The 66,653-nt window shown below is 38.6% G+C and overlaps 2 protein-coding genes across 2 annotated transcripts in view; both read right to left on the reverse strand.

Moving 5' to 3' along the window:
- The window catches only part of epb41a (erythrocyte membrane protein band 4.1a), a 181,378-nt gene extending 169,836 nt beyond the window's left edge, over nt 1-11,542 (reverse strand). The window contains exon 1 of the mRNA XM_051918993.1: nt 10,677-11,542. The gene's annotated coding sequence lies outside the window, so the exon portion shown is untranslated. The remainder of the gene's footprint in view (nt 1-10,676) is intronic.
- Nucleotides 11,543-35,716: 24,174 nt separating this feature from the next.
- On the reverse strand, nt 35,717-48,828 carry ccn2b (cellular communication network factor 2b). The gene is made up of 5 exons (XM_028819014.2): nt 48,663-48,828; nt 43,114-43,330; nt 40,627-40,878; nt 40,008-40,219; nt 35,717-37,415 (listed from the first exon to the last, which is right to left on the reverse strand). Exons 1-5 carry the CDS (start codon nt 48,714-48,716, stop codon nt 37,110-37,112), a joined length of 1,041 nt encoding a protein of 346 aa, XP_028674847.1. The 5' UTR covers nt 48,717-48,828; the 3' UTR covers nt 35,717-37,109.
- Nucleotides 48,829-66,653: the final 17,825 nt, after the last annotated feature.

Genomic DNA, 66,653 nt, shown 5'->3' on the forward strand with positions numbered 1-66,653 from the left:
TGAGTGCCATTATGAACAATACTGAACATCATCTCTCTGACACACCAACACTGAGGACTTTCAGCCAACAAATTATTCAGCAGAAGTGTGTCAGGAAACGCGACTGGGGTCCTTCTTACCAACGGCAATACGTCTGCATAATGTCTCGATGTGAATGGTCTGCTGATCTTTAACCATGTTAGAAGTTTTCTTTCTAATTAGTCATTCTCATGTGTATTTGACAAGGGGTTTGTTGTTTGTCATAATAAGAAAATATTTACTGATACATATATATATTTTCTCTCAGTGAATAAATTAAGTGCTGTCTAAGGATCCAACATGTTCCACAAAAACATAGCCCATAGCAGCATCAGCAGAGTCCATGCCTGTGCTTAGTACCATGCCACAGTCAAAGTCATTTAAATCTTTAGCCTCCCCCTTTCTCCCTTTAACTAAACACATGACATGCAGTGGTACCCATCAGCTTGCTTTAAATAGCCCTGTCAGCACACACTCAATGGCATTAGAAAAAACAGATGCGCCCAATAAAGTAGCCCCTCCGTATACACAGGATTAAGGATGACTTGCTTCATGCAGGTTAGGTGAATTAGAGATTCTTAATTGGCCCTAGTGTGTGCTTGGTGTGTGGGTGTGTTTGTGTGTGTCCTGCGGTGGGTTGGCACCCTGCCCGGGATTGGTTCCTGCCTTGTGCCCTGTGTTGGCTGGGACTGGCTCCAGCAGACCCCCATGACCCTGTGTTCGGATTCAGAGGGTTGGAAAATGAATGGATGGATGGCTTCAGCCTTTCACAACTTTGCCTTGAAAAATATGGGATTAATAAACTTACTGATAGATGTTTTTCCTTATATAGTTAGCTTCCTTTTCAAAATTGTATCTTTTTAACTTGCTACCAACATTTTATACTGTGCTATTACAATATACATTGCTTTAAAAAACACACAACTAAGATTTTTTTAAGTTATTTAAAATTTTCCACGTTATAACCCATACAGTAGTTATGTTATTTGATGTGGAAAATTGTAAATTGGTTAAAATACAGGCTGTAACACTTTACTTTAACCATTTTCAGATAAATAATATTCAGAAAAATAACCGTCATTCTGCTGTAGACTTGTATCTTCGTTTTCAATCCCCCCCCCCCCCTCCCCAAAGTTCACCAGCATTTTAACAATGAATAAAAGAATTACACCTTTACAAATGCCTCCGATGATTTAATTCAGCTTATTTTTGTATATCACTCTTCACTGAGTACTTGTGCAAAGCACTGTGACAAGTTCTCAGGTAAAATGCAATTACAAACTTTACAAAATTGCATAAATGAGTACACAAACAACACAGATTTGTTTAAAAAGACGGTTAAACAAGGCAGTTTGAAAAGGACAGAAATGGAGGCCCACACTACCTGTCCGTTGATTAATTGCTGAACTATGGCCCGTTGACAACTGGGAAGAGACGAACAAAAACTTCAATCAGCAGCATCCCAGGAGAAAATAAACCTCTGGGGGGAGGGGGGTCCACAGTCAATGAGGAGATGGAGCTAAATATGCGCACATTAAAAGAAAGCCTCAAGGTACTGTCACTTCCTACTTAAGCCAACATGACATGTAATTTATTTTTTTAATTTGTTATCAAAGAATGTTGATGACCAGTAAAGATATAGTATGCAATTATTCCTTCTATGATACAAACAAGCATGGCTTATAACAAGCAAACATTTTAAATGAATAATCAGAACTCAGAACAAGTTTTTTGCTGCCATATTTACAGTGGTGTGAAAAACTATTTGCCCCCTTCCTGATTTCTTATTCTTTTGCATGTTTGTCACACAAAATGTTTCTGATCATCAAACACATTTAACCATTAGTCAAATATAACACAAGTAAACACAAAATGCAGTTTTTAAATGATGGTGTTTATTATTCAGGGAGAAAAAAAATCCAAACCTACATGGCCCTGTGTGAAAAAGTAATTGCCCCCTTGTTAAAAAATAACCTAACTGTGGTGTATCACACCTGAGTTCAATTTCCGTAGCCACCCCCAGGCCTGATTACTGCCACACCTGTTTCAATCAAGAAATCACTTAAATAGGAGCTGCCTGACACAGAGAAGTAGACCAAAAGAACCTCAAAAGCTAGACATCATGCCAAGATCCAAAGAAATTCAGGAACAAATGAGAACAGAAGTAATTGAGATCTATCAGTCTGGTAAAGGTTATAAAGCTATTTCTAAAGCTTTGGGACTCCAGCGAACCACAGTGAGAGCCATTATCCACAAATGGCAAAAACATGGAACAGTGGTGAACCTTCCCAGGAGTGGCCGGCAGACCAAAATTACCCCAAGAGCGCAGAGACGACTCATCCGAGAGGTCACAAAAGACCCCAGGACAACGTCTAAAGAACTGCAGGCCTCACTTGCCTCAATTAAGGTCAGTGTTCATGACTCCACCATAAGAAAGAGACTGGGCAAAAACGGCCTGCATGGCAGATTTCCAAGACGCAAACCACTGTTAAGCAAAAAGAACATTAGGGCTTGTCTCAATTTTGCTAAGAAACATCTCAATGATTGCCAAGACTTTTGGGAAAATACTTTGTGGACTGATGAGTCAAAAGTTGAACTTTTTGGAAGGCAAATGTCCCGTTACATCTGGCGTAAAAGGAACACAGCATTTCAGAAAAAGAACATCATACCAACAGTAAAATATGGTGGTGGTAGTGTGATGGTCTGGGGTTGTTTTGCTGCTTCAGGACCTGGAAGGCTTGCTGTGATAGATGGAACCATGAATTCTACTGTCTACCAAAAAATCCTGAAGGAGAATGTCCGGCCATCTGTTCGTCAACTCAAGCTGAAGTGATCTTGGGTGCTGCAACAGGACAATGACCCAAAACACACCAGCAAATCCACCTCTGAATGGCTGAAGAAAAACAAAATGAAGACTTTGGAGTGGCCTAGTCAAAGTCCTGACCTGAATCCAATTGAGATGCTATGGCATGACCTTAAAAAGGCGGTTCATGCTAGAAAACCCTCAAATAAAGCTGAATTACAACAATTTTGCAAAGATGAGTGGGCCAAAATTCCTCCAGAGCGCTGTAAAAGACTCATTGCAAGTTATCGCAAACGCTTGATTGCAGTTATTGCTACTAAGGGTGGCCCAACCAGTTATTAGGTTCAGGGGGCAATTACTTTTTCACACAGGGCCATGTAGGTTTGGATTTTTTTTTCTCCCTAAATAATAAAAAACACCATTTACAAACTGCATTTTGTGTTTACTTGTGTTATATTTGACTAATGGTTAAATGTGTTTGATGATCAGAAACATTTTGTGTGACAAACATGCAAAAGAATAAGAAATCAGGAAGGGGGCAAATAGTTTTTCACACCACTGTATATACTACTTTGTCATCCATATGCAAAAGAGTCTTGGCAATTAAAGCTATTTGTATGAAAAACATTTCACTCGCTTTGTTTTTGAATTGCATCATAAAAAAAATTTGAGCACATTGCTAGCATTTTATTTCCACTGAAGTAACTGTATTTTAGCTAACAGAAATGCCATTAGGGTGACCCAGTGATTAGTGCTGCTCCCTCACTGATCCACCATCATAGGACTGACTTAAAGAATATGTGGTACTTGATTGTTATCCCCATGTCTGTGTGTTTTATTTCCACATCCCCAAATTACATGTTAGGCTGACAGGTGATTCTTTGGTCACATGTGAGGACGAGTATATGAGATTGGCTCTGTAATGGACTGGCACCCCATCCAGGGTTACTTTAGGCCTTGCGGCTATAGTGGTTCAACAGGCTCCAGGGCTCCATGACACTGAGATACATTAGGTGAGTGTCTGAATGCCATGAAATGTCAATAGACTGGTGTTATAATATTTGCATGTATCTTCTAGCTGTTACTGTTACAGCCTTGTCATGTCACACACAATTGACAAATTCTCCATATAATGGTTGTTGCTGCTGCCTCATGAATTCAATGTCCAAGGATTGCTTCCTGTGCCTGTAAGGAGTTTGTAAGTTCTCCCTGTGTCTAAGTGATGTTTTCTTATGGTACTCCATTCTTTCTATCTCGCATCCCAAAGTTGCAATTGTTCATTCAACTGGCCATTTTAAATCAATCCTGCATCTGTGGTGTGAGTGAGTGGGTCCTGCAAATCACTAGAACCTGCCTTTTGCCCAGTGCCATTAGGATAAGTCATGAACTCTGCAAGACCCTCAGAAAGTTATGCTAGTACATCATCTGTCACTAACTCCTGTCTATTCACAGCATTCCGCTGATGCTGTACCTACAGCTAATCTGTGTTGCCTTCAGTTCTATTGTTGAACACTTTGGATGACCACTCAAAATGTTTTAAACCTGCTGACTCCACTAACTCTTTTAAAAGCCCACACAAACCCCATCTTTTTAAGAAGGCATTCAAACTTAGACGAGCATTCTTCCTTCTCCCTAAATTTATTTCATTTGTTCAGGCCTTATTAATGTAACTCTGCAACTAGAACTAAATTTATTTCTTAAATCTCTGTAAGCATGGTATATTTTAGGCCTGTCTATTGCCTTCACGGGCAGAACACTACATTAAAAAGTGCAATCTATCACTAGTGTACTATATATAGTATATTATTCTTTGACATCTTGTAAAGCAGTCTGAGCTTCACTCCGTGTGTGAAAATGTACTGAAGAAATAAATTTTGTTGCTAAGAATAAATACTGTTATCAATATATCTAGTGTTTTAATAATGCTGCTATTAGCTTTATGCCAGTGTTATTGTTTGGGCTTTTTCCTTTACCTCTACTCCTATTGTGCCCTTTTTAATATTTGTGAAGTGCTTAGAGCATAAAAATGTGTTCTACAAATACAATGTGTTATTTATCACAGATTACCTGAAAAATATAAAGTATTTGTTAAATGTACTTATTTATAATTTGACCTCCATTTTGATACAACATTTGGGCGCACACCAACTTTCAGGTTCTACAGCCAGTTAAGTACATTTTGTTTTTTTATTTTGCTTGGCTACCGATCTACCATCGTTTCAAAGATGGCCATGATGTGACTTGTGGGAGCTGCCGTATGTGTCAGTTTAACATCATGGTGGTCTTCTCACTTGTACCACATAAAAGTAGACCTGAGGACAGGGCACAGATCATCAACTCTACTCAATAATTCCTGAGCTACTCGTCTCTGTCTTTACAGTTTTTCTCACTCCGTTTGAGCTTTTCCATTAAATTTTTAACTGTGATTTTACAAACAAACAATTTGACATTCTTAGGCATTTGCAATTTTATCTAATTAGCTGAGACATTTACCAAAGAAGCTTTCAAGTTAAGGATACAACACAACTGTTTAGAATATCTGTTTAAATTTTTGGGCACAGCTGAGTTAAGTGACTTGTTCAACGTTGTGCAGTAAGTACAAGGAAGTAATAGAACTGGCAACAACATAGTGGTTTCATTATAATCGATCGCTCTGCCAGTCTACACTATATTGTTTTGTCATTTTTGTTTTGTTTCAGAACTGTGATAGTTTTTGTACCTGTCAGGCCAAATGCATTGCAGTCACGCCAACTGCAAAGGTTCAAGTGAGGAGAGCAAGCTCTTGTAGGGTTGATTTAGGGCTAATATTTTTAGTGTCTTCTGTCAGGGCCTATTATTTTCTTTTCTTAAGACTGTCTTCTTGTGGCACATTTGTAATGGCTGAAGCGTAACACCAGTTATAACGGAGTTGGCTTTCTTTGACTAAATTTCATAGGTGAGACTGAGTGTTGCTGTCTCTGAGCAATGTTCACATTTGTGGTGTGTAAAGGTTAAAAAACAATAATAAAAAATAAAGTCATACAAATCCAATGCAAAATGTGGACATATTGGTCAAGTACTAGAAGAGTATAAGAGGAAAAGATGAAACATGTGACTCTCACAGCTTTAATTCTAAATCTCTATTGTAGTTGTATTGGAATACAGTTTCAACATACAATGAAAAGAGATGCATTGTTAAATTACAATTCTTTTCATAAAATGGATCTATAATATGTACACAGAGCACTGGTCCAACACACATATCCAAATATACATACCGTCACATGTAAAAATACTGAACACAGATCTTACACCTCCTTGTTATCTAGTAACATTTTTTGAAATTTCTTGGCAAAAAATATAGCCTCGTAAAATGCTTGTTTAATTCAACCCCTTGTCTAGTCTTGAAAATAATAAATCATCTTTAAAAAATAAAATTTCACACCAGTAGAAACAATACACTCTAAGAGAACATATAAAAAAAGAGTTGAAAATTCTAAGGGATAGTTTGGTATTTCTAGGGGTTGAGACACTTCCTGTAGTTTGGGTGGAGGGTGGGAGAGACCTGAAAAAAAGTTTTGTCCATGAAAGGGCCTCTGCTGCTGGCTTTTGATCAGTTAATTCTTCAACATGCTAGAAGGAGATAAAAGTTATGACGTGCTATCCAGGAGTGACTGTTTTCAGATAGTTGACCCACGCAGCAGAGGCCCGCCTTTATTCCAAGCAAGAAAAGCCGCCAACTTTAAAAAGCACAAACTGCTCTCTCCAAACCAAAATTATGCATAGTATGATCTTACATACTTTACAGCATCGGTGGGCAGCATTTCTTAATGAGGATTCTGGGATTGGGAGACATTACAAAATACCTAGAAAAGCTACACTATGCCATGCATTCAGCTCTGGATGTTTAACTATAGCTGGTTAACATGGGAAATTAAATACAAAAAACATTACTCCACTCCAAAACATACTTTTATACAAATATATATGCACATATTTTTTTTTTATATTATATATATATATATATATACACACACACACATACACATATATATATATATACATACATATATACATACACACACACACTGCATATACACATACATACATACATACACACACTGTATATACACATACATACATACATGTACACACACATCATGCACACAAATGCTTGAAATGAATAACACTCCCTTGCATGCATTTATCAAAACAGGCAAAGATTCTTAATATTTTAGCTGAAAATTTTAAAATCATATAGTCATATTTCAGCAAGGACTAATATAAAACACAGTAAAATGTACACAGAGTGTTTTTCTGACCAAAGGCAACAATTCTGGTGCTTATACAACTTCCTTATGCTACACAAAGGTAAGAATGAATTACTGTTTGTTGTATTCTTTGAAATGGGTTAGTTCAATTGCACGAATATTAAAAGTTGACAAGCAAACAGTATTCAGAACACAAAACAATAAACCACTAAAATTCATATAATAGTAAAATGATATGCTATTTATACTTCATTAAGCATTTAAAAATATTTTAACTGCTCAGCACTAAAACCTTTACAAAAACTGAACTGACTCAATTAAGTAAATGAACAAATTAACTCTTAACCCTCTCAGAAAAACCTTATAAACAAAATTGCCTCCCTGTAAGAAAACTAACCTCTGCTCAAGAAGTACAAATCAGCTGTGAACAATTTTCAAAACCTTCAGAAAAGCCAGAGGAGCTCTCATTTTTCCTATAGCCTTTGCCGTTTTCCTTGACAGTAGCTGATATGATCTCTCCCAGCACGTTCCAAGCCACGCTGATATACGTTTGTCTAACTGACTTCAGACTCCTCCTCCTCCTCTCTCCCATACTGTAAGTAACGCAAGTCCTCACCACTGTGTTAAGTCCAGCTCACCATTTTCATACACCCCACACAGTGAGGTATTATACTCGCCTACTTTAGAACTCCATCACAGGAAGCTTCCAACATTATAAGCAATTTGCTGTTAAATAAACAGCTCCAAAACACATCCATTAACAACCACTTTTTCAACATAAGGCAGAGATTAGCGCTGCAGATGTTAATTAAAATGATTGGAACTATTAACCTTGAGCCACATTTTTGTTATTACGATCACATTAATATAGAATTCTAGATATGTGTGCAGTGCCAGCATTGAAAAATCTTCTTTTAAACCGATTGTTACATAGCTAATTGGCATGTTGTACAAAGTGCAAGCGCCCATTACAGTTTAACACAATGGTCAGACTAAAACACAAGAGGATGTCTGCACATATGTCTGTGTATTATCTGCAAACAGGTGTCTCACTCGGGCACTGAGAAATTGTGCATGGAATGCAAAGTTTTCTGTCGAGTCTGAAGATGTACAGGACATAAAATTCAACTGTTTAGAGCAAGACAATTATTATTATCTCTCTTGACAACACCCTGGAATTAAGCAAAGATTTTCTACACAGTGAGGTTTACTAATATTGGACATTTCAATTAAGCATTAAACCCTGCAAAAATAGTTAACAGGAGACTTCCATTTACCATATTAATTTTATAGTACCCATAAAGAATAGTGAATCAAAGGCAAGACAGGTGATGTACATAAGATAGAGTAATAAAGAGTAATATTAACAAAGAAACAGCAGGTTTTGAGACAGGGAACAGATTAAAATGAACAGTTGACTCCTGCCAACTAATCAATTATCAATTATTATTTGATGGAGCCTTAATAAATTAGCCTTCATATCTACTTAACTAAGGATAATAAAGACTGACTCAGTGAATATATATATCTTTAATAATGTAGCTCAAGGAAGTGACTACTATGGCCACAACTCCTACATTGTAACATGTTGTTTTGTCCTCCACAACATAGAAAGGCAATCAGACGATGAGAACTGGATTAGCAAATGTCACCATGACTGCTTAGAAATCATCTTTCTCATTAGGTTTCTCTACAATAATTCAGTCATCTACAAAATGAAGAGAAAACTAATCTCTGCCAACTACTAGGCAAGGCAAGGCAAGAGGAGATTAAAATAGAAACCCTGTTATTGTTTTAATTAGGCTCTACAAACTCTTATTCCAAAAAATCTTTGGGTGATACCTCTCACCCATGACATGTGAGGGATGAAGCAGCTAATGACATTCATTTTAAAGTACGAGGGGGAGTGTCAAGCTAAAGTTAGAAAATGTGATTTATTAGAAAATGGAATGAACCTTAACAAAATTGCTAGTGTCATTTCTCAATGTTGTCCCCACCCTTATCAATGCACTTGCGCCACCTGCCTGAAAGTGCCAGGATTCCAGCAGAATAAAAGGTTTTGTCTTGTCCTTGCAACCACTCGTGCACCGCATTCTTCACGTAGTCATCTGTCTTGAATCAACGACCACCCAGATGTTTTTTTTAGCGGTCCAAATACTGTACGTGGAAGTTACACGGTGCCAAATCCAGCAAATAAAGAGGATGAGGCAATACCTCAACTTCAGTTTCTCCAGACAAGCCTTGGTGTTCTTAGCAGTGTGTGGGCGGGTGGGCATTGTTTTGCAGCAAAAGGACTCCTTGAGACAGCAGTCCCCGCCGCTTGGATCGAATAGCAGGCTTCACATTTGTCTCCAGCAAGTCACAGTAACTGCACTGGTGACTGTACTACCCCTCGGCATGTAGTGTTCGATAATAACTCAGGTGCACAAGTGGTGGCAAAGACAAGACAAAACCTTTCATTCTGCTGAAATCCTGGCACTTCCAGGCAGGTGGTGCAAGTGCATTGAGAAAGGTGGAAACTACATTGATAAATTACATTATAAGTTTTGTTAAGGTTTGTTCTATTTTCTAATAAATCCCACTTTCCAACTTTAGCTAGACTTCCCTTTGTATATATTTACTGTATATGTCAATAATGTACTATTATGACAATCTGTGAAGAAAAGTGCGTATTCTTGTGCTGCTGAAGCTGGCATCCTATAAAGAGCACAAAACAGCGTCCAAAAAGGTATGATTTGATGCTTCGGACCTTAAAGTGTACAATATTAAACATATTTTATAATTTTGTGAGATACACTTCTACTGTAATTTTAGTGTGACTGTCATTTTTACAAAAAAAAAAGCAATAATATATAATGCAACTTTTCTACTGGTCTTAAAAAAATTAAACAGTACAAACTGTTCTGGAGTTTATCCATAGCAATGTGTAGCTTCATACTCTTAACAAGTTACATCACTTGTAATCAACAATTAAGAAAGCTAAAATATTCAACAATTCTATTTTCATTATTTTAAAAAGACTACAAATAAGTTTAAAAACATTAGAAAACAGGCCATTATGCAAAACAAGCTCGCCGATCCCTAATGTCCTACTCTCTGCTACGCTAGTTAGTTCACTTATTCCATAAGTCTGTGGTTCCTCATGTGAAGAAAACTTTGACATTTTTGTGAGATCTGCCCTAATAAGTTTTCAACTGTGCCCCCATGTTCTTGTTACAGAATTTATTTTAAAGTAACAATCGGGATCCACTGTACTAATTCCTGTCATAATTTGAAATAACTCAATCATGTTCCCTCTTAATCTCCATTTACTTAAACTGAAAAGGTTGAACTCCTTCATTCTCAAACATGACAATCTTTAAGTACATTTATAATATAAATATTTTGAATGAAAAAATTATTATGATTACATACCTTCATATAAAATTAAACAAAACCACACAATTAATTTGGACCAAAAATATGAATTTGCATAACCCTCTTAGTCATCTATTCAAATTCTGAAAAAACCCAAAACATCATTTACAGAAAAAGAGTGAGCTTGGTGAAGAATAAAAGCACTTACAGTACACATATGAAAACTCAACGCAAACGAATGTACTCACCCATATAAGCAGCAGTACCCAAGACAAGTCACCATCGCAGGTATAAAATGGCATGGGGGGGAGAAAAAAAAAGTGCATTAGTAAAAATTTAAAAAGTAAATAACACATCAAAAAGTAAATTACATTTGCAAGGCATAAAGCTCTCAGTTTAGTTTAACCTAAATGCCTGTGTTCAGCTGAGCAAAAAATACAAGTCACGACTCTCAGTATATCCCATCTGTTGTGTTGTCTGTTGCAAACTGGCACACAAGGTACCAATCACAGGATATTTCATTTCTACCTGTGTATATCAGATCAAAATGTATGGTTTTCTTCAGATCAAAAAGGTTATGAAAATAATAGCATATTAGGGCATCATATAATGAGATATATTCCAATTAAAAATTAAAGGATATATTCTCCAATAGCTGTCACTGTAACCTACTTTCACGCTTTAAGTAAAACGCTTTTTTTAATTTTCTACCCTATAATGTTGGAACATGTTTAGAACAGATATGACTTGACCTCTAAACACTATACAATATTAAAGTATTTCAAGTAAACATTCACTGTGCTCATTTTAACTGCAGGAGAGCCAACAGCTTGCCAAAGAACATTGGAACTGCTCAAATCACCTTTAACACAATATTGTGCCAGGACTGCCACGTCAAAACAGACACCTGCTTAGAAGTGTCAACCGGACAGGAGAAAAATTAAAAAATGAGATGCAACTTGAATTTCACACAAAAATGGAGATTAGGTCAGGGCTGCATGGTGGCTGAAAATACATCACATTATAGCAGATATAACATTGCCACCTTATAATACTTGAACCCAAATTCATCTTCTAGCCATTTGAAATTTCTGTTTGGATTTATTTAGGTGGGCGGCATGGTGGCGCAGTGGGTAGCGCTGCTGCCTCGCAGTTGGGAGACCTGGGTTCGCTTCCCGGGTCCTCCCTGCATGGAGTTTGCATGTTCTACTTGTGTCTGCGTGGGTTTCCTCTGGGCGCTCCGGTTTCCTCCCACAGTCCAAAGACATGCAGGTTAGGTGGATTGGTGATTCTAAATTGGCCCTAGTGTGTGCTTGGTGTGTGGGTGTGTTTGTGTGTGTCCTGCGGTGGGTTGGCACCCTGCCCGGGATTGGTTCCTGCCTTGTGCCCTGTGTTGGCTGGGATTGGCTCCAGCAGACCCCCGTGACCCTGTGTTTGGATTCAGCGGGTTGGAAAATGGATGAATGGATTTATTTAGGGGGCTTCAAAATCCCACTCACAGTCCTATGATAGCCTGTTTTTTCATTTTTTTACTTCCTGTGATTCAGTAACATATTTTGTAAACAATCGACACTTTACACGATAATTGGCTACTGATTGACAGATATGGGGACAAAAGTTATGCTTCTTGTCATACACATGCACTGGCATAGCATCCACCATTTGGAACGTACTCTCTGTATCCGTCTTCTACTGTTCCTTTCACATACGTATTAAAATCCTGGTTAATATCTGGGTGCAGTATTACTTTTCTCCTGTTAATGTGACCTAAATCTTATGGTGGAGTACACTGATTAAATGTCACACGTTGTCTGTTGTGTTATTTTCTTGTATCTGTTTAACAATATGTATACTGTATATTTGTTTTTCTGCTGTAAAAATATTTTGTCCTGTGATATAAAGTCTATCAACCATACCTACCATAATTTTAAGTTGCAGGTTAATGACTCGGAGAGGACAGGTAACAGAATCACACTGCACATTTGGCAAGGTCATCTGTGGAGTTTCTCTGTCCTTGGACCATTACTTTTCTAATGCACTGTATATTAATGACATTGACTCTAATATAATCAGTTGACTTGTGAAAATTTTGTGGATGACACTAACTAGGGATAGCAGATAGTGAGGGTGCAGACCTGGACAATCTTCAACAACTGGGCAAACACTTGAAAAATGCATGTCAATGTAAAAAAGTGCAACATGCTTCATGACGGCAAATGGGACCTGAATTATAAATACAAGATGGGTGATGCTGCAGCCTTTAAGAAGACTTTTAGGGTTTATGTTTATGTAAAATTCTCATCACACAGGCAATGCATGGAAGCAATTAAAAAGGAATATACAATATTCGTTTTTTTTTTTTTTTTTTTTAAACTGCTCAGTATAAATTAAGGGATGTTATTCTTCAATTGCATAATGTATCAGAGTGTCCATATCTAAGAACTGTATGAAGTTCCTATAACCACACTACACAGGCATCGCAGAAGGTGTATATAAAAGAGGCCAACCCTGAGACTACACCGACAGGCTAAATAAACAGAGTGTGGGATCCTAATCAAGAACTTCATTATTCGCAGAGATATCAATAAAGTTGATTGAACACAATTGTTATTGAAAATAAAGTGAATGGCATACATGAGGAGACTGGTAGGAATTAAGTGCATTAAATCCCAAGGCAAGGAAGAACTTTTTAACACCAAAGATTGTGTGAATCTGAAACAATCTAAAAAGTCACACAGCTGAAGTGATGACGTTTTCAACTTGTAAAAGACACTGGGAACAAGCTTAACTATTAGTTAGCTTAGCCATTGGAATCTCTGCTCAGTTACTGTCTATGTGGACTCTGCATGTTTATTTTTTTTTAATTCTGTGTACTCTGATTTTTCTCCCAAATCCCAGTAATGTGCCTGGCAGGTTAACTGGAAGCTCAGAAATGGTACATTATGAGCAAATATATCCAACAAAAGACCTTCACCCCATCCTGTGTTGGCTACTGCCTTGTGCCCAGTAATGCCACTCCCCACAATTCTAAACTGCATTAGGATGGATGGACAGATGGACAGGCATGCTGCCAGTTTACAAAATAATGAATCAGTGCAAGCAAAGCAAAAAAAAAAAAAAAAGGTTAGGTTGACTTGGTCCTCATAATCATATATTTTAGTAAGTCTTGTTTGAGGACTTTTAAATGATGGAAAATATGACAAGATTCAAAAGTCTTTTGACATGAATATATCTTTTTATAATGCACCTCACACACAAGTAATCATTTGTTCTAGAACAATGAAATAAGCAATGATGAAGCCAGTGATTGTCAGAATATGTTTTAAGTCATGCAGAGTAATGGGAAGCTCAGAAGAGGCTGAAAGTAAAATGCACTCATGTCTGTGTCTCTCAGTCTGGCCCCAACATATATTGACTTTCATTTAAACTTAGCCATTACTGTGCTTGGAAAATGAGACGAAGTCTGTTGTTCTTTGAGAATATTAACTATGTGATTTGGAGCTAAAGGGGAAGCCTGCAATACAATATGATTTCAAAAGTGCTATCTAAAAAACAACTTAAGAGGAATGAAGAAAGAAAGCCAACTTTGGGGTACTCAAAAATAAAAAGATACAGGAGTTGTGCACACAGACTAGTTAGTGCTGTTGCCTCACAGAATCCAGGGTTCAGACTCCAGACCATGTAGTACCTCTGTGGATTCTGCACATTGTCTCCGTGTCTGGGTGGCTTTTTGTCTATTTTTATACTCTGGGTATTCCGGCTCCCACAGCTCCAAAATATATCCTTTCAATGGAGACTCTAAACTGGCTCCATAGAAGGGACTGTGCCCGGTACTGGACTGGTTCTGCTTTGCTTCTAATCCTGCAAAACAGGCTATGGCTCCTGTGACTCTGAAATGGATTATGTAGGTTTGGTAATGCAGAGATAGATGTATGCTTAACTGGTACACATATTCAGAAAAGTACAAATGTATATTAAGAAAACAAAACATTTTAGAGAGGGATTGAATGATTCCTTGTGGAGGGAACTAAGCATGTCAAAGGCAAAACAAACATGTCCAAAACAGTTCTACCACAAGTGTGAATTGTTATTCTGTTAAGTGATAAATGACATATTAACTAAAACCCAGCAGAGGATGTGCTAGATAGATATGGATACATTCTTTTAAGCTTTGCACCTCTCTCCAGCTGCCTGCCTTTCAATTATATAATTAATATTTTTTTTATTTTTGGAGTAATTTAAGAACAGCAAGTAAGACATCATCTTGACAGTCTTTTCTCATTCACAGTAAATCACAACTGGCTGTTTGCTACAGCTTCTGGGATCCAAAGCCAAGCATAAACTTTAACAATATAAATGAATTGGCATCACGACCCTCCACACCCCCACTCATGACACACAAATCACGTCAGCAGGAACAAAAAGTTCTTTCAAGGTACACAAAACCTGTACACATAATCCCATTTACTGCTCACAGCATCCCATTTATATTGATTTTCATATACATTTTCAGTATCAATCATGTGTTGCAAATTTTAATGCATTTTTTATGCCAAGAATTAAAAGTGCTTGAGTACAGGCATATGCTTCCTGACCTGCTGGTTGGCAAAAATGATGGTGTGATTACACTGAAAAAGGAGATGTGCAGAAAATGAAAAGCTTTTCTTACAACAGAGTCAATGCACCCTTATGATTATTTAAGTCAAAGTTTGAAAGTTGTTGGAAAAATGTGTATACAGTATATAACATAAACATATACACACGTGAATATACACTTATGATTTCATGCAAGAAAAATCAAGGTCGGGTTGATCAACAGACGCCTCACAGCCTGAGACACCTGGGTTTGAAAACTTTGTGGACTGTGTATTCTCCCCAAGTATTTTCATAAGTCTGGGTCCTTTAGTTTTTTTTCCCCTCATCTCAAATACAGACAGTTGTCCGCCAACTGTAAAAAGGCCTAGGGCATGTGAAAGAATGTGCCCTGAAATAGCCTGGCACTCCATCCATTGTTTGTTTCTGTCCTGTGCCAGATGTTGCTGGAATAGCCTGCAGCTCTCTGTGACAATACAGTTTAAAAAAAAAAAAAGACAAAAGAGAACTTAAACTGCAAGAAAAAAACAACTTATACTTACTATATATTAAGAAAAAAATTTAGAAAGATTTTAGCAACCTGACAATATCTGAAATGCTGTTGGAAATTAAATGTGAAGACCTGCTAGTTTCTTTAAAATTCAATGAAGTCACTAAAACTGAGTTAGTTTTACAGTACTTGGTGTTACACTCTTTAGGAAGAATATACGAAGATTTTCCTGGAAATGACAAAAGTGAATATAGCATTTTTAGTAATGTTTAGGTTCTGAAACATTATGTGCCCCTTGCAGAGTTTATCAAATGTAGAAATTTGTTTTCCTTTGGACAATTCATAAATCCTCATTTGATTTGCTTCATGCATTAATCTATCCATTACACAGGTATACTTTGAAAATTTTGTGTTTATTATTATTTCATGTGATTTGTAAAAGTTTTTGGACACTGTTTTCACAAAACAGACTTAGTTGTCAGTTATACTTTGTTTTTGCATAAAAAACTGTGTGAACATTTTACCTTAATGATGATTTGTTTGAACTGAATATTAAAATAATAGTAAAGTCTATTTAAAGCAAAACCGTTTTTTTTTTTATGTAATTAGCTCAAAATGTAGCTGGAATTGAAGACAGTGATGAGTCATAGCAGCAGGTATTGTCATGTGAAGCTGTGAGACGTCCATGCCTTCACTGTGAGTGGGACAGAAAAGCCAAGAATTTCCATTGGGTTCTGAAGGAATAGCCAGCTAGAAAAAGCTACAGTTTGGTGCCAAAATCCTCATCAGATGGAGCTTGGTGCATACAGATAAAGTTCTGCCACCACCGCTTTATATTAAGCTTGGTTTGACAAAGCAGTTTGTCAAAATCCTATCAAAAAATGGGGCCTGTTTTATGTATTTGTGCCAAAGAGGGCATTTTGGTCTGACCGGATATTAGAAAACCGATTGTGTATGCAGAATTTGATGGAGCGATGAACGACTGGAATGGGAGGCTTGGCATCATTCAAATAAGTCATTTCAAAGTTTTCAGGTAACAATAAAGATACAAATTATAAAATAAAAATGTGAAAAATGTATTAGATAATTTTAAGGAATTGGGTTGCAAAATGAGTCTCAAAGTTCACTTTTTGCTTTTGCATTTGGAATGTTTTTCCTGAAAAACTTGCAGCAGTGAGTGAAAGATTCCATCAGGAAAGAAGTACCAAGAACAAAGTGATGTTAGTATGATGGCAGACTACTGTGTGATGATTCATAGGGGACACACTAGAAAATGTGGACAAATGACAGGCCACCAAACAAAGTTATGGATTAAAAAAAAAAAGAACTGACAAAAACTACAGAAGTTATATGTAGGTCAATTCATATGTATTGGTGTATTCTTTACACTTATGTTTAAAGATATTAGACTGACAATATCTAAAATTTATTTTTTTGATTTAATTGATTTAGAACAGTATTGTATACATGAACAAATTGCCTTTTGTTAAGTTTTAATTTAATTTTCAATTGTGTACTAATTGGGATGTATTGGAAATATTAAGGCCAATAAAAATAACTTCACAATTAAACCAATTTTTATGAGATTCATTTTTCAGACCTGTTCTCGAACATGTGTCTTCCAGTTCAGGGGTCGGAGTCTATCCCATCTGCATCGGGCCAAGAGCAGGAAGGAACCCCGGACGTATCAGCTGTCAATAACAGCAGACCGGGGCTGAATTGGCAGTCGTCAATTGACATTAAACTCGGGCCTGTGGTGGTAAACCAGCCCCGGCAAAAGCCCGCAGACGTGGGGGGAAAGCACAAAGTGGACATGAAAGACAGGAGCGTTCACCGCTGCACAAACATAAACCTAAAAATTTAAACATTCTTTTATGGGAAGGCAGATTTTTTTCAGCGCAAAACTTTTTTTCATTCGGGGTTTGATCAAATATGCAAAGTCCAAGAGCTGCCTCGGTTTCAAATGAAAATCCTTTTGTAAATAAAGACAAACCAAATCGATCACTACCCTGTATCCGTCACTGCAGTGGAATTTTAGAAGTGTAACAATAATTTGCATTCCACTGTCCATAGGTCTTCTCTTAAATTGTCACCTCCAGGCAGAAATGCTATGCTATGCAATTACCAATCGCACGCCACCAAGTGACAGAACTTTTTCTCCATAGTGATTTGCATGTAACACGAATACAGATGTTCAGTGTTCATATGTACATGGATACAGCCGACCTGCTTCTGAAGCCCCCACAGCAGGCTTTAGAAGCCGCAGTTCCGCAGTGTAATTCTGGTACAGTGCCGACTGTTTTTCAAAACACCCTCCACTACATCTGAGAAGCCTCCACCAAGCAGCAGCTCCTGCTGCTGCCCCACCGCAGAGAACTGAAACTGATGCACCAGGTCGCCTTATCAGAATACGCAGACCCTCGTTATCAGTGCAGTAAGAGGCTGCACCCAACCAACTGAAGACGAGGCGGACGCAATACGTCTCGTGCTGATCTATGGATATGAGGGCAGGGAAACACCTTTGAAACAGGAGGGTGTTTGCTGATTCGCTTTTTTCCCTTTACCCACCTGCGCAGTTCTGCTGACATCTACCCTAAATGTACACTGAGCAATTCAGAAGTAAAGCTAAGTGAGTTCACGGAAATGATACTTGGTAATAAAAAAAGTTGTTGTACCTGTGGAGGGAGTGTCTCTGCGTGAGCCGGACTGCTCGCTAATGCTACGCAAACTTTTAAACAGCACGAATGCGGAAAAACACACGAGAAGATCGAACAGACGAAAGGTAAAATACATCTAAATAAACAAAAACCTAATCGTTGTTAAATGTCACCTAACTATACACTGCAGCATTTAGCTCATTCCAGTAAATTCCAATATCAGATATAAAAATGAGGTACACTACACTATAGGTCATTATGTTTAATATACGACATCAAGCGTCCTATGACATTTTCTGGCGAACAGCATGAAGTGTCAACCAAAGCAAAAGTTGTTACCTGACCACAGCTCCTGCAGTACCTCCACCCAGCTGAGGGTCTTTAAATTGCCTTATCCCTTTAAGAGCCGGCTAGCTCACTTGGAGTGAAGTGAAGTGAAGCTCGCTCCGTGTCTCTCCCCCTCTCTCCTCTTCTGGTCGCTCACGCTTTGTTGTGACGTCACAGCATAGGATTGACAGATGCAATCTATCATGCTGTGTTAGCAGAGCCCGCCTCTCCGGGTCTAGGATTGGATGATGTTCTTGACGCCTTAAATTTATAGGTGAAACTCTTGTCCGTGACTTTAAGGTGTCAAGCTTGGTAGAAGCGAGGGCGTTAGCCGGGACAGGTTAACATTTAACCTGTTGGTGACAAAAATTAAGTCAAGAACGATCTTCCAGTGAAATTCTAAAGTAGGTCATAAATTGGAGACTATTACATGGAATCAATATACAGTGATATTAATATATTAAAGAGGAGCAAACCTACATAATTAAAACACTATCTATCTATCTATCTATCTATCTATCTATCTATCTATCTATCTATCTATCTATCTATCTATGGTATATTTATTAAGTTTTAATTTATTTGAAAGCATCCAAAATCAACTACTGACTGACTAATATATATTGAACTCTCCACCCCTCAAATCCGCCTGCACCCCACATTCTGAATGATCTGGATGTTAGGCTGCTGTTTTACACTCTCATCTCAACATTACACAATCACTGGTCAGCATGGAAATTATCATCAAAATCTGTTCGCACAGTGTACGTTACAAGTCAGATAGAACAACTGTTCTTATATTTCTGTAATTGCAGCAATAGCACATTAGATGTCGTGCTGAGGGTCACAGAAAGCTTAACTTCCAGCCTCATGGTTTACAATTCACTGCCTTATTCACAAAGTCACAAATCATCAGTCAAAATGATTTTCAGGAAAAATATTTGCTGGATTTTAACAGATCATGTAAGTTGTCATAATGAAAAAATGAAACCCAAAGCCATTATTGTGGGCTTTGGATCTAAAAATGGTAAATTATGGGAGAGAAAACCATGTTTGAATTTTCCACCAGCAGTAGACTGCAGATGGGCACAACTGGATGAAGATTTGAGTATCATGCCGGGCAACATCCTGAAATCGAGAAGTTGAAGACCATGGTGCAGGTTGTGTATCAGGCATGCCATGATACCTTTGGAGTGAAGTGTCAAGCCACCAGCTGGGCCCAATAGGTGGCAGTGGCATATCACAGATTTGCTGAAAGAACAAAGAATACTCAAGTGACAACAAAGGAAGGCCTTTTTGACAACCCATTCCTCTTCACAGCTGAACTCCTTAGTAAGCCAAGGAGTAGGAGACTGACACGTTTTAAGGAGGACAGCATCAAAGCAGCACATGGTGACCCCAGCAGAGACATCCCACTGGTGGACTGTCCTTTCCAACTGCCAACACGTAAGACATACACCCCTTCCAGCATGGAAGACTTTACTCTTGATGAAGTAAGGGCAGTAGTGGAAAGAGTTCGAGCAAGATCTGCTTCAGATCCGTCGGGTACCACTTATAAGACCTATAAGAATTGTCCAAAACTACTGAAGAAAGCGGACACTCTGGAAAAAAGAACCAGGAACATGGCCTCTGGACACTAGCTGAGGGCTGCTTTGTTTCTAAAGAACTAAATTAATCAAGACATGAACAGTTCCATGAGATATCCTTGTTGGACATTGAAGGGAAAATATTCTTGTTTAACACTGCAGAAAGACTAAACATCTTATCTTCTTGTCAATGACTATATTGACCTAAGTGTCCAAAAAGAGGATTCCCAGGGTACTCTGGGTGTTTGGCACATGCAGCAGTGTTGAGTCAGATCATCAAAGACACTAAGTGCAATAACAGCACACTCTCAGTTGTATGGTTAAATCTCGCCAAAGCTTACCCAAGCATTTCTCACCAGCCAATCCAGGTCACACTGGAGCACTACCAAGTACCATCAGAAGTAGTCATGCTTGTGATGTCACACATGGATTTGCTGAAAGTGAGGTTCACTGTGGGCAACTTTGCCACCAAATGGCAGGTGCTTGAAAAGGGCATTATGGCAGGATGCACAATATCAGTGGTCCTATTTGTAGCTGAATTTATTATTGAAGGCAGGAGGAGCACAATGTAAAGGGCCTAAAGCAGATGATGGTACAAAACATCCTGTCTGCAGAGCCTTCAGGGATGATATAACGGTGTTGACTCCATCTTTCCAAGGAACACAGTGGATACTTAGTGTACTGAAAAAAATGGCTGCATGGTCACAGATGCAATTCAACCCAGCAAAATCTAGGAGCCTAAGTATACTGAAAGGAAAGCTGTCGAAATGCATCTTCAGCATTCAAGTAGCTGAGATTCCAGTAATTCAAGAACACGGGATATGATGTTTAGGAAAGAGCTATGGTAGCACGTTGAGGGACAGTGGCAATCTCAAAGACACTGTTGCCCAATTAGACATTTGTCTCAAGGCAACTGATGACAACCAACCGTTAGGGACGTTTAAGGTATGGTGCTTTCAATATAGTATCATACCCAGAATTCAATAGCCATTTCTGTTGTATGACTTCTTCATGACTCACGTGGAAGCAATGGAAAGACTGTGCAGCAAGTTTGTGAGGAAAAAGTTGGGTGTTCCCCCAATGTTCAGCTCGATCTACCTGTACAGTAAGGCCTCTTAGCTCTGCTTACTTGTCTCATCAGTGGTGGAGGAATTCAAAGCCACCAAGGCAAGTGCAGTCAGCACACTGCTTCTGTCAGAGGAAGAGAAAGTCAGACATGCCAACAAGACCATCAAGTGTGGCAAGAAGTGGAAGCCTCAGGAAGCAGTGAGGGAGGCTGAAATATACTTGAAACATCAGGAGATTGTTGGGGTGGTTTGTTAAGGACAGCCAAGGCTTGATAATTATAAAATTAAGAAATGGAGCATGGCCAGTGCCAAAGGCAAGAGAAACCTGGTGGGCCAGAGGGTCAGAGAGGTAGCAGAAGAAGACTTCCACATAAGAGCGGTTGAACTTGCATGCCAGTGGAAATGGATGCAGTGGGAACAGACACTCATGCAATCATTATCCTGTTAGGAACTATGGGGCACCGACCAGGGCAAGTTGACCTTCCTTCTTCATGTGTTGGCTGACCTCTTGCTAACCCTAAAACAACCTAAAGATCTGGGGCAAATAAGAAGGCCCATCTTCCAAGCAGTGTGCAACAACTCTTTGTACCCTGAATCATATTTTGACTGGATGCCCCAAAGTACTGGGAGAAGGCTGATACAGGAAGGCATGACAAAGTTCTTACAGAGATCACTTAGTAGGCGGTTCTTCAGTGGGTCAGAGCCAATAAACAACAGGCAGCACCACCCGAGAGTATCCATATTCAAGGGCAAGGATGTAAGGTCCCAAAGGCAAGGACAGCTACCATCAACCCAAACTCCATCTTGAATCAAGCTTCAGGCTAGGAAATGCAAGTCAACTTGAAGAAGAAACTTATTTTTCCAGAAAAGGTGGCAGTAACCTCACTCCATCCAGACATGGTTGTTCTATCCAGGAGTATGAAAACTATCGTGGTGGTCAAACTAACAGTTCCCTGGGAGGTCAGGCTAGCTATCTATCACCAAATCAAGAAGGCCAAGTACCAGGATTTGATCGATGAAGCTCTAGTCAAAGGATGGCACGCAATGTTATTCACCATCCAAGTCAGCTGCCGTGACTTCCCGTCAACATCAGTTTGGTATTTCTTACAGAAGATTGGTTTGGAACCTAAATCCCTGAAGAAAGCCACAGGGGAGATAGCCATTGCAGCTGAGACCAGCTCAAGATGGTTGTGGCTGACAAGAGCTCAAGGTTGGAACCTGTTTGCAAGCGAAGGCTAACTTATCCATCCTTGCCTGGCTCAAGCAAAGCATACAGGTTAAGGGGCAAAACGCTTGTGACCCTGAAGTAGCTGCTGAAGATGCTCAGGGTTTCCAACAATGTGTATACTCTGATTAGCCACCAGGGAATACCATGAAGAAGATGAACACATGGTTCACAATTTCAAGTAACTCCTGTAGTGTCTACATGTAGCAAAGCATGTTCGATGTTTACTTCAACACCTTTGTAAAACAAAAAACATAATTTCATCAAGTAAGTAACTTATTGAAGCAAAATACCTGCTTATTTTTATCAGGTTTCCATCCTGCTCTTCAAATTGTAGAAGATAATTTCGTATTTCCTGGTTTGCCGAAAGTAATCTTTGTTATGATTTGACCAACATTCAGATGACAGGATTTATTTGATAACAGTTCAGTGAGCATCACTTCTGTCTTTTTCTGTGGTGCCAGTTACCCATGCATGAAACCAGAAGGGAATACTGCCGCTGGACATGCCCCTCAGCTGACGGGCATGGGTTATATGACAAATGACCTCACTCCTTCTGTGTATCTGCAATACATTTAATAAATATGAACTTTAAGTGATTAACTTTGTTCTTAGGTTTATGTTATGAGCTGACTACAGTTGAGCAACCCAGCATAAAGTATACTTTGTATGTTCAGAATGGCTGGTCTTTTAGCATTCTCTTAAACTGTCTAAAGCTCACTGTCAGCACCTCTGTCATCACTTGGCTTACTTTTCTGTCCTGAATGATCTGTGATGAGACTTCATTTGGTTCATGATGCTGCTCTTGTGCGTCTTGACATACAGTCCTTCCATCCATTATCCAAACCCACTTATCCTCATCAGGGCCGCAGGAAAGTTGAAACCTATCCCAGCAAGCACAGAGCACAAGACAAAAGCAATGACATATTATAAAACTTCATAAAACCATCAAGTCCCAGACTATGCTGTCTTGCTGTTAATTCCAGACTTATTTTCAAGGCCGTCAAATTCATTTACAAAGTTTTTGCATTTTAAATCAATGCTCACTATCTCAACTGACAATTCCAATTTCTTTCTTCACGTGTCCCTTTTGCTTATGTGAAACCTGTTTCAGCTTCTTGGTATCCATTCACTGGACCTCGTATCTATAATTAATCTACTGCATGAAGTGTGCTTAATCCAAAAGTTCAAATATATTCTGAAACCCCAAATTTTCTCTGTTGCATTTTGAAGAAACACTGTTCAATGGAATTATTCTGTGGTGCATAATTGCCAACCTCTACCTTATACAGTACATGTCATATAGACTGGAATGTTCATTTTGCATTATGCACATATGCAATGTACTGTTTTCTTAATGTATTGTTAGGTGCTTTATAATTGCATATACAGTACTATGGCATGATTTGTGAAAAGCAAAGATGAAATGTCTTACAGACTGGTGTTTAATATGAGTTGTATTTTATTTTCTTTAAATACAATTTATTGGAGGGGAGGCAGAACCTCTGCATTCTTCCCACTTGATTCTGGGATTTGTCAGGGATGTGTTCTGCTCCTACTTTGTTCAGGGCTTACATGGACTGGGTGTTGGGCAGGGTCGTGGGGTCCAGTGGCTGTGGGGCATCTGTTGGTGAAGAAAGATCGCCTAGGATGACGTCACTTCCGGTTCCAGAACCTAGGACGACATCACTTCTGGTTCTGGCACTTAGGATAACATCATTTCTGGTTCCGGTGCCTCGACTGATGTCAGAAGAAGGTAATTTCCTGTTCTCATACGTCACTTCTGGTTTGACTACTTAAAACCGTCATCTTTACAAACCCTCATCAGTTCATATCTGGACTCCAACACACACTTTTGTCTAAAACTAAACCCATTGCAGCCAGTGATAATATACGGGTGGCTGCCCCAAACCTTTTTAAGTGTGTCGTGTCTGATCATTTCACATGTTCTAATGTTTTAAGTGAATATTTACTTTTTGAGATTGATAACACGCCTGAGCTGAAGCAGTATTCTAGTATAATATCCAGAACACCAGCAGGTTCTTTTTATTCTAGGAACAAAGAGAGGAATTAAATAAAACTGTCTTTATATTTTGTAATATCACAAACTCGTGGACCAAGAAAGGTTTCTCTACCCATATTCAAGACAATAGTGTTTTTTGATATTCATGTGATGGTTAATCACTTTGCTTCCCTTTGAATTTTAGTATTTTTGTATGTGCCCACTCTTATTTTTTTATATTGCTTTACTTTTTAATTATTGATATTTAGGTTGTCGACATTTTGTTGTAATGACTTATTTTATTTTTCCTGCTTCTTTGGTTGTTAGGTACATGTTTTACATGGATTCTGTGTATTTTTTTTCTGGAGTTTTTAACCATGATGAATATAAATTTGAAACTGGTTTTGCAAAACTCACAGCAGTTAAAAATCTGAACATTTATAACATCCCATCACAACACCATTTTGTTTGTTTATTGAGTGCCATCTTTTGGTTGAGTTAGCATCAGTCATTGCCATGGTGATCATCTCCACAGCCCCCCTGGGGTGCCTGACACATGATGTCATCTGGAATTCCAGCATAAAGGCAGTCTCAGAGGTTCATTTGTAGGTCTCTGGCCTCTGTAAATGTGACACCAGCACCACTGTGCTTTATTAATGGCTCAGCCTCAGCATCTCTGCGACTTACTGCATATGATGGCAGCATCTACAGCACAAACATGTGGTTGTTGATAACATCGAGCTCCCAAGTGGCAAAAAAGGTGAATGTTTAAAGAAGAAACTGAGGATATTGTATTATAGTGCAGAACCTTGCAAAAATAAAACAGAAAAATTAAAAAAGATACAAAAGGAAAAGGTCAGAATTGCCTCCTATAGGCCTCTCACAATGACTGGAAATGAACCCCCACAAAGGTAGTACTAGGGTGTTGTACCGTGTTAGCCATTATGAATGTAGAGAAAAGCCAAGCAAAATGACACCTTTTATTGGCTAAGTTAGCCAATAAAAGGTGTCATTTTGCTTGGCTTTTCTCTACCCCCACAAAGGTGTAATTCCCACCTGAACCTTCCCAAAACGCAAACAAATGAATAATTATTAAATTAATGATAAAACTTACTAACAGAAAGAATAATCAAAACCCAGAATATTCAAAATCCTATCAATAGGAAGGAAAATGTAAACATAGAATTTAATCAACAAACAGTAAACACAAGAATTAAAAAATAATTAATAAATAACAAAACAAGGCAGCTACAGTATATGTAAATTGAAACCAAATAGCAAGTGGCAAATACAAAGGAATAAATACTTTATAAAACATCTAAGTACGTTATCAACAGAATTTAAGGTGCAAAAACATTTAATAATAAATGTTTAAAATAATTAGTTCACGAAAGAATCAAAATGTGTAATCAGTAAGAAATCCAAACACTATCCATACAAAAACACTGACAAGCCATCCAAAAGTATAAAACCTGAAACAACGCTAGAAAATCTAAAGGAAGTGTTGTGCCGGAGGTTGTATGGGAATTGGAGTGTAGAGGAGCAGCCCGTCGGGGTCCTTGGGTGCCACAAGGGGGCACTGCAGTGGGAGGACTGCCCTGGTTTGTGTACAACGTGAAAGTGCTCTGGATGACCACTGCTGTGACACTGGAAGCATTCCCAGATCTGGCATAAAAGAAGCTCGCAGCCGTACCTCGGGGAGTCACAGACAGGAGGCAGTGGGCAAAACTCAGCTGGAGGGCAGAAGGAGAAACAAAGAGTGTTTACTTTGTGTGTTATTGTGGTATTTTGGCCATGTTTGTCCCGATGGGCACGAAAAACAGGTAACTAGTTTCTTGAGTAGCTAAATATAAATATAAAGTCATGTAGAGTGATATTGTGTCTACGGTTTGGGGCGCAGAGGTACCCCCTACTGGTTACACTATGTAATGACAATTGGAGATGCACAGTGTTGATGTTATTGCTGGGATGGGATGAAAGGTCAGAATGGTGCAATCAAAAGAATTTTCTGCACGTTCCAGACACTTTGTCTTTCTTTGACTTTGATTTTTGGTTTAAGCAAAAGATAGGACAGATTCAGGTATTGGGTAGGAAGCATACACTGATAGCCGTTGTTGCACCCACCATTGACCCTTTTTTTTTCCTTTTCTCATGTTCCTTCTCCTCCTTATCCTCCTAGTTTGCTTTTCCTTCTTTTGGTAGACAAAACAAAATCTACCAAAGCAAACAAAGCCCAATACACAAATCTAATAAACTGCAGAATAGTTCAAAGCCCTAAGTTGAAACCCACCACCAACAGTCTGAATGGTTTTTGTTGCATCCAGGACCCCGTACAACCTGGAAGTACACAACTTTGACCTTCATATCGTTACAACGACATCGTCACATGTCATGATATACTAGCTATCCAATGGCAGTGAGGTTAGTAGATAACAATTACGAAATAGCCAAGAGTAAATGATAAAGGGGATGATTACCAAAAGACTTGCGGTGAGGAAAACAGAAATGCTGGATGGAGCCTGGGTATATTTCTGGTTGCATTTTATTATTTTTAATCATTTGTTTATTTAATGTGTTGAGGAAAGTGAAGATAATGTAAAAAGTAAATCTCAAACACTTGAGGTTCCATAAAGCATAACCTGGGAGGAGGATACTGGGCCTTCTTCACCAGCTGTGAAAATGAGTGTCCTCATATGAAAGCAGGGGTACATTTTTAATTGTTTAGGACTCTGATTGTACTTTGGAGTCCAAGATAAAGCTGTGAACCATGCTGGTGTCTTAAACTTCACAACCTGTTGAGATCCTCCACTCACAACACAAAGCTGAGAGGGGCCACCGGTGGATCCCGATGGGCTGCTCCCCGGTGTCACAACACACGCAAGTGTTAGCACTGCAAAGCCAGTCTTTAGATTACTGGACCAGTGAGACATCAAGCAAAATGACACCGTTTACTGGCTAACTAAAAAGATTACAATATGCAAGCTTTCGAGTCAACTCAGGCCCCTTCTTTAGGCAAGACGTAAATCCATTACATTGAATGGGAACGATTGCTTATTGAAATCTTTTAAGTTAGCCAATAAAAGGTGTCATTTTGCTTGACGTCTCACTACATCCATAATGGCTAACACGGTACAACACCCTAGTACTACTGATTACTGGAGCAGTAATGAAGCTATTACACAAATAAGGGGAGTCAGTTCCTCTATCTGGTGTTGTTCTTTCCCTAATAGTGACTACAATGCCGTTTTTAATCATTGAAACAAACATGATATGAGTATAATGGGAAATATAAAGGATGTAGAATTTCATTTTTAAAAACTGCTCAGCAAGCACAAAACAAAGGAATGCTGCCAGTGCTTCCAGTGGGAATAAACTGTTGGCATGTCCTGTTTTTTTACTTTAAAAGTCACAAGCAGATAGTAATATTTGGAAACGGGATGTTCATTTATCAGGTTAATACAGTTTGTGGGAAAGCACAAATGATGTGGTGCTAAATAAGTGAGACGTGTAAACGGTCAAATGCTTTTGAATTTTTAGAGCCAGACTGGTCGGTGAGTGCTGCAAGTGGATTCCAAGTGCAGATACGGCACTTGGGCGGCAGTGGGCATAGATGAAGGCCATCTAGGACCTGACGCTGCAATCTACACTGGCAAATGTGAACACTAGGATGGGTAAACAGCAGCTGCCAAGGAGTAGTGTGCCATGTCAGTGTGACTGCTGCCCTTCAAGCAAACACTCAGAGAGCAAAAAATACAGCAGAAGCTGAAGACAGAGATTGGCAGCCTAAATCTGTAGCAATTTTGACAAAACCAGAACTCAAACAGAAAATTGACAGTTCAGTAACTGATACATCTTCATATAAGAGAGCATCTTATATAGCATGTCATGGGTCATGTGGCTTGTGCATCACATGCCTGTTAAAGATCAAATTCTTGTTTTATGTCTTTTGTGTTACTTTTATTTATTATTTGTTGTACAGTAATCCCTCGCTATATCGCACTTCGCCTTTCGCGGCTTCACTCTATCGCGGATTTTATATGTAAGCATATTTAAATATATATCGCGGATTTTTTGCTGGTTCGCGGATTTCTGAGGACAATGGGTCTTTTAATTTCTGGTACATACTTCCTCAGTTGGTTTGCCAGTTGATTTCATACAAGGGACGCTATTGGCAGATGGCTGAGAAGCTACCCAACTTACTTTTCTCTGTGTCTCTTGCGCTGACTTTCTCTGATCCTGACGTAGGGGGATTGAGCAGGGGGGCTGTTCGCACACCTAGACAATACGGACGCTCGTTTAAAAATGCTGAAAGATTATCTTCACGTTGCTACCTTCTGTGTGCAGCTGCTTAGTGAAGCGACATGCTGCACGGAGCTTCATATACTTAAAAGCTCAAAGGGCACGTATTGATTTTTCACTCTTTGTTTTTCTCTGTCTCTCTCTCTCTCTCTGCTCCTGACGGAGGGGGTGTGAGCTGCCGCCATCAACAGCTTTGTGCCGCGGTGCTTCACATACTTAAGCCAAACAGCCCTATTGATTTGTTTGCTTTGCTCTCTGTTTCTGACAGCCTGTGCTCCTGACACGCACTCCTTTGAAGATGAAGATATGTTTGCATTCTTTTAATTGTGAGACAGAACTGTCATCTCTGTCTTGTCATGGAGCACAGTTTAAACTTTTGAAAAAGAGACAAATGTTTGTTTGCAGTGTTTGAATAACGTTCCTGTCTCTCTACAACCTCCTGTGTTTCTGCGCAAATCTGTGACCCAAGCATGACAATATAAAAATAACCATATAAACATATGGTTTCTACTTCGCGGATTTTCTTATTTCGCGAGTGGCTCTGGAACGCAACCCCCGCGATGGAGGAGGGATTACTGTATACCGACATCTGTGTTATGTGCCTTGAGTTTTGTGGGCGGCTCCCCAAGAGGCAGAGCCATCTGCCAATCACTACAAAGGACTGCCCTCAGCCCTATAAAGGCGGGGCATCTCACAGTCCCTTACGGTTTATTTGAACGTACTTGGGAGCTGGTGAGAGTTTCTTTGAGAATCTATCTGTGCTTTTTTGCTTTTGTGAGTTATTGGATTTTTTTAACCTCTGTTGTTGACCACTCTTTAGATTTCATATTGGTAATGTGTTTGCCCTTTGGCTTACTTCTCCCTTTTTCAGGCAATTCATTTTTGCCTTTTGTGCTCCATGGAGCTTCTTGTTGTTACAGATAAATCTTTTCATTTATACAGATTCTGTGTTTGCCCTCGACACTAGCTGGGTTTGATGGTTTTCCCTTCTAATGGGCATTTTTGGAAGTTTCTAGAGCATTGTAGCAACTACACAACATCATAGCCCAGCCACAAGAAATGGCGACACCCATGAAACCTGGAAACACAAAATGGCAGCATGCATGAAAACTAATTTACAAAAATGGCATGAATGTGACAAGAATAATGTGAACAATTCACTTAACTCTTTGAGGGCTAAATATTTTTTCCAAAAAACTCAGTTTTCTGAAAAGCACACAATGCACTGGTTTCACACATAAATCAACATAAAATGTCTGTTGCTACGTGCTGTGGCTGCTGTTGGCGCCTGATCAGTACAGTAAATCAGCAGCTCTAGTCAGCATATGCTATACTGAAGTAGTGAGTCTTCAGCCGGGATTTAAAAGCTGAGGCCGATGGGGCATCTCTTATAGTAGCAGGCAGACCATTCCATAGTTTAGAGGCCCTGTAACTAAAAGCTCGACCTCCCATTGTTATTTTATTAATCCTTGGAATCATAAGCAGACCAGCATCTTGAGATCTTAATATTTCGCTCTGAAACAAGTTCAGTGCTACAAATAGCTGGGGACCGATAGGCTGATGCTGGTACCTCACTTCCGTTTTCCATCTCCAGATCATTTGAATGAAAGTTTGATTCAGCGATAATATATAAAATGTCCATGGAGCGTCTTGTTTTACACATTTGCTTTAGTCTCACCAGATGTCGCTGCCATTTTAGAGGCCATTTGCTCTTCACTACTCCTGCACACGTAGGGAATCAAAGTCAAATCAACAGAGCTACGTAACTTTCCTTCAAGCAAAGAGAGTCGAACTAAAACGTAAGGGTGAGTTTTGTCATAGTTTACAGCCGATTACCGTCCTCTACCCCTGAATTTCGACAAAAGTCAACATTAGCCCTGAAAGAGTTAATAACAGGGTAAGTGTCTGTGTGTCCATCCAGCTGCTATGTCTTTGTCATTCCAGCAGAATGCACTTCACAAACATTTGAAGTAATGCAGTTTGTTACTACAAATGTATGTGAAGTGCCATCTGCTGGAATGACAAATGCAATGCATTTCATTACTACAAGTGAATGCAACATTATTTGTTAAAACATGGCAATCATGTAGTGTCTTCATCTTCTGCTGTGCCTTTACTAAGTAATTAGAACCCTTCCATTTTTTCACATTTTGCTATGTTACAGCTTTGTGCTAAAATCATTTAAATTCATTTTTTCACACATCTAACAACACTAAATACCACAGAATGAAAAACGAAAACAGGATTTGAGAATTTTTTGCAAATTAATAACAAGTAAAACACCGAAATAGCCTATTGACAGGAGCACTTAGACCAGGGGTGGGCAAAGTCAGTCCTGGAGGGCCGCAGTGGCTGCAGGTTTTTGTTCCAACCCAGTTTCTTAATTAGACAGCAATGCTTGCCAATAATTTAATTTCATGGCTTGCTAGTGCTTTAACTCTACCAAGTCAAGTCATTCTCATATCCTAGATTTTTTTCCCTTTCTAAGGATATCATCCAAATTATATGAAGGCTAAAATGGATGAGTAATTCTCAGTCCTTCATTTTCTTTCTCTTTCTTTCTCTTCACTTTCCTTCCTTGCTAATAAGGAGCAATTAAAAACCAAGAATACACCTGTTTTCAATAAGGGTTCAAAATCTTAGCGAGCGAGATAACTAAAGTGAAGCAGAAGTGTTACTTGAGCAATAAGTGCTTCTTATTACGCAATTAGGTTGGAACAAAAACTTGCAGCCACTGCGGCCCTCCAGGAATGACTTTGCCCACCCCTGACTTAGACCCTTCACTTAGTACTTCACTGAAGCCCCTTAGACAGCAATTCCAGTCTGGAGTCTTCTCGGGTCTGACATGACAAGCTTCACACACCTGCATTTGGTGCTTCTTTGCCCTTCTTCTCTGCAGGTCCTCTCAGGCTCTGTCGAGGTAGATGGAGACCGTTAGTGATAATGTTTATTGCAGCCTAATATAACTTAATTTGTACTTTATGCATTAAAACATTAACTGAAACAAATTAATTCAGTGTTAGGAGCTACAAAACCTAAAACTGGGAAACTTCAACTGCAGGTTTGACAGGGCAAGTGGCAGAAAGAAAGCCATTTCTTAAAGAGCAAAATAGGGCCTTGAAATGCGGACGGTGGACGGCTGCAGACTGGACAAAGTCTCCTCAGCACAGTAGAAACTGACACTTGCTTTTTTCGACCTGCACTTTTAAGCTGTGCTTGAAGCTGTTGTGCTGTATGGCGCCTATCGTACAAGCTGGGGACCTTCAGAAACTTGTCTTCTGATTGGCTTGTGACTTTGGGTCCTCCAGATCTCTTCCAATCAGAGTTTCTTCTGTTTTCCAATAGCCTTCGGATTGTGTTACACAACACCATACTCAATGATACTTGGACCTTTTTTTGTGCAGTTTCTATAAATGAACGGCCTACACTTTCTGAGGGTATTTAACGCCCTGTGTCATTTCAGTTGTTAATTGCCATTTTCTTTTCTTTCAGATGGTGTAGTAACATGGTCTGTTCCCACTCTGCTTTAAGACAGATTAAGGGTTTCTAAGTAATCAAGAGAAGTCAGGACTCCTGTGCAAACTGCCTGCTTCAAATTGCAAAGCTGAATTTCCCTTAATTGCTACAGCAAATCTGTAGGTCGTAACCTATTGGCTGCTCCCTGAAGAAGACCGATTTGTAATATTCCGAAATGTCCTTTTTTTTCTGCTTTTGCTAACCTAAACTTTAAATTTAAACCTCTGGCAGTTTGCTGCTTACCTTTTCACCATTTTAGGTCATTCATTGCATTTTAACTGATTGCATTTTAAGAAAAACTGGAAAAACTGAGGTGTTCTAAAACTTTTGCCTGGTAGTGTATATAAAAGGTCCAAACCCTACAAGCACCATCTCTCTGGAATCCTTGTCTATAGAGATGGCTCCTTCATTCCAAGTGTTCCCAAACCTTTAGAGAGTGGACATTCATTTGGCCCCTCTGTGCTGCTCGGTTCACCGACAATAGCGCGATAGACATATGCTTATACATTTTCTGAGGTTTTGCCCTCCTGACATGGCCAATCTGTCTGCTGTAAAGCCACATTTGCTTAGTGATGTGCTTTGTGATGGTGGGCACTATGAAAGCTGCTCTATAAAACAAAGTGATTGGTGCAGTTTGTCAAAGCCCAGCAGATGGTATGTTTGCACTAATGGAAGTCCTGTTGGCCTGCCAGTTGACACACTGATTCCCAAGCAGGTGTAGCTGGTACATTGACTGAGACACTGGCGTATTTACTTTCATGCTAATTCCAGTACTCTGCAGGTTATATTGACTCTTAAACTGGCAGAAGACATCTGAAGATTAATCCAATAATTGAAAGACCAATGGGTTCATCTTTTCAGTGCACTCTTTAACTAATCCTGTGGAGTAAATATTCAAGCTCTTCGTGTTTTTGGGGCTGAATGCCGTACTGGTGCCAACATGCTGTTAGCTGTCTGCCAGGCTCACTGGGTTGATAGTCAATGGGCACATCCACTTCACTTGCACTGCCTTGATGTCTTCCACTATTGAATATAAATGTATAAGATGGAGAGGATTCATGCCCTTTGATTCAATCTTAATTTCTAAAACCAGTTAATCAACGTACCCATAATAATAAATCCTGGTTTGTGTTTTTTTATCGACCTTCAATTTTCCAGACCTTTTGTAATCAGATGTTACCTGTAAGCTGCAGACTCTTAGAGTGAACAACTTTACTTTTATCCACTGAAATGAATGTCAGTCTGTCCCTAATAGTAATAACAATAATACAAAATAATAATAATAATACAAAATAATAATAATACAAATTATTATAATAATAATAAAACAAAATAATAATAATAACACAAAATAATAATATATATATTAAAGTTTTGAGATTAATAGTTGAATGCTACATTTTCAAAAGTCCTGCAAAATTAACATAAGCAAACAGATTTCAGTTGGCCTTGTGGGTATCTTTCTATAGGTAGATGTATCATATAGGTATAAATCAGATATGATTGGGTTGAATTCTCAAACCTTTTTATCTCTCTTTACAATAGCAGCACCTATAAAATATTCATCCCCTCATAAGTTTTCACATTTTATTGTTATACAAGACCGAATCACAGTAAATTTATTTTGCCGTTTTTAACACTTATCAACAGAAAATGACTCTTTAATGTCAAAGTGAAAACAAATCTCTACAAAGTGAACTAAATCAATTACAAATATGAAATAAAATATTTGATCTTCTGCGGTGGGTTGGCACCCTGCCCAGGATTGGTTCCTGCCTTGTGCCCTGTGTTGGCTGGGATTGGCTCCAGCAGACCCCCGTGACCCTGTGTTCGGATTCAGCGGGTTGGAAAATGGATGGATGGAATATTTGATCTTGTAAGTATTCACCCCCATTAATATCCTCACTGGTACAGCCAATTGGTTTCAGAAGTCCCTGAATTAGTGCAATGGAGGTCACCTGTCTGGGGTTTCAGTCGATTGTAGTATAAATACACTTGTATGTGTAAAGGGCAAGGTGTGGTGTGCCAGTATGGTGGTCTAAAAAATAAAGACAAAAGAACAGCTCAGTGGAAAGGTGACTGAAAAGCAAAGTCAGCTAATGGAGGCAAGAAAATATCCAAGTCACTACATATATTTTATGAAATGAAAATAGTACAGCATATCTGGAACTCTGCCATCCACCAATACTGAGTGATTGTGCAAGAAGATGAAGAGTGATTGAGCCAACAAAAGACCAATGAGAAGGAATTACAAGTTGCAGTAGCTCAGCCAGAAGAGACTCTGCAGACAACAACTGCTGTACTGGTGCTTTACCAGTCACAACTTTATGGGAGAACACCAAAAGAGAAAAAACAAACATGACATCTCAGGTAGAGTCCACCAGAAGGTATCTCGGAAACTCTCCTCGTTCTATGGTCTCATGAGACAAAAATGTGTTTTCTGGTCACCAGACTCAATGCCATGTTTGGCATAAGCCAGAACACTGCACATTACCAAAAAGACACCATTCCCTCCGTGAAGCATGTTGGAAGCTTGTGAAGGTAAAATGAATGCAGAAAAATACTGGAAAATCCCAGAGGAAAACTTGATGCAGTCTGAGAGAAACCTGTGCCTTGTTGTTTTCCAGTAAGACAACAACCCTGAGCAGGATACAGGAATGGCTTATAAACAACAACATTAATGTTCTGAAATGGCTGAGTCCTACTGCTCTCCATACGACATGACAGAGCCTGAACAGTTTTGTAAAGAGGAATGAGAAGAAATGGCAGTGTGCAGATGTGCAAAGCTGATAGTGAGAAACCTGAGCACACTGACTGAAGGCTGTCATGGCTGCCAAAGTTGCATCACCTAAATACTGACAAGTGTAGAAGAATAGGGTAACATAGCAGTCATCATAAAGAAATAGCATAAAGAGTTAATAAATGTCAGAAACCTGTTCAGGCACACCAGGAAACCAAATAAAGGTCAAGTGAACAACAAAATGTACACTGAGATGGTCAAATAAATAAAGAATGTACCGGAAGAAAGGTCGATGTAATATACAAAATGTATTGAAGGATGACTAAGAGATGACTAAGAAATGAGCAGATGTCCTATGAACAACGAGAATGGACAGTTGTTATATGCACAGAAATTTCAGGAGTGGTGGCTCAACTCAAGGGTATAAAGAAGAAGCAGAATATAATATAATAGACTTTTATTTTATATACAGTAAGTCGTTTGGGTGTAAACCACTGTTTCTTTCTTGAATAAGATGTTAAATTTCTACCGCACTGTGGGGGGGGGGATACTTACACAATCAGTTATTTTGTGTTTTGTATTTGTAATTAATTTAGACCACTCTGCGGAGATCTGTTTTCACTTTGACATTAAAGAAAAGAAATAAATGGCCTACTGAAATGAAAACAGTTAAAAGACTGAAGCTCTACACCCCAGCTGTGTGTCACAGTGTATTATGGTTACTTAGGTGGTTCAGATTAAGAAGGGAAGGAGAGATATAAAAGTTGGAAAAATAAAACAATGCAATTTATATAAAAATATAAAACTTTATTGAATCAACTAAAGTGCAACACGTTTTTGCTTACTCCTTTTGCAATGCACAAACAGGGCATTTTCAGTAAAACAAATGGATTACAGTACCACTTTACATAGGTAATATAAATTATAGTACAAAACTATACATCAAGCTATTTACACAATTTACACAAATGTTTTATGTCCGAGATTAATCTTCCTAGCCAATGCTACATTTAATAAAGCCACATGTGAAATGTGTTGTTGACAAATATTTTTAAGGCTACCATCCCAGTGTGGCCATGCTGAATAGTTCACTCATGGAAGTCAAGCAAGCACAGGTTTGATTTCGTTATTTCTTCTGAGAAATCAGGAGGACATTTACAAATGGAAGTCAGGACCCGAGGCGATACAGTGGCGTGTAAAGTAAAACGGGAAGATGGTGCAATGACTCGATCAGCAGGAGCACCAGATGGTTTAATAACAGAATTATGCAGCAGTCCACAAAGTGTCTTCTAACTCGCAGCTGCATCAGCATGTCAGCTGTCTTCCACTCACATCAACAAGATGAAACCCAGCTGTGTGCACCTGCTTCTAAAGGAGGGCATTGATTGGGTCGCTGCTGTGTCCGTCTGAGATGAACCGTTGGCTGATTGGAGGATTATGTTAAATTGCAGATCATCACAGTCAAGGAAATGCTACTTTAAAATGCTGCTAGTAGGAATCTTTCAGTGCGAATTACTTTGCGAATGCATTTGAGTTCGGACTCGGAGGCGATTAGGGAGACATGTTATATCCTATTTTTGTGGATCACTGTAGCCCTTCTGCTGACTCAACTACTAAAATAAAAAAATAAAAAGATTCCACTGCTCGAGTACAATCCATTGAACAATGGAGGGCATTTCATTCAAATCCCACCACAAATAGGGGTTGTCAAGACACATCAGACCAAACACAAAGGACGACCACACAGCTGACTTCTTTCACACTTTCTATAAACAATACACTTTACTACATACATAAGCAAAAACTGCAGACTGAGGCCAGTCCTTGTATTTGAATTTTGGGATACTTATATTTGTGCAGCATGTCAGGTTATGTCCAAAGATGCCACCATCGTTGTTTTTGGTAGAAATAAAACAGCTACGTTTATTTTCTGAGCTGCCAGCTTAGCAAAGTTCTTAATGTATGCAAATCAATATTGCAAATGCCTGTTTTAGCTTTACTCTCAAGCCAAAGGATCATGCCAGCTCCCTACCTGGGTATATTTTTGGTACAGCAGGCCTACTATTTAAATCAAATCTCCTAAATAGGAACTCCACCTTTCAATTGTCATTTTCAGTTTTCTTCATGGTCTCATAGTAAAAAGTTTGAAGTCCTGTATCTGGTAACTCGATTGAGTGATTCAGTTGTCATTGTCATAATCATCAAACATCCTTCGATGGTTTGTGGACAAGAAGATATCGTTGTCCTGGGGACAGTTGTGATGGCAGGAGCAGGTCCTGATAAACATCATTTTTCGGTGGAACTTGTCCCCTTCTGGGCACCTGAATTCCACCTCCATGGTACCCGTTGTGTGTGGAGTGCAACAGCGGCCATCAGTGCACACCCCACAAAATTTTGGCTTGTACGTACGTGTGCTGGTGCAGCCGGAAAGCTCATATCTCATAGCCTTGGTGGTCTTAGGAGTACGCACACACTTTTTTCCTTTCTGCAATACAGAATAGACACAAAAAAATATAACATTCAAGGCATTAAGGCAAAAGGATATCTGAGTTGCTCCCTGGTCTTATTTTAGGATAGGAATAGTCGTGAGTCCAGACATTGTAAAGAGGCGTGATGGTTAGATTGAATGTGTGTGTTCAGACAGTAACTAACACTTGGCAAAGCTTCATTTGAGGCGGTGTGTAGTGCAGGAGGAAGGACGCCATCTACTGAATGTGGAGATGAAGGAAGTCTAACTTTACCAATGTTGTTCATTTTACTTGGCATTTATTCCCAGCTGCTTTATCATTCAGATGCAGTTTGTTCTTGCTTTGCATTCCATGCCACCCCAGATGAGCCGAGTCTCCATAAGAGTACAGAAACAGTGGCTACAGGTGATGGATATGTGAATGAGAAAAATCACAGCGATCATAATAAAAAGGAGAAAATAGCTTATCTTAACACTGAAAAAGTAAAGAAATGTAAAGAAAATACTTATGAATGTTTTATACCCGAATGCTGTGTCTCTGTATTTTTATTTTTTAAGAGTGGAAATAACCTTTCCTTTTGTAGATATGTGCTTAGGCAGTCACACTAATGAAACTCTCCACTAACTCCATAATATTTTAAGATGAAGATACCATATTAAAAATCTACTAATCTAATGAAAAAATAATCTTACAATTCATAAATATGAATGGGGAAACACATTGGCAGCACTGCTGCTTTGCAGTGAGGAGACCGATGTTTGCATCCCGGGTGTTCCCTGCATGGAGTTCGCATGTTCTCCCCTTGTCTGTGTGTCTAATTTCCCTCTCACAGTCCAAAGACAAGCAGGATAGGTGGTTTGCCGTTGCTAGTTTGGCCCTTGTGTGTGTGTGTGTGTGTGTGTGTGTGTGTGTGTTCACCTTGTGATGGTCTGCTGCTCTGTCCAGGTGTCATTCCTGCCTTGTACCCAATGCTTGCTGGGATAGGCTCCAACTGTCCAGCAACCCTACCCTGGATTAGCAGGTTAAGAAAATGGATGGATACTTATAGGGAAGAGGGTGACTTGTAACTGTAACAATATGAGAATATAAACAGAATATAAATATAATAACTTTTAAAAGTAAGCATAGAAAACCAATGTCCGATTCTGCTACATATTTTTTTAAAGCAGAATTGAAACAAAGCTCACACTGCCATCTTTTGGCAATTGAGGAAAATACAATCTAAGATATCTGAGGAGGTCTACATCTTAGAAAAGTCATCAGGCTTTTAAAGGGCCAGAAAACAAGGGTCTGCAGACTGTCAATATGGACCTGGCAGGATAGATGCTCTCAGTGAATTTAATGTGGAAAAAAAATTGGGACTGTAACAAAAGTACAGAGAAAAAAAAATAAAAGCAAATTAACACAATGGTCTGAGATGCAAACTTTTCATCCACCCAGTTTCTTTTTAGGTTTACTTGGTCTGTTACAGGGTCACAGGGTCTGGCTGCAACAGACGCAAAGCAGAAAGGAGTCCGGCGTGTACTGCTACCCCATTGCTGGACACACTCGCACATGCTCCATTCTGGAGTAGCCAGTTATCCTGAAAATTCTGACTTTAGGAAGTGGGGAAAAAACCAGAGGGCCTGGAGCTGTGAGGCAGAGGTGCTAACCACTAATATTTACTTCAGTTTAATGGATACAAAAAGTGGTCCCTAATTCTTTTTCTACTATTTTACATTCATTTACAATGAATTGGGAGTGCTTACAACTACAGCAGTACGTGCATCCTAATAACCGCAGCACCACAATTCTCAAGCCCAAATAATGCAGTTAAGTGTCAAAGGAGGCTGGAGCCTATACATATAAGACAAGGCTCAATGGAGGATCCGAGTAAAATATTAACCCTATACTCACACTGGACCAAATTTTAATTACTAAGTAACTTAACATATATATCTTTGAGATGTAGGAAGACATCCCGCACAGAAATGATCAGGCACACTTATTACAAAATGTAGCTGTTAAGTATACATTTAAAGCATCACTAAGTGTTTATTCCACCTGGTTTTGTTACTTTGCATTGGATTTTAGTTGCATGTATTCCTTTTTCCACATCTGTAGTGATCTTTAGTTAGTTAGTGATTCTCCCTTTGTCACTGTGACATTTCTTTGGGGTACTTCCATATTTATGAGGACATGGAGATTAAAATTAATTAGCGACTCTAAATTAGCTCCAATGTGTGTGTATGCATGTGAGATTGAGTGGGCCTGGCAATAATTTGGCATCCTTACCTTTTTAGCTAAATGCAAGCAATTTTGTTTTTATTAATCAATTTTCAGAACCTGATTTTTCCTCTAAATTATTAAACAAAACCAAACCTTGCTGAGATGCCAGACTTTCCTAGGCCCACTCATCAGCATTCATTTACTATATTTGCTACATGTAACTGAATTTAAAGTTGTGGCTGAGGTTTAGTTGGCACTAAAGTCTGTTGTTACTGTTTTTATTAATTTTTTTTCTAATTAGGTTAACAGGCTCCTACGTGTAATATTCTTCCAAAAGAAATTCTTAACACTAATCTGATAAGTCACACTTTCTAAAAAATGCGTCCATTTCTGAAACTCACCTTGATATCCCTCTCCTGGAAGCCTTCACAGGGGCGAACCATGCAGAGGCGGCTTTGCTTTTCCAGTTGACACTGTTCATTGTCATTGGTGACACGGGTTGAAATGCCCATGCCACAACTCTTGGAACACTCACTCCATTCTGTTGTCTGAACGATGCAGTTCTCTTGCGGACTTTCTGTTTCGGAGTTGAATGCTGGGACTTCTTGATACACTAATGGGAAAGCAGAATATCGCATAAAAAGACAAGTGGGTGAGCAGCATTTTATTGGCACAGCAGTGTAGACTACCCACTAATCCAACTTGAATAGTGAAAACAAAGTGCCCTTTCAAACAGAGTCCTGACGTGAAATTGACAATAGTCAGCCACTTATACATATACAATTTTAAGCATTCATTTTTTTCCTAGGTAACCTATCTAAGCAGCAGGACCTTTATTTGCTTGCTGAGTTGCCTAAATAAAATAGTTTGCTTTCAGACAGATGACAATAGGTATTTGATATGTAGGACCCAAACATTATATAAAAGTCAAACATCCCTTTGTCTTCCTGTTCTGTTGCTTGCATCTCTGCAACTATAGAAAAGTGAGCAAACATACAACTCCATGCAACCCTCACAAACCTGCCATGACAGCCTGATACTGGTCAGCTTGCTGCTTCTGGTCACACACCCAGTCCTCACAGCACTTGCCAGGGATCTTGATACGTCGAGGGAATGGACAGTCAGGCGAGGGCAGTTGCATATCATTGGCACACGTCGGGACACAGCCGATTTCCCCGTTCATGCATATGCAATGGTGTTTGCAGCTGGGTTGAAATGTCTCTCCACTACGGTAAATAACTCCACCCAGGTCACACGTAGCTCCTTCTTGGGCTTTAATATCAAGAAATATCACAGAAGAAGCATCAGTTCTGTCCACTCTTTTGTCAGAAGTTAAAATCAAACATCCCCGGATAGCCCCGAACTTCAAGGGAGCCTCTTCTAATTAAGAGGCATTTCAGTGTCTAAACAGCTTCACTCCTTGAGCAAATAAGAATATGTTACAAATTATACATATGTCACAGAAGCTTGAACAGCTCAGTAGCTCTCGTGTTTTCCATGTTTGCTTTTTCAGTGTGCAATTAATGCTCATCCTTTTATCCTTAATTTAACTATATAAAGAACACAGAGGGAATCAATGGCAGCACAGTGCTCAGTGCTTGTGCCTCACGACACCAAAGGCTCATATTCTATTTATGGCCCAGTCACTATACGGTGTTTGCATGCTAACAATTATACTGTATTATTAATCCACCCCATTTCCATTTTCTGAACCCATTTATTCCAATACAGTGATTTGAGAGCTGGAACTTTTCCCCGAAGAATGAGATACATGGCAAAAATCAAACCCTGCATAAAGTGCCAGTCCGTCTTAAGGCTCAGTCATGCATACACCCACAGGGTCATTTCAGTGGCACTAATTAGCCCTCCTTACACTTTCATATTTTTATTTCCAGAAGGTTTCATCTACAGGTAAACTCTCATCTGCTTATCCAAAACAATAGCGGAACTGGGGCTCAAGAGCCTCGGTAGTGTTCCTCCGTATTCAATTCAAAACAAAAACAACTTTACCTGATTTTTCACAGATTTCAACCTGATGATTCACAGAGATGAAAATGGATCCAAAACATCAAAAGAGACAAATGTCCTATCTTTTATATGCTGTAAATGTATTTACTGTACTTGCAAGTCAGTTTTGCTACATACTGTATACCACCAATGGTCAAAGTGTAATTGTTCTTTGCTATAAACCGCCATTCTGACAAAATGTAAGACAAATTGAAACGGCCTTTGGCTTTGTAAGGTTACTGCTGATTTTGTGAGAAGGACTACTGACCCCACATTTTTTGAGATGTTCAAGGAAAGCCCACACAAACAAATGAAGAACGTACAATCAATCAGACCCACCCTATGGATCTTTGAAATTGCAGGAAGTACTGAATACAGTATTAATGTATTTATTTCAATATGTATTCTTTTCATGTTCTGAATCAAAAATAAAATGTATTGACCCGAGTTAAAAAGTGCTTCAGCTCTCTGCAACATTTCATTGATTCAGGAAACAGAGAGATGAATAAATTAAATCAAGAACGATCAGAAGGAGAGTCTATTAGTCTTACAAAAGCAGTGGCATTGTTATCCTGAAAGAATTTGAGGTTTGTCTGATTGATGTAAATACAAGAGTCTGTCTTGGCACCGCTGCATTTTTAAAAAGCATTTGCCTTTCATAACAAGTTCTACGGTATATCTCAAAATTCTTTACCAAGCAATTTAAAATAGTATGATTAATAATATAATTAATTATAATTATAATAAAATTAATAGGGCGGCACGGTGGCGCAGTGGGTAGCGCTGCTGCCTCGCAGTTGGGAGACCTAGGGACCCGGGTTCGCTTCCCGGGTCCTCCCTGCGTGGGGTTTGCATGTTCTCCCCGTGTCTGCGTGGGTTTCCTCCGGGTGCTCCGGTTTCCTCCCACAGTCCAAAGACATGCAGGTCAGGTGGATTGGCGATTCTACATTGGCCCTAGTGTGTGCTTGGTGTGTTTGTGTGTGTCCTGCGGTGGGTTGGCACCCTGCCCGGGATTGGTTCCTGCCTTGTGCCCTGTGTTGGCTGGGATTGGCTCCAGCAGACCCCCGTGACCCTGTGTTCGGATTCAGCGGGTTGGAAAATGGATGGATGGATGGATAAAATTAATATAATTCATCAATGCAGTGGGCTGGCGCCCTGCCCAGGATTTGTTTCCTGCCTTGTGACCTTTGTTGGCTGAGATTGGCTCCAGCAGACTCCCATGACCCTATGTTAGGATATAGCGGGTTGGAAAATGACTGGCCGACTAATTCATTAACAGTAAAGCGTATTGTATATACATTGAGTTGATAAAGCAAATGTTTTCAGGCAGGAAATCTAGTTTTAATGAAGACAACCCCCTGAAAAGGTAGTTGAAGTGGACGACAAAGCTTTTTTTCTTACTTGTTGGTGGGTCTTTCATTTGACTCACACCCAAAGATATACTGCTAAAGAGAAGTTCACGTCAACTGAAGTGGTGGTGGTCATGGTTGAAGTACTCACCCATACAGACTCCAGTCTCTTTATCGCTCAGGATGGAGTAATCGCAATACAAGCCCTTGTGTTGGTCGCATGGCTCCAGAATACTGCAGGGATCTCCAACTTGCTTTGCACAAACTTTGCAGCATCCACATCCATCCAGGATCAGGCTGGTACCCAAAGGGCAAATCGGATGTATTGAGGGGCATCTGCAGGGAAATGAGCAGTCCTCCCCCCAAACCTGTCAGCGTGAAAATGATAGTACATAAGTATTTTTAATCATTTTATTTTTGTAACATGAACATACTGTAGTAACTGGGATCTTTGCAGGTAACCTAAACCATCTATTTATTCAGGTGGTGAGGAGCCCAGCAGTAACAGAAATATGGAAGAACTAACACTGTAGGGGATGCAAAACCACTGCAGACCATTCATTATTTGTATGTAAATGTTTGGAAGCAGGGTGAAAATTATACCATGGCATTTAGGGGAGTCCATGGCATATTGACATCCCACTGTCGGTGGGATTACAAATAAAAATAACAGGCTGTTGAATGTAAGGAAGGTCTGACTGAAAGGAAACTGCCATTTCTTGAAGTACATTAGTGTTGTGTTCAAGTCTCTTTGTTTGAAGAAACTCCTTTTATTTCATCTCTGCAGTCTCAATTGCCTTGTGATTCTTACAGATATTTTTTTGCAAACCTTTTTTGTGAATGGCTATTTACTTCTGCTCTAATCTGTTACTCCGCTAAATACACACACATTTCAGAGATCAGAAGGCTCTTTGCTTCCATTTTTATGAACAGCAATGAATTCTACTCCTTCCTTTATTTCCCTACTGCTGGATTGAATTATGGGCTGGAAAGTCAGTGCAAATTGGGGTCACAGGGGCATGAGAGGACTTATGTGGTCAGTACACATAATCTGCTGGGCAGGCTAAGGTAGCAGGTCAGCAGCTCCTCAGATCTAAACTGGAGAGCGGCAGCATTCACTTGTATTACATTAATATTGCCAATTTTAGGCAGTTCTGCAAAACTGAATTTGTCTAGCAATGCTCTGTTGCTTTAAAGACTTAAAAAAGATAACAATGAATTGTGACAAGTGAGTTTGAACTTTTTATGTGGTTGTGAAAACACCTGACTAAGGCTCTTTACATTTATGTGCTACTGCATGAAACCCTAAAAAACAGCAGGCCAGTTTGTGATATGGCCACCACTTCATTGCCTAATGGCAAAACTGAAATGCAAAAATCACCAGAATCGTAAACCTGTGACAACAGTAAACATATTATATTGTATTTTTACATTTAAATTTACAAAAACTGGGGACCTGGGTTCGCTTCCCGGGTCCTCCCTGCGTGGAGTTTGCATGTTCTCCCCGTGTCTGCGTGGGTTTCCTCCGGGCGCTCCGGTTTCCTCCCACAGTCCAAAGACATGCAGGTTAGGTGAATTGGCAATTCTAAATTGGCCCTAGTGTGTGCTTGGTGTGTGGGTGTGGTGGGTTGGCACCCTGCCCGGGATTGGTTCCTGCCTTGTGCCCTGTGTTGGCTGGGATTGGCTCCAGCAGACCCCCATGACCCTGTGTTCGGATTCAGCGGGTTGGAAAATGGATGGATGGATGGAAGATATTAAAAATTGACCATTGCAATTATAATAAAAGCCCCACAGATTTTTACAAATAAGCTTGACTCATTTGAGGTGGGGGGCTGAGCCCAGTCCAGCTCCCTTGAATTTACATACCATAATATACATGGTGTGAGAGCTGCTGGTCTGCTCAATGGCATGTGGTAGACAATGTAAATCTCTAGAGAAAGTGTATATATAACCGACTTACCAATTCCACACAAAAGCCACCAAGTCAAGGTGGCCATTGCACCAACCCAGAATGCGAGTCATTTTTATGGGGCGATGCCAGTTTGTACTTGGCATTGGACCCCAGAATCTGTAGCGAACAGCCTGTTAACGATTTATTGTGAATAAGAAAACACTTGTTTGTCAAGCTTGTCTTACTTAGTGTGCTTATATTGCGCTAAAAGTAAAAATATCACCTATATGATTGAAAGCCAAGCAGCTGGAGAGAAGTGCAAAGCTTAGAAAAAATGTATCTAGCATGTCCTCTACTGGGTTTTAGTTAATATGCAATTTATCACTTTACAGGATAAACAATTCACACTTGTGGTGGAACTGATTCAGACAAGTTTGTTTTGCCTTGGACATGCTTAGTTCTCTCCACAAGGAATAATTTCATCTCTCTGACAGTATCATTACATGAAAGAATTTGCTTTGAGTCATTGCAAGTGCAAAGTAGTTGTAATTGTCGTATTGTCATGTGTACAGAGTATAGTAAATTTCTTACTTGCATGTCCAACCAGCATCAAACATGGTACCACTCCAGAGCCATGACACAAATGTATTAAGATAATAAGAACTACTAAGCTGCATGCAGACCAGTACCATTTTGAGAAGGGTCAGCATTCACACTTCAAAATATCATCCTGCGCCTCTAGTTGGAAATGCAGCCCATGGATGTTTGCCATCAGGGTACCACACAAACTGCCTTTCAGTATATTTCAGTAAGACGTCATAGCCAAGTGAGTGCATAGATGCAGCAGCATGGCAGGGCCACCAGAGAGAGGTGTTGTATTGCTAACTTCACTAAAACGTTTGACTTGACCTCTCATAATATAAAAATAAGACTTTGGAGTTAACATATTTTTAGTGACATCCTTAATTGTGAGAAAATGAGAGGAAAAGTGACATTGGCATCACAGTACTTAAAAAGAAAAAAGTGACGCAACAGAAAGAAAATTAATTTACAAATATACATTTTTATAAAGATTTTTTGTTAATTTCAGCTTCTTGTGGAATTTAATTTGGTTAAAACCAAGTCTTGAGAAGTCAATCAGATTGGCAAAAATGTACAAGTCAGAGATCAGAAAATGAAATGTCATGCTGTTAAAATGTTTAATACAGCTGCCAATGTTACAGTAATGCAGCTATGTATAAAGGCCTTCAGTTCTTCCATCTTGACCCTCACATTTGCTTTGGGTCCCATTTTTAATGGTTAAACCTGGTGAAATTGGGCATACATTGGGCAGATGTGCACAGTTCACACAGACAATGTACCATTTCTAATAAAAAATAAGTTAAGCAGCAAAACCCACACAATGAGAAACAGTGAGGTTAGGTGTGGGCCCAAAAAATTTGCTTAGGGCACCAAAAAGCTCTAAACTAGGAATGAAAGCTGCAGACGCTATGGCAAAGCACTGTACTACCTTCCCTTCAGACATTTTTGTATTAAAAAGAAATACTTGCTTGCACTTACTAAGTAAACAGCACAAAGGTGCATCTATTATAAAATGTATCAATGAAAAGCATCACTTGCTGTCTTCATAAGAAATATTTACAGTATGAATGCTTTGAAATCACTACAGTTGTTTTTGTCCTGCACCACCTGACCCAACATAGGCTATTTGACGCATCAGGATGCCTAGTTAAAAAAGATGTCGAGCTTTTTGGGGTTCCCCCCTATTTTTGGCCCTCTAGAAGCAAACCCCATCATTTCAAGGACATTTTTGGGACATAGTTTGTGCAGGAAATCACACCATTATGATGAAGAGTAAACTAATAGGTGTTTTCAGCAAAACTGATCAGAAGGACTTGAAGTTGTGCATAGCACATGAATCGACTCCAGGGGTTCACCCCTTAATGGGAATATGAGGAGTCTACGTTACTACTTATACAAAACTTTGCTTGGTAATATAGGCAGGTGGAGTTTTGTTTTATGCTCTTTCAAGATTGCTGATAACAAATACGATTTTTGATATCTGAAACTTTACTAGTGGTCCTAGTCCTCTACGATTTTTGATATCTGAAACTTTACTAGTGGTCCTAGTCCTCTAAGAGAAACTTCCAGAAAGTTAAACATGATAGATTTCAAACATGCATGTGTAGTACAGTTTTGGACTATTTCAAGGCCAATGATTACAGATATGGTGTTATTTTTGATCCTTTACTAAGGACCTACCTAGCCCTCTATGGACCTCTATCAGAGTGAAAATTACAAACATCTATTATAATTTAAGAACATTTAGACTTTGAACATTTAAATTGCAGCACCCAAATGTAAAATTCCTAATATATGACACAGCTATTCTTGTTCATTGAGTATATACAGTAACTCTGCATCACGAAGTAAATCATTATAGCCCTTATGAATATAAGTATGTAGAGGCATACGCTAATTCAGACTATTATTTTAAAAGTAATTCATATGGGCATATTATACAGTATCTGCACAAGGCTGGGACCAGACGCCAAATAATGTCAGTCCGAGTCGCTAATCGATACTACTTCTAGTTGTCTTTGTATGTTGGAAGAAACTGGAGTTGGCAGAGACGCCGAGTAAACCAAGCCCAGCAGTCGGACCAGGATTCGAGCATAAACTCCCGGCTGCCATCGTGATGTACCATAGGCCTACTTAATTAATTAACACTTCCAATAATAGTGTTCATCACATTCAGGAAAATTGATCAGTCGTAGCATATTTAAACAGATACACAAAATGAAAACCAGTCTTAATATTAAAAGCGTAGAAAATGTGGTCACAAATTAAACTCGGGAAGAATGACTGTCTGACACAGGCGCTTCACGGCTTGGGCGGCGGTTCAAACGTGGCGAGCGAACACTTCGTTTTCGAAATGGAAGCTTCAGTACTCAAGACAATAAAAGGGAGAGGAACCGAGTCGCCTGAAAACAACTTTCTTTTAATGCCCCGCCCACACATGCCTAACTGCACACTCACTCCGCCCCCCTTTGGCCCCACCCGACAATGCTTGAAAACAATGTGCACGCGCTGGTCGATCGTGATATAACTTGAACTTGGACTTCTAAAAAAAAATGTGCTGGAGCGGACTCCATATACATGACGACAACAGCTTCTATATTAACTTCCGGAGAATTGTACTTTGTTACCCAAACCTCCTATCGCTGTTTATGAACTTCTTAAGTTTTAATATCATGCTAAGGTATTCAGTTTCCATATAAGAGAGCCGTGCATTCTGGATAGGACGGAGGTCAATTTCATAATTCACTTTCACTCAAGTTACCCCACGTAAATTTAGGATCCCCAAACTCTACAACGTGTTTTTAAATATTTTAGATATGCCTATGTATTGAACCCGTGCCGCCCAGTGAGGGTGATACTTTCTCGTTTTGCAGCAGTGCAGCGCAGTCCTCAAAATGAAATACAAGAACACTAAAATGACCCACCTATTAATATTAACAACACAATAAGTTCCGAACTCCAGGGTCTGATCAATGCACAAGAATCCTAAAGTCTCAGAATCACTTAGCAATGACGGTGATGTTGCACTCGACATCTCTCAGTTCTTCTCTCTCTCTCTCTCTTTCTGCCAGATAGTTTCAGATTGCACGATTAAAGTCCCGAGTTGGGAGAGAAAATGAGAAACGTCAAGGTGAACGATCTCCGCTTGTACGGATTAAAATGATGCGAGACCCCGTGGATTACAGTCAAGCAGCCTCGTGTCAAATTTCCCCGAAACTGGCACTTACCATGCAGACGGCCACTGAAACGACGCACACTCGGACGAATACTTTTCCGTACATTTCAGCGCGATTCTTTTCCTCGCTCTCGGGAGTTATGTCCAAGAGTTCTCAATGTTAAGCTCTCGGGGAGTCTTGTTTGGAAGCAGAGCAATTTTCTGCGTTTAAATACTTTCCAAAGGGGTGTTGCCCAGGAGATGAGTGACATGCTTGGCAACCAAACCAGGCTCACAAAGTTTTCAAATTCCAGAAGACTTCTCCTTCTCCTGCAGGGTCTCGCAAAAAAAAAAAAAACAAAAAAAAAAAAAATGAGGATCATTCACATCCCTTGGAAATTGTAAGCGGAGGAGACGGGTTCTGAAGAGAGCTCTGATGAACTGCACAACAACTGTATATGCAATTTAACTGTCTGGATATATGTGTGAGTGTGTGTTGGGGTCATTGAAATCAGTCAATTTTCATATGTGAGGGGGCAGAAACTTCATGAACTTTTGTGCTTTAAATATAATTTTATGCTTTTATGTGGTATAGTTTACCTAGTATTTGCCATCATTTCTCTGAGTTTTTTCATGTTTCTACTCCACGATCTATCTATCTATCTATCTATCTATCTATCTATCTATCTATCTATCTATCTATCTATCTATCTATCTATCTATCTATCTATCTATCTATCTATCTATCTATCTGTCTGTCTGTCTGTCTGTCTGTTTGTCTGTCTTTTAAACCCACTTACCAAAGCAGGGCTGTGAGGAAGCTGGTGCCGGTCCCAGCAAGCAATGTGCAAAAGACAGGAAAAATACCTGGACAGGGTGCCAGCCCATCACAGGGTGAACACACACACAGTGGTGCCAATTTAGCATCACCAGTCTGCCCAATTTGTCTTAGGACTTTGGGAAACCAGAGCAATAAGAGGTAACCTGTATGGACATGGGGGGGATCAGCTGGAACTTGAACCCAATCCCCTTGTTATGAGGCAGTCTATCTATTTAAAAATAAAACTTCTGAAAAATAAGTTTAGATTCACATTTTGGCTATAATTCCTTCTTTTGCTTATATGATTTCCTTTAACAGATGTATGATTATGGAGACTTTATAAGTCCTGTATATAGATTTGTAATTTTAGCCAATCCAAACTTGGCAGGAGTTCATGCTTTCCATGGTGATGCTCAAAGTAATTAAAAAAAAAAAACAAGATATTGTTTCATATTGCTAAAATGCATCATAGGACGCACATCTGCACAATGCAATGCTGAATATGATCATGTAGCCTGTGATCTTTCTCTGGGTGACTATTTTAATGTCTGCTCCCTATGTGTTGTCACACAGATGATCCTAGTCCTTAACTTAGGCTGTAAGCTTAGTCAGAGGAAGATCCCTGGGCCATCTATCTATCTATCTATCTATCTATCTATCTATCTATCTATCTATCTATCTATCTATCTATCTATCTATCTATCTATCTATCTATCTATCTATCTGCTGTAGGATGCCCCCTAGTGCCAGCTTTGCCACATCAGTATATTCCTTTCTGATGTCCTCACTTGGTGCCATATTCATTTATTGACAAGTTTCAGTTTGTACTTATTACTTCACCTTAATTATATGATGCCAATGCGAATGCCCTACATCCGTGTTGGCAGGCAGGACCATAACAAACTTAACACTCACAAAGTGCCACTCACATATTAATTAAAAATCATGTGTGTCTTTCAAGGTTTGTCCATTTTTCTCTGCTGTTCAAGCTAGAAAATGACTTTTATACCTGAGTTGAACTAAACATGAGAGTAGGAAAAATAAACAGCTGGGCTTTGCAATTGGCATTGGAATTCAAATCTAAAAGCCTGACAAATGGGGACATCACTCTAATAAGAAAACAGGAAATATTCGGCATCAGTGGACACCAATCAATAAATCAGTGCAGCAGTGGGCTAGAAAGTATGGAAAAGGGCATCCTGTCAAGACACAGATGGCTGCTTTGATCTCTAGTGATCATAGTTAACTTCTAAGCAATTAGGAAAGGGGTCCAGAAAGTTGACTCTAAACAAAGAACTCTGTATTGCTCCAATGTTTGGCCTGCAGCTTACTGTAAACTGTTAAGCCTATTTCATATAATTGTTATATTAAATTAAGCCTTGGCTGTAAGTGTCCAGAGGATCCTTGCTTTTTAGGTGTATTTGTGGATCATAAATGGAATCTTTCCACAGAGCTCCAGGATATATTATTGCATGGTGGCAACAGAAATAAGAGGTAACTCCTGACCTGACAAGTACCCTCAACAAAAATATTAATACATACATCTTACTGTGTATTTGATTGAGGACTCTTCTAAGCAGAATCAAGTGAGGTGGATAGGAATTTATTTTATTTTTTGTAATGTCCTCCCTGAGACATAAGGGCATGGAGCACAGGGAAAGTCGGGAAACTCTTGATGCCCCAAAGCATGTCCTCCTATTGTCCAGGTGAGGACCAGAAATCAGAAGAAGAAAGACATTACTTGGGGAGACACTGACAGTCAAGGCCACAAGGACTACATATTAAGGTCAATTTGACCAACAGACAACCCAGCCACCTCTGAAGGCGTGACTTGGAGTGTGCTCTTGAAATGGATAACTGGAAGTCCAGGGGTGTTTTGCTACATAAGAAAAAGGCAGAGAAAAAAATTCTTTTAATTACTAGACTGAGCAGCTAGCAATTCAGTCTGGTCGCAGCAGGGGCAAAGCCTACTTACTGTTTTAAACCCAAACGTCTCGGCTACAAAAATAAAAATAAGGGATCATGAGATGGTCTGAAACCATAAATAAAACAAAGTCAAAATTATGTGATCAAGAAAATCAGACATCAAGTTCAAAATGTTAGGTAAACTTGTAGTCATTATGCTTATTATAATTATTAAATCATATACCTTACAAAATACTCAAACACACTGAAAATCAAGCAACACCAATCTCTGATGTCAATGAGCATACAGCACCAGCTTTTAAGTTTCATGGTGATGATACTACATGACGTGACGTGAACGCTGAGGTGTGTGGCTTAGCAACTGGGACTCTCAACCTTCTCAAAATGGTGTTATGATAAAGAAAATGCAATATTAATTATATTATTATGACGTGATATACCACAAAAGATAATAATTATTAAGATTCCTTGATGTATAAAACCTTCTAAAATGTCAAAATGAACCTGAAAGAAAATTTATACACAGCACAAAAAATGTATTTATGTCTGAATCATAACAAGTGGCCATTTTACTCTGAGAGAGAGAACGAGTGAGAAGGACCTCCACCCTGCTTCAGCCAGGAGTTCCTCATGGTAAATGGACAGAGAGACAGGGAGAGGATTTAGAAGGATGAGAAACTCTATGGGCTGAACACACTATCGTTAGTATTCCTAAACTAAGTATCAGGCTGTTAGGTCTAAGAAAGAACTTCTGAATTTCTATTTTTTTTACATCTACCATTTCATAATGGCATGGTTGTGGTGTGAGTTCCTTACCCGGTTGCCTGAACACCCCTCTTCAGTCACAGTATGTTGAGTAAAATTTGTTTCAAAACCTTCTTTTGATATACTTTGGAGTTATTTGTTGCATTGTGAGTATATATGATATAAATCTGTCTTCTTTCACAGGGCTTAAAAGACACTTTTCAAAGAAAATCAGAAGAAGCTAAGCTCCTTCTCAGCTTTGGATAACATATTTCTCCATATTTTAATGGCCAACTAACTTTTTAATTTCTCCCATCATCTTCTTCAATGTCAGCGTTTTGCCACCTACTCTCACATTTTCTCTATTCATCTGCCCTGGCTTTGTTTCCTCCTTCCTTCCTTCCCTTCCTTATATCTGCTTATTCCTTTTCCATTACACACCTGATGAAGGCTATACACCTGAAATATTGTGTCTTTAACCTTCATTCCTTTACAGCACTGAAATCATCTTTAACCTTACTTTCTTTACATAATATAAAAGGCAGAGTGAACACTACCATCTTTTCACACCTGGACTCATGCTACAGGGAGAATGAATTTATCCAAATAATTCTTTTTTGAACCAAAGCACAAGACAGAATGATAATCACAGGAAGAACTCAAAGAACAAAGGCTAACAAGCAGTAAAAAGAAAATCCTACAGCTCTCCTGATCCAAACTAAGCAGGCCTGTTGGCATCAGTCTGCCATTAGATATCGTCATTCCATTTTCCCTGATTTCCAGAACCATATATTCCCTCTTATTCTTTCCTATTTTATCTCTCATTTCATTCTGTTTCTAATCTGGCTGTGAGGCTTCACTGAAGTCACTTCCTCCCAACAGCATTATGTCTACAAAGATTGGTGGCTATTGATGCCCTGTGGTCTGACCAGGCCTTAAAGGGCAAGGGCTCCAAGGTAGCTTTTAGATGGCCTTCTGTCTTGTATGGGCAGCAGAGCCCTTTGTTCTTAGTTGGGAACTGGTTGCTGGGAACAGAAAGAATTGTCTTGACCCCAGGCTTCTCTCTGTCTTATTTGTATCTCTGGATGAGTTACTTTCAGCACACGGACAGCAGTACATGCAGGGCTAACTGCTCCCCAAGTAGAGATGTACTTGCATCAATGGCGATTTTCTTCTTTTTTTTCATTTGCTGTTAGAACTTATCTCTATCCTGTGTCACCCTGTCACCATGTGTGTAAAATTTGTGAAAGGCACACCCTGATAATGCCTCAGTTTTGTTCTTTTGGGTGAAGTTGCAATGCTGAAGAGACACAGCACAATACCCCTAAAACCAGAAGAAATCTCTCTAACGGTCTAATGCATAATGACCACTTGGTGTCACTATTGCAAAATATGCAAAGCAAAGCTCTGCAAGGAGTACTCTTGAGGCTCTTTTTAATGAGCTTAACACTATGTGATGTTCATTTTACTTTTTGACTTTAGAAGTTGAATGGCTTTATATATATATATATATATATATATATATATATATATATATATATATATATATATATATATACTGTATATATATATATTTGATTAATATATATATACATAAAGAATGGCACTGTATAATATTATACACAACGGTACACATAAACAGAGCAGAACAGTTGGCACAAAATGCATGGATCAAGCATTCTGATTTTGACTTCTGTGTTCAGTTGTTGTTCTTGTGGATCCTGCACATTGCACCCATGAATGCAAGCATTTTCCTCTCATATAAACAATGATGTATTAGGTTATAGGTTTATAGGGTCATTGTTGTCAAATGCACAGAATATAGTGAAATCTTTAATTGCATGTGCTAATCAACATGCAGTACATCATCACTTCCTGGAACTGTGGTTAGCGAGTATAACTGCCTTAAATTGCAACTTTTGCCTGCCTTGAACTTAAAAAATCTAAGAACAAATTTATCATTACCACCGGACATCAACAAATCTTTGTAAAATACAGCTTAGAACAGAGATGTTGGAAAAAAGAGGACTTCTAGTACGGGAAAGTTAATTCCAAGAAAAATATCTAATTTCTATTGCCTTTTTAACAATGATATCAAATCAGACCATTATACATTAAAAATAAATGATATTCTGCACCTTGTATTTCTTTTTATTCTGTAAGCTGTACAGCTCCTTCAATGTTAATATTTCTGTGGTAGTTTAACAGTGAAACCAAAGCACTGGCTTTTCTAAATTCATTTTACACCTCTAATTCATTGCATTATGTAATTTCAATCTTCAGAATAGTTGTTTCTGTTAGTAAGCAGCAAATTCAGTTATTTAAATAGCTCTATTGAATGGCCTGGTATTGTATGGGTTTCCATGGGATGAGTGGAAGGAAGTTGTAGTTATCATTATTATTATCATCTTATTTGTCTGTCTTATTTGTTTGTTTTGTTCAAGGCGACTTACAATATTTGAGATGCAATTGGTTGCATTTCATTTGCTTTTCCAACTGGAGCACAGACAAGTAGAGTGAATTACCAAAGCAGTTATTGTTAGTAATGAGTTTGAACCCACAATTCCAGGGGTTAAAGTCAAAAGCCTATAAATAGTGTGGCTAGGTCAGCCCAGCTGTGTGTTATCACTACAATCCTCACCTGGAAATGCAGAATGACAATGACAGTGATCATGCTGGTTGTTCCATGTAATGTTTCGTAATTATTACATGTTGATGATTTGACTATGTCGCATAGTGGTATTTAATGTTTTTGGCTAGGGGTCCTTCCTTGGGGATGGTTTCTGTTTGCTTTTAGGATAGCCTCTAACCCAGTGAAGTGGATTAAGCAGGTTTGAAAATGTTATGCTTATTTCATGGCTATCACAATAAAATTTCAGAAGGACTGTGCCATTTACACAGGTTCATGACATCCCACAACAGAAGTTGCAGGATAGCTCACACAGCCTTAGGGGGAACCTAAAGGTGGTATCCACTGTCATAGTTTACTTTGTCTCCTCATGAAGGAAGATCTTGGATCAGACAGAAATCCCTACGGCAAAGGCTTAGGAACTCCAGATGCAACTCCAGTGTTGTTTTCAATTTTCAAGGGAGGACCTGAAAAGTTCAGCTAAAGCTGCACACAGTGGAGTAATATTACTCTGTGGAGATTAATTGACCCACGAAGGTCACTGCTAAAAATTACACTGCACAACAATTTTTTTTGAAAAGTCTTGCTTCCTGAAAAGTTTTTGCTGATTGTGACAGGTACCTACTGGGTATGCACAAATATAGTTTTGGTTTTACTGCATGACAGACCCAAATCTCTGACCAAATCATTCAATTCAGACTGTGTTATCAGATGTGGATTGCCTGATGAGCACGGTTCAAAATCCGGGTCAATGTCACTGTCAGTACCCTGCATTGTAGTTTCTTCATCCAGTTCGTCTAAGGTCCAATCCTCTGGTGGTTTCGGAATTGGAAGACTGTCGTCATGTGGCAAGGGTCTCATTGCTGAAGGCAGATTAGGATATTCAATTGACTTCTTGTTTTTGGCAGAGAAATCAGACACATTAGTCAAACAGAAGTAACAGTCCGTCACACGGTCTTTCTGTTCTCGCCATATCATCTGAACAGCAAATGGCATCGTCTTTCGAGTGCCTCTGGGCCAGGCTCTCAGACTGACAGCACATGTCGCACAGCAAATGTGAGGCGCCCGTTCCTTGTCTTGATCACCAATTTTGTAGCTGAAATACAGATGGTAAGCTTTCTTCACAAGAGCAGTCATCCAACGTCTCTGAGGCACAAGTATATATTCGCCATAGATATAGCAGAATGTATTGTGGCTGTAACGACATTGACGAGACATATCGCCCAACACCAAAACGTCTATAGCATCAAGCTTACTTACTGTTATATTGCTACAGATACTATACTGATACTATACATACACACTGACTATCTATATTAACCAAATAAGCAGGATCGGTGTATGCAAGCCACCTTTATAGCAGGCTGAGACAGCGTCAAGCTCATTCAGACCTGCCCTTCCACAGAACAGCTTCCAACCTGGCCTGATTCCATGCCTGGACATGCCCAGGCTGCACAAACCGTTGTTGATAAGTCACTTACGGGAGCGAAAATGTTTGGATACAAATATAAGAAAAAATCATGACAAAACTGAAATGGTCCATGATGGGTAAATTTTGATGTTATATTCGTGATCGGCACCCAAAAATCTATAAGAAACACCCAACAAGAAGCAAAAACTTTGTTGTGCAGTGTTATGGACCATCTCTTCCAATTAATTAACACTGAAGGAGTTATATAAGGATCACAGTCCAATGGTCTGGCAGTTTACTGTACTTCCAGTGCTAAATAAGAGAAAAGCCTGCCATGAGCTGAAAAGACATAAATATATGAAGAGGTCTTTAAACAATGCTAACTTAGTGAAATAAAAATGACAAATTCAGATTGTTTATTCCATAAGTGTTTTTTCACTGTGGACTGAGAAAGAGAAGTGCTTTATTAACCCTAGTGAATGACATTTTTCCTTGTAACTCTTAAACTTGATATTATTGAAAAAAGGCATCATATACTTAGAGAGATGGGAAACGTATACTGTGGCTATTTGTTGAAGCATTGCTATGTGGGTACACCTTGTAGTGTATTGGACAGATTACAAAGGTTTAACATGTGATCACTGATGAAAGCAGATCTGTATTCCCTTTGATGATTGCATAACATCAATGTCTGTCTGTTAAAAAGATTCTGCCAAGAAATGTGAAGAGCCTTTGTTCCTGCAGTTGCTTTGCTAAATAAGAATATTGTTCTGAACGCTTGAATGAGTGCAAGGGGAAGCGAATTTGACCTCATGGGCTCAAGCAATCCCAATTGGCTTTATTTATTTGGTCCACCAAATATTCAGCTTCTTTCCCCAACTTGTGTTTTCTGCTGTTAAGCTGTACATTTTCATCATCATCACTGTGATTTCATGACATAACATTGTCACTTTTAACATTTAGTGCAGCACACCTTGAATACACAAGCTTTCATTTTGACTTTGTGACCATGTAAGGGTGAATGTTATCTCTAATTCAACAGCCAGCAGTGTTTAAGCCTTTGACATAACCCATTAACACATTAGTTTTTTGCTAGTACGGTAAATCCTCTGATGCTTCACAGTAGGATTGCCAAAAGCGGCTGGGGCATTTTTATTTAATTCTAAAACATTTTTTGGAATCATTTATTGTGAAAGTTGCTTCTCAAAAGCAAACGATTAATGAACCCCATATTAGAAGATTTCAAATATCAATATGCCATCCGACTTCAAACCTGCTTAATGGCATTGTAGGCTTGTGGCACCAAAAGGGTACCAAAGGGTACACTCACTCACCCTTGCCCAGTTTAGAGTCTATCCTATACATTTTTGAGATGATGTAAAATAAAGTGTAAAATGTACACAAAACACTGACCAGATCAGAATTTGAAGCCACTCTCCTGAAGTTATGAGGCAGCAGCTGAAGTACCCACTGCGCACTCCTAAACATCTAAACAAGTCACGTGATGGAGGATTAATACTGAAAGACCAAACTGGCAAGCTGCAGTAATGGTGATCAAGACATGTACCTGTACTGTCACAAATGCAGAGTGTGGCAGGCTACAAGCAGAATGAAACGGACCAGGAGATGAAGTCAAAACAGCAAGTGAGGGTCAAAACATGAAGGACTGCAAAAGCTGGTAACCAAACAAAGACATTAAGCATGTCAAGAACCCATAGCAAAAAATCAGTACACCAAAAATTTGAACAGAGCTTCCAATGCACATCATTTTTGGGTTTATCCATATATTGGATGGTGGAGATACTTTAATAATGGCTTTTATACTGTTGTGCTTGTGATGCAATGTTGTATAACCTGTTGCATTATTACAACAGTACCATAAGGTTGCGGCTCCTTTAGGAAATCAAAAGGACAATGCGATAAACGTTTTAAAAAACGAAAATGAGATTTGACTATGTTAAGCAAGAAAGAAAATAATAATTAAATTCTCAAAGTTTAAAACTCCCAAAACCACTTTTAGAGGTGACGAAAAAAATATTTCAAGGAAAATCCATTTTAAAAGTATGATGAATTATAAGAATGTCCTACTCTGCTCATCACAATGATACACAGGCCTTCTACAAGGTAAGTTTCACTGTAAACGCAATGAAAAATGTCAGCATTCGGTTGTGTCAGACAGTGCTGTTGTGCTATTTCATTATCTGCTAAAGACATAAAAACAAAATCCCTGTTAGAGTTTTTATGTTATTAAAGCTACATAGCGGCAATGATCATGGGTTGCAGCTAAAATGAACTGCCACTACATAAAATGCCATTCTTACATAATCATGGTGTTTACTGACATATGAGCCTCCAGCGCCCTTGTAACCTTGACTGGGATAATGCTAAGGAAAATGAACGGATGGATCAATTTCATGGAGGATGACTATTTACATTAAAATAAACACATTTAACAAGAAAAGAGTATTTGGTAGCTGGATGGAAATGTTAATATTTTCGGCTCTCTGAATAAATCATTTTCGTGACAAGAAAATGGAAATCAAGCATCTAATTTGTGGGTTGGGTTTCTTTATTTCCTTTTTTGTCCACCTCTGGTGACATATAATCATTTTATACCCTCCCTGGGATCTCTGCAGTGCTTTAAAGAGAGTGTGCCGCAAACCTTTGCATTAGTCGGGCCCCACATTGCCATGTGTCCTTTTGCCAAAGGACAAATTGGATAATCAGCCTGTCGGTGACTCATGCAAAGATTTCTTGCTGGATGTTCTTTCAATTACTACTTGTTTGTTCTTTTCAGTCAGCTTGCCAGCCGTCTACTGGTTTTAATCTATAGAAGCTGGACATTTCAGAATGAAAGATTTTTGAAAAGTAAATTGAATTTTGTTTATTTTTATATTATTAGTAATTCTTATTTTACATTGGAATGGCACCCTGTCCCAGATTTCTAACCACCTTTTGTGCCATTAAGCTGGAATACAAACTGTCTACCTATGACCCTGAATTGGCTAAGCCGTTAGATTAAATCTGAATTAAATCTCTGTCTCACATATGTTACATTTTTCTGGGCTTTCCCCTAATCCTTTTCATTATTAATAGCTAGCAGGTACCAGAAGGACCGCAGACTTACCTTATTAAAGTTAGGAGTCAGCTAAACAAGAGGGAAGGAAAAAAAACACATTTCTACTCATCAAGGAATGAATAAGGCAAGAGAAACTATAAAATATCCAAAGAGTGTGATATAGCAGAACTACTCTTATTCTTGCAAGGGGATGCAGGTGTGGAAGAAAGAACCCAGAAGAGCTTTCCAATATGTTGATGTCAAGTACACAGCATAGTGAAAGGAACGTCTCTTAATAATAATAATAATAATAATTCATTACATTTATATAGCGCTTTTCTCAGTACTCAAAGCGCTATCCACACAGGGAGGAACCGGGAAGCGAACCCACAATCTTCCACAGTCTCCTTACTGCAGAACAAGGCGAGGGGGACCAGAATTCTTGTATTTCATGGGAGAGTTCTATATACAGTATAAGCCCCACTTCAGGTGCTTTTAATAATTCTTACATAACAATTATTTGCTCTAATACTAGGTTGACAAATTTTTCAGCGCAGTAACATATGCAGTCATTGTACTGAGTATGAACTGAAGATCACATCTATTCAAAACAGACAAGATCTGACTGATCGGATGTTCTGTGAATGTGAAGGTCACTGGCTGTGAACAAGTTCTTTGGCGATGTGTTGGCTTGCTTTATTCATATATGGAACCTGCAAAAGACAGCTTTGTGTGAACAATACAGCCCTTAGGCCGAAGACAAGCAGTTGAGCACACGCTAAGAAAGAGCATGTTTAATTTTATTTGCAGTAAATTATAATGAGGCTGTCAGTAACACTTTTGAATGTAGTTTTTGAGTTTCTGGTTTGATGTTGGCATCCAATGGTGATCTAATTCCTTTATTTAACTATCATTGGGATGGTCTATAAAAAGCGTTTTTCTTTAATTGAATTTATTAAAAGCAAGTAACATTCCATTCAAACAAGTCAAACTTAAAAAAACAAAATTCAATGAAACCCCCACTCAAGAGAAAACGAGGAAGGCCAACAGCCAGAGTAAAACTTTAAGAGCAGAAAAAAGTTTATTCTAAAATGTTACTGATTAGATCCTGCCAGGTTTTAAAAAAAGTTTTGAACACATTCTCTAAGTGAGAATTCAATTTTTTCCAATTTCAAATAGTATATAACATCAGTTACCCACTGACTTAAAAGAGGTGGGCTAGGCTTTTTCCAGTTGAGTAAGATGAGTCCACATGCTAATAGTGAAGTAAAGGCCATTATAAATTGTTTGTCCTTCTCCACTTGAAGCCCATCTGGGAATACACCAAACATACCTCTTAATGGATTAGGAGTGATTGTGACACCAAGGCTCTCTCATAGACATTTAAAGATTTTGGTCCAGAATTATGTTAATTTGGTACACGCCCAAAACATATGGCCCAATGAGGCAGGAGCTCAATTGCAACGTTTGCAGGTTGGATTTTGACCTGGTAACATTTTGGACAATTTTAAACAAGATAGATGTGCTCAATAAAATATTTTAAGTTTTATAATTATATGCTTTGTGCATATGGAGCTAGAGTGAATTCTGTGCATGGCTGCCTTTCACTCCTTTATGAAATGTTGAGTAAGAGATCCTTTCCCAATGTACTCTGGGATCTTTGAAATGAAAGGACTTTAAAATGTTTTTATATATTATAGAAATGCTGTTTGAGACCTCAAGACTGATCAGTACTTCTTCTGGAATAGAAGTAAGTGGGAGGTGAGGAAAATTGGGCAGAATTCACTTAGCAAAGTTTCTGATTTGGAGATAGTGGAAAAATTGTGTTTATGGGAAGCTAAACTTGGAGTGTAATTGTTCATAGGATACAAACACATTATCTATGTACACATCTCTAAGTTATTTAATCCTGTACATTTTCCAAACATTAAACACTGTGAAAGTTTGAGAGTGTGGAAAAAGGTGGTTATTCTGTACAGGTGCCACAGATAAAAGCTTCTCTATCTGAAAATATTTCCTACATTGGTTCCATATTCTAGGTGAATGATGGACAATTGGATTGTTAGTATAATGACAACAACTTGTATTTACTGGGGCATAAAGCAAGGAGTATAAAGATGTACTGCAGGATTTTATTTCTATTGCAGACCTAGATTGTGTGTGTTCATCTACTTGTGTCAATGTACAGGTTTTTAGAGCTTGTATATTTGCCGCCCAATAATAAAATTGAAAGTTTGGTAGAGCCATGCCACATTCTGCTTTAAGTCATTGTAGGGTCACCCTTTAGATACGTAGATGTTTTAAATTCCAAATAAATGAAGTTATGATTGAATCTAATTTCTTAAAAAATAAATTGTTAATGTATATGGGGATGCTTTGAAACAGAAAAAGAAGCTTAGGAAGGGTATGCGTCTTGATAGTGTTAATGCTCCCTGCTAAAGTAAGATGGAGGGTAGACCATGCACGTCTTGCTTAAGTTTTTCCATGCAGGCAGCAACATTTTGTTGAAAAAGAGCTTTATGTTTACTTGTGATGTTTACCCCTAGGTATTTAAACTGATCTGTAATGATAAAAGTCAAGGTGTCTAATCTAATGTTATGTGCTAGAGAGTTTGCTGGAAAAACCACACTTTTATTCAAATTCATTTTAAGTCCGTATATCTTTTAAAATTCTGCTAGTGCTGTTAGGACTGCAGGCACAGTAGTTTGTGGATCTGATATATATAGTACCATATCATCTGCATATACTGATATTTTCTGTTCAAGTCCTACTCTGATAATTCCCTTTATCTCAGAAGCATTTCGAAAGTGAACTGCCAATGGCTCAATGGCAATTGCAAATAGCAGTGGTGACGGTGGCATCCTTGTCTAGTACCACATTCTAGTTTGAAATAGTCTGAAACAATGTTGTTAATAGAAACTAAATTTTCTGGACTGGTATACAGTAGTTTGATCCATGTACATATGTTCGGGCCAAACCCAAATTTGTGCAATGCCATGAATAGGTAGTCCAATTCATCCATATCAAATGCCTTTTCTGCATCCAAATAAGATATCCAGGGTGTTAGACTTTGTGGGTGAATATATTACATTAATCATGTGTCAAAGACTGGAAGCTAAGTGTCTGCCTTTAATAAATCTGGTTTGGTCTTGTGATATTACAGAAGGAAGCACTTTCTCAGTTCTTCTGGCTAGAACTTTGAAGAGTATCTTAACATCATTATTCATAAGTGAGATTGGTCTATATGATGCACATAATTATAAGTCTTTGTTTTTCTTAGGAAAGACAGTAATCAATGCTTGGTGGAAAGTTTGAGGTAGAATTTTATTGTCTCTGGCTTCTATAAATGCTGCTAATAAAAGGGGAGCTAACTTACTTGAAATGTATTTATAGAATTCGGCTGGGTAGCCATAAGGGCCTGCTGCCTTCCCACTCTGAAGTTAGTTTATAGTGTCTAGTAATTCTGAGTGTCAGAGGTTTATCCAATTCCTCTGCACTGAGAGTATCTAGCTGTGGTATCTGTAATGCATTGAAAAACATATTAGATTGTGTCTTGTCTTCTTTAAACTGAGTAGAATATAAGGACTTATAGTAGTCTCTAAATGTGTGCATTATATTTTTATGGTCAATGATTTTATCTCTGTCTGTGTTGGTAATTACTGGTATTGTATTGCGAACTTCCTGCTTGTGGATTTATTGAGCTAAGATTTTATTAGCCTTCTCACTGTATTCACAGTAAGGATGTTGCGATTTAAAAATGAGTTGTTCCATTTCTTTTGTTATCAACAGGTTGAGTTCTGAATGCAGAGCATGTCTTTTCCTATAAAGTGCCTCATTTGGGAACCTGGCCTGTTTTTGATCTATTCTGGTAATTTTACTGATTAATTCTAACGCCTTCTTGGTTTTCGATTTATTTTTGTGGGAGAGATATGAAATAATCTGTCCTCCTAAAAATGCCTTCAGAGTTTCCCAGAGTATTCCTGCAGAGATCAAAAAATCAGCTTGCTTGGATATAAATTCTGTACAGTTCCCTTCAGCTAATAAAAGTGGGTTAAGATGCCAGTAGTGATATGAGTATGTGGGGCATAATGATTTCAGCTCCGTGATCAGAGGGCATGGTCAGAGATAACAATAGCATCATACTTGCAAGATTTGATCATGGGCAAAAAATTGTTATCTATAAAGAAATAATCAATTCTTGAGTAATAATGATGTACTGGTGAGAAGAAGGAATATGCTCTTGAGTTTGGATTTAGAAATCTCCAAGGGTCTGATAAATTGTGATCAATTACAAACTGTGTAATAGTTTTTGCAGTGTTTGATGTTATCTCCCCTGTGGCTGAAGGCCTATCTAGGTCTGGATTTAAAACACAATTAAAGTCTCCGGCCATTATAATGTTACGAGTGTTCACATTAGGAATGGATGCAAATACGTTTTGGATGAAGTCTCTATTATCCACATTGGGTGCATAGATATTTATCAAAATCACTTTACAATTAAATAAATTACCCATAACAATCACAAATTACCCTTCAGATTCAGATACTACATTTGATACTACAAATGAAATTGTTCTATGTATTAAAATTTCCACACCTCTAGCTTTCTTTGTAAAGCTGGAGTTGAATATTTGGACATTTCAATCTCTTTTCAACTGAAACTGATTCTGCTTAATATGTGGGTCTCTGGTAAAAAATACTGTCTTGGTGTTTAGACCTGTTAGGTGAGAGAATACTTTTTCTCTTTAATTCGTGATTAAGACCTTTGACATTCCAGCTCACAAAGTTCACTGTTTGGTCATAGAGACATTGCTTCTGAACTTTTGGTGACATTTTGTAATCTTAAATTAAGGTGTCATTATTACATACGATAATTTTCAATTTTGGCAGGAGTTATTGCTATGAAGCCTATTGTTGTGTTGGTACTTACAATTGTGAGAGTTAAAAGGATAGATTAGAAATAGCTTGCTCTCTTTCTTATGTAGTCATGTTTTGAAAAGAGTAGGATATACTCAGATGCTTTGGCAAAATTGCCTACCTCAGCCTGATCATTCTGGCCACCTAATCATTCCCTGTCTCTTATTGACTAATTTTCTCTGTCACCTATTCACCACCCAATAGCTAGTGTGTGGTGAGCGTACTGGCAGAAGATTGGCTGCCATTGCATCATCCAGGTGGTTGCCACACATTGGTGGTGGATGAAGTGGCTCTCCACTGTCTATGTAAAGAGCTTTGAGTAGGTTGGAAATGCACTATATAAATGTAATTAATTACAATTATTGGTATGACAGTGTAACATATTGTATAATAAGGACACTAATAATGTAATCTGTAAAGATTTGAGTGACTGCGTAGGATCTGCTTCTAGTTTTATGGAGCCGTCATATGTGCACCCTGCGTTAATCTGAGTGAAAGATAAATGTATGCAAATTAATGTTGGCATTATAACTTTGAAAATGTGGAAAATAATGTAATTACAATAGAACCTCAGCTAAAGCAAATTCAACTTCATGTGAACTGGAAGCAGAACATAAAAAGGAAAAGAATGCAAAGATGAAACGATGGTGCATTATTTTGCTGAATATGGCCATTTACTTAATAAGTAGCTATTGAAATCACATTTTGTCACACACATTATGTATGGAATGGCACGTACGAGAGGCAGACACATGCCTTGACTTCTATTGCTCTGTCTTACTACAGGTACAGTGTCTTCTCATATGTGAATCTGAAAAGCAATGCTCTGTTATAACTTTGGCTGTGCTTGACTTACACAAGGTGCCATATCAGTTGTAGCCTTTGGTGCAAAGTCTAAGTTGCTTACAACATAAATTTCCTGTTGTTTCTTTTGATGTACACTGATATTTGAATCTACTGAAGTGTATACATAGCAGACATATTAAAGGGTATATTCCAAGAGAAATTTGCCATACTTTAGGGCCATGCATTGCCTAGGAACATTTCATTATATATGATTTTTCCAGTGTACTCAGTACTAGGAACAAGTCCCTCATGTATGGCAATTTCTTCTGTATGTATCTGAGGTAATATTTAGCTCAAATAACCTGTAATTGTCCTTACGTTTAATGATTACAGATGAAGTAACATTCCATAAGTGAATTGTATATACAGTATATCACGCTATGATATTCCTTCATGTTTTGTTTCCCTGAATCAGTTTTTGGTATGGTATGTAGGCACATCCTGTATCTCTGTTGTCCTGTTTGATTTGGTTTATAGGAAAGCTGTTTGCAATGGATAAAAATTAAAATATTTACAGATATAAAAGCATATTATGTGTGTACTGTATATATTGTCATGCTCTGATATTCTTCTCTGTTTTCTTTCATGGTAACAGCTTTTGACATGTGAATTCCTGTTTCCTAATTTAAAATTATATTTACAAAGTAATTAGTGGCAGACTTAACATTTAATTATTACAGAAGACATAACAGTATTGTCTAAGTGTCACACTCTGACTATCCTTTATACTTTGTTTCCCAATATGGCTTTTGGCAAATGACCCCCTTCTTTTTTCATTTCAAGCAGACTTTAGTCTATTAATTTGCAACAGATTTCAAATCTGCTTATTACAAACCTATAACTCTATGATATCTAGTTTTCTTGTGGCACCAGAGATGCAAGTGACGGTTTTGCTGAGCTAAAAGAGCTAAAGCAAGGAGTTTTCTATCACTTTAGTATGGAATTAGTGACTTCACTGCTTTGTTTTTTTATCTTTGACACTCTTTTCAGCTTAACTGACTGTCCTTGACAGTAAGAGATTCACTGATGACACCAGCGTAACCACTTTCTTTAAGTGCATCTATAGTGGTGTGTTCTCTTCTTTTTTAAAATGCAAGCCCATTACTTCAGTTAGAACAACCAGTCTGATGAACCAAAGGAAGATTTACTTAGCAGTGGGAGTCTCCTGTCAACGTTCAGTGTGTTAACATCATCATAGCTTCTACCAAAGGATCTAACTTTAGCTCTGTTAGACTCTTCCTTTCGTGATTCTTGTTTTTTATATATATGATTTATTCCAAACTAATTTTGTACATTACTATTAATGCTTATTTTTGTTTTGTTTGATTGACACCATTCTGGATAATTGGTTCATGGCTACAGCTGTTTATGGGTTATGGTTGCCATATCATGTGATGTGTGCTGCTGCATGATGAATCCACCAAGTGATGACTATAAAAAATAGGTACAAAAGTCTAAATGCATATACACATGAATACACTTCCATTTTTCTCCATGTGAATTCCACATATTTTCCTGCTTTTTTCATTCCTATTGAAGTTTTGGAATATGGGAAAGTAATTTCTTTATTTAGTTATTTAAGGTCATTTTGAATTACCTAAAAATATTTCCCATCTTGGGGTGCCACCATTTTCTTATAAGTGCTGCCATTTTTTTAGCATTTATGGATGTTGTTATTCACAATGCTACCACGTCACTACCAGACGTCACGGT

The sequence above is a fragment of the Erpetoichthys calabaricus genome, chromosome 14 (genome assembly GCF_900747795.2).
Source record: "Erpetoichthys calabaricus chromosome 14, fErpCal1.3, whole genome shotgun sequence".
Lineage (NCBI taxonomy): Eukaryota > Metazoa > Chordata > Cladistia > Polypteriformes > Polypteridae > Erpetoichthys > Erpetoichthys calabaricus.

What these genes read in the sequence shown, in the direction of transcription:
- ccn2b (XM_028819014.2), bottom strand. Translation starts at nt 48,716, where the DNA reads ATGTACGGAAAAGTATTCGTCCGAGTGTGCGTCGTTTCAGTGGCCGTC. An exon ending in TTTCAGTGGCCGTCTGCATG is followed by an intron (nt 43,331 to 48,662) that starts GTAAGTGCCAGT and finishes TCACGCTGACAG; the next exon opens with GTTTGGGGGGAGGACTGCTC. An exon ending in TCCAGGAGAGGGATATCAAG is followed by an intron (nt 37,416 to 40,007) that starts GTGAGTTTCAGA and finishes TCTGTATTGCAG; the next exon opens with AAAGGAAAAAAGTGTGTGCG.